Source organism: Haemaphysalis longicornis, unplaced genomic scaffold, assembly GCF_048455015.1.
Source record: "Haemaphysalis longicornis isolate Haplotype H1 unplaced genomic scaffold, Haemaphysalis longicornis Haplotype H1 scaffold_2, whole genome shotgun sequence".
In the NCBI taxonomy this organism is placed as follows: domain Eukaryota; kingdom Metazoa; phylum Arthropoda; class Arachnida; order Ixodida; family Ixodidae; genus Haemaphysalis; species Haemaphysalis longicornis.
Window position 1 is genome coordinate 129,046,878 of NW_027526295.1, and position 72,089 is coordinate 129,118,966.

General features: G+C 47.5%; 1 long non-coding RNA gene across 3 annotated transcripts; it reads right to left on the reverse strand.

The window, feature by feature from the left end:
* Positions 1-13,899: 13,899 nt before the first annotated feature.
* LOC144167378 (uncharacterized) lies at positions 13,900-58,771 on the reverse strand. Of its 3 annotated transcripts, XR_013321974.1 has the most exons (6): positions 58,545-58,771; positions 57,840-57,912; positions 34,280-34,449; positions 24,953-25,020; positions 23,260-23,340; positions 13,900-14,165 (listed from the first exon to the last, which is right to left on the reverse strand). It is a non-coding gene; the product is annotated as an uncharacterized LOC144167378 (long non-coding RNA). The 3 variants fall into 3 exon arrangements; XR_013321976.1 differs by lacking the exon at positions 57,840-57,912; XR_013321975.1 differs by lacking the exons at positions 57,840-57,912; positions 58,545-58,771 and adding an exon at positions 57,300-57,440.
* Between the last annotated feature and the right edge of the window lie 13,318 nt (positions 58,772-72,089).

Genomic DNA, 72,089 nt, shown 5'->3' on the forward strand with positions numbered 1-72,089 from the left:
TGCTGCCGATCGTCGGGGCCAGACGCCGGGAGCCCTTCGCCCGCCAACCATGTTTCGTTAAGTACTCTGAATCTTTTGACTGCCTTTTTCATCTATGTAATAAGTGTAATTGTCTCAAGTTTGTATGTGCTAAATGTCATCAATGTCATTCGTAAAGTAAACAAGTTAACCTTAAAACTTCTTCGACGTCTCGACTTCTTCCTTCCGATCTTCATGCTACAGTAGCGGCAGTATGTAACTAAAATACTACGTTACAATATCAAAGGGGCGGTCATTGGCGTAGGGGAAGGTGTAATGCCTAAAATCCTGATCGTTTATAAATTGACGATCAGGATTTTAGGCATTACACCTCCCCTCCCCCCGAAGTGAAAATGGCTGTGTTGTGGTATCAATGATTAGCTTGAAGTTGGATCCTAAAAAACTACATTTTTGAGCGCATTCTGTATTATCCTATGTAGGCTTGTTCTATTACATACATTAAGAAGTTAAAAATTGCAGAGTATTTGCTTGATTGAAGGAGTCATCAAAATCAAATTCCCATTCACATCTGCCACGAAACTGCCCTTCCGTTTGGCTGCTCTCACCCATGTTTGTCTAATAATCCTCAACTGAAAACAACGTTTTTGCCCATGCTGACGATCAATGTATAGTTGATAGACTCTAGGAGTTTGCTGACAATATTTCCGATTGTGATACCTGTACACTTTGGGAAATCTTCAAGGAAACTGTGAACTCTGACGGTGTGTCAAGTCGTGTCGCAAAAGTCTCTGAATTGGCGAAATGTAATACACTTAAAAACAAGACTAAAGCGTCTAAGAAAGAAACAGGTCTAACAAAGAAACAAGTATCCAGCTCATTCAGACGCTCCTGACTGAGCACCCCGGTGCACTAGCTACTCGTAGAAAAAAAATTGGCTCCAATCCACGTTGTAAAGGTGTTTGTACTGCGAAGCAGAATACGACACCCACAATGAATACCCATGCGGTGTCACTTGGATTCACAGACGTGGCTCTACAAAAAGTGAAACCAGAGACTCTGCCAGCCGTTTCCTAGGATTCGCGGGGCGGGATTCCGAGCGCAGCAGCGTCGACTGAAAGAAAACGGATAGAAGCGTCTTTCGCAGGGTGAGGGGCGTCCTTTTCAGGGGAGGAGTGTATTTCGCAAGGTGAGGGCGGCGCACGCGGCTGTGGCGTCATCTCTCCCACTGCATTCCCCTAGCCGTCAAGACGACGAGCTCTCGCTCCACTTCTCTATTCAGGCCTAGATTCAATACCAGGTGGTGCCAGTAGTTTGTGTAGCCTGGATGTAGCCAGTTGTAGCTTGGGATGTTTGTGTAGCCCCTAGTAGCCTAGGAGTTTTCTGCTGACGCGGACACGAAAATTTCCTTGGCTGGTTGGATGTATACTGCTTATCAGTGACAATATTTTAGAATCATGCTGCCACACCTTCCAAAAGAAAGCCGGGAAACGTTTTGGCGCTACCTTGCCACTAAGAGTGTGAGCTTGAACAAATATAACAAATCAGTGCTGTTATCACCGACGCCCGTGCAATGGCCGACAAGGGAAACGACTACTTCCATTCCGTATTTTGAGCACCGCCCAACGATAGTTGCCCATTCGTTCCTGCATCATGCCCTCCCTGAGATTTCATATGTCAAAAAGGCGTGTTATTATTGCCTAATGTACAAGACAAGTCATCTAGTGGTCCAGATGGCATGCCAAACAAGGCCTTACGCAGTTATGACGAACCAATAGCTCATTACTTGACTGAAATGTTTGTTTTACCCTGGCGTCTTCAATTTTACCTTATCATTCGCTACTGGCTCGAAAGGTGACCACTTACTGATAGAAAACTAGCAGCCTATCTCATTAACGTCCCCATGCTGTAAAGTATTAGAACACATTATTGCTCATTTTATACCGGCTGTTATCGGTATTTAATACGTTACTTTCAGAATTCCAGCTAGGTTGTCGTATAGGTACTTCGATGCAAGCAAATGATAGCTATGGTTCATAAATTGCTACTGCCTTTTATTCAGCCAGTAAGGTCACCTGTATTCCTCGACTTCACAAGACATTAGATCACGTTCATCATAATACAATTTTAAGCAAACTACTAAACATTGGTTTACTCGTTTTCATTGTTCGTTAGAATAAATCTTACTTGTCGAAAAGGACTGATCACACGGAAGTCTCCGCGCGCACTTCATGTACACTACCTGTTTTGTCAGGTGTTCCGCAGGGGAGCGTCTTGTGCCCCATTCTGTTTGTAATGAATATGAATGATATACCTTAATTTGTCTCATCTGACGTTCATATACGATTATTCCGCAGATTGCACCATTCTCAGAAAAGGTACACGCACTGAAGATGAAATAACTTTAAATGATAGCCTCACACGTATTGGCCATGGTTTGCGGAATAATGTTGCTGAATAATGTTCTATTCAAGAAGAACATCTTTCCGAACGACAAGGACAGCCTGATAGTAATTCCCACCTCTCTCCGCAATGAAATAGCACAAGCTTGCCTCGACGAGACAACCGCGGGCCATCTAGGCTTCACTCGGACATTGGCCAGAGTCAAGAACAAATATTACTGACCGAGGTTTTACAAACCGTTAGACGCTATGTCCGGACATGCCGTGATTGTCAACGTCGGCCGACACCATTGGGATGACCAGCCGTTTTGCTGCAGCCCCTTCAGGTTCCCAAATGGCCTTTCCAGCAAGTTGATATGAATATTTTAGAAATTTTCCACTTTGGTCTCCTGTAAACGATGTGTGGTGGTTGCTGCTACGCAGAGACGAGGCTTCTAAAACGAGTTACGGCAGAAGGGGCATATATCTTTCATGGGAATATCGTCCTCAGGCACGGCACTCCGTCGACTCTCATCGCAGAGTGTGCAACAGCCGTCACGGCAAAGCTCATGCAAACTGTCATGACGCTAACTACATACCATTCTCAAACCAAAAGTTTGACCGAGCGCTTGAACAAAACGATGGCGGACATGCTATGCATTACGTGAACGTTGAGCACACGACTAGGACGCCATTCTGCCCGAAGTTACCTTTGTTTGCCACACGGATCAACAGGAGACGACCTGAAAGACTCCCCTCCGACTATTGTACGGTCACGAAGTGTTCACTATGGAAGACGCTATACTATCATATTCCGAAAGCGACAACAACGATGAAGGTGCTAAAGGGTTCATACAGCAAGCCGAATAAGCACGGCAACTCGATTGCGTGAGCGTAAGAAATCAACAGCGTTATAATCGCCAGCCGTTATAATCTCCGCGTATACAGGTAGACTTCTAACAAGATTACCAGGTGTGGGTGTGGAGTCGTGTTGGTCGCCGAGGGCTTTCTGAAGGGCTGCTGGGACGGTAGTTCGGACCGTAGCAAACGTCAGTTGAGCGACGTGTCTTACGAAGCCATTCTGATTGGCACTGTGCCCGCAGCACGTCGTAAGCTTCCACCTGAAGTTGTTCATGTGACCTGGATGGAACCCTATTACTCAAGATAAGGCGGTGTTTTACACCGTCGCATTTAAGAGTGTCCAAACCACCGATGGTGTTTTGCTGCGAAGCAGAATGTCTTACTGTTGCGCTGCTGAGCACGAGGTCGCGGGTTCAATTCCCGGCCGCGGCGGCCGCTTTTCTGATGGAGGCGAAAAGCAAAAACGCCCGTGTGTACGAGCTTTCGGCGCTCGTTAAAGATCCCCAGGTGGTCAAAATTAATCCGGAGCCCTCCACTACGGCGCGCCTCATCGCCTTCGTTGCGTCGGCGCGTTAAACCCTACAATCAATCAATCAGAATGTCTTACTACCCCCCCCTCCCCAAGTATTCATTCCGGTGAAGCCGATTTACTCGGCAGCGCGTCTATGCTCCTCCCCGCCACCGCCGACACCGCTTTCATAACTGTTATTCCCCTCGCCACCCCCGAAGCCTCTTTCACAAGTTGCGAAATAGGTTGATAACGGTGGTAGCGCCGTGACAAGATGATTGCGGAGAGTCAACAGAAGCGCGAATTGGCGTCTAAACGACGGCGTGCTGCTGTCGCGGAACTTGGCGGCGTCAGCCTTGCCGCGTTGAATTCCACCTCATGTAGCAGCTGTCAAGCCCGCTCGAATGTAAACCAACACGCCCGCTTGGAACGCCAACGTGAGCCCATCGTTCTTCAGATTGAAAGGCTTTCCGAGCGACATTTTCGCCGGTGTATTTCGCGCCTAAGCACACGCTTATCACCAGTTGCCGGTTTTTTCGTGTACGAGTAGAAAGTGTAGGGCGGGCAGGGCGTGTACACGCAGCTATATGCTTCATGTCTTCGCTGATGACATGGCTGTTGTGCTGCCGGTAGGTGTAAATATCGACGTAAAACGGCCCTTTGCGACCTGTCCAGCATCCTCTGTGGTCGAGCGCAGTGGACTGGTGTGTTACAGAGACCGTAAGATGCCTTCGATGCGGCAGGAAAGAAGACTGAGCCATGTTTTTTTTTTTTTTTTGTTTTGCTAGAATGAAGCTGGTGTCCTTCCAAGTTTCGTTCAGCTAATTGCTAGGAAGTATGCTCTATTGCGAATTACAAAAAACGGTTTGTTTCGTGCACTCCGTGGACTGCGCCGAGCTTCGCAAATCTTACTTCTTCACAGAGTGGAAGGGCACTGTTAAGAATTCCTCCGTTCTCGGAAGGCGTGTCTAAAGTTTACACGTCGCTGACGGGGAAGAGCTCAGGAGGACTTTGGAGGCCCCGGATCAAGTAACCGAAGACGAGGATCGGAACAAAAAGCGGCCGCTGTTTACACCATGCGGCGCATCCGACACCATGCCACAGACCCCGGACGGTGTGGCGCCAGCGAGCGACGTGTGTTTATATGTGTGCGCGCTTACAGACGAACCGACGCCAACCATCGCCATTTGAGGCACCGAGACTCTCCTCTTTGTTCGTGCCCTTACCCTCTTTCAGTAGTGTATACCTGTGCGTATAATAAACAGTTCTTCAAGTGAACCCCAAACTGTTCGCATGGTTCCTTGGAGATCTTCTGCGCGCGCGGCACCAGCCGCCCCGTTAAGTTACGCGCAGTCGAGCGGGAACTCGCTAATATCTAAAGGCAAGTTCACGCCTGCGGTTTTCCGTACTGTTTTCGACAAAGAAAACACTACTCAAGATTTTGGTGCCGAAACCCGGGAGACGTCGACCAAGCGACACCGAGAGCATCATGGATCGACTCCAGAGAAAGCAAGCAGCAATTCGCAACAGCATCGACAAGACCCTTGCAACCGCCAACGAGCTACTGCAAGCGTCACCAGCAGCGATCGGTGAGCTGGAAGAATTGTTTGACTTGCTTATCCAACAATCTGAAGAGCTTAGAGTAGCTAACGAGAACGTCGAAAAGAAGATAGACATCGACCAGCTTGATGAAGAATTGGCCAGCTGTAGTGCGTACAGCACAAAAATAAGCTCTATGAAAACAATCCTCAAAAGAGCTATCAAAATGGGAACAGCTAGCGACATTGCCCCGGCGGTTTCATCGCAAGTTAACACCAGTTCAACGAGCAACACACAGTCCTCGGCTCCCGCGTCAAGTACGACGTCGTTTTAATCACAGGAGGCAACCACCAGACTTCCGAAGCTCGAAATTGCAAAATTCAACGGAGACGTGCGCTCATGGCCGAAATTCTGGAACGAATTCGAGTCGACAATCCACAAGAATTCAGCGCTTCCAGCCATTGACAAATTTAAGTATCTCTCAAGCTATCTGACAGGACGAGCTGCCGCTGCAATCGAAGGCCTTACGTTGACAGACAGAAACTACGAGATCGCGGTCAAAACCCTTTTGGAGAGGTTCGGCAAAGATGAAGTGATCATCGAGGATCATATGTCGCGGTTGCTGTCGATTCGACCCGTGCTGAACGTGGAGGAAACAGGGAGGCTGAGGATGCTGTACGATGAAATTCAGGCTGGTGTCCGAAGTTTGGAGGCGTTGGGCGTGCCGCCGAGCGGCTACGGAGTGCTGCTGCTCACGGTCCTCCGAAAGAGCATTCCAAAGGAGCTTCGCTTGGAGTACTGTCGCAGGAAGACAGCTCGCAGTGATGGAACCAAGGATGAGCTACTGAGTTTTCTAGACTTCCTGCGAAATGAAATCGAGAGCAGAGAGAGGGCAGAGTACGGTACTTGTCGGTTTCAAGAGTCTCATTCGCCACGAAACAAACAGAACCGCATGGGAAACGACCAAAAGCAGGCATCGTCGTCAGTCCTGTCAGCGTTCGCGGATAAGAAGGAAAACACATGCGCCTTTTCCAAAGCACGTGATCACCTGACAGCCGACTGCCAGGCGGGTGTTTCTCTCGAACAAAAGAGCAACATACTGAAACAAGAGAGACGTTGCTTCAAATGCACCAAACGAAACCATCGAGCAGCTGAATGTCGTGCGGCAAAATGGCTCACTTGCGCGAAGTGCTCAGCTCGACACGCCACTGCTCTTTGCGGCCTCAACAACAGACCCGCCCGGGAACCATCGAGCCAGGTTGCGGCCCCGCCAGCGCCTACCGCAGAGTCGTCACTTCAGGCAGCAGCGACGGTTAGCGCTGTCCGCATTATGCTGCAAACTGCTCAAGTTTGGGCAGAGGGACCTCACGAGCGATCCAAAGTGAGGCTCCTTCTCGACGACGGAAGTCAGCGCACATTTGTGAAACAAGAACTATCGCGACGGCTAAAACTCCGCGTCCTGGGAGAGGAAAAACTAACAATTATGACCTTTGGCAACGAGAGGCCCACTGAGCAAAGAAAATGCCGCCGCATCGAGCTGTGGCTGCGCAACCAACACAGCGGAAACGAAGTCCGAGTGGAAGCGTTGGAGGTCCCTCATATTTGCTGCGACGTGATACCAGCTCCTGAGATGACCACCGTGGCATACCTTAATGAACAAGGAATGGAGGTCGCCGACTGCTCGGTCGATGGGTCCCGTCTCGACGAAGTAGGACTCCTCCTAGGAGCCGATTATTACTGGGAGGTGGCCACCGGTAACATCAAGCGCCTACAAAGCGGGCTCGTCGCCGTGGAGACGGTTTTCGGATGGACGTTGCAGGGAAGTGCGTCAACTTCGTCATCCGCTGTCGCCTATCACGCCAGCACCTGGGTCTTGCGCGTAACGGTAAGCGCCGACCTGGATGACGACAATCTTTCCAAGCAGCTAAAATCATTCTGGGAGCTGGAGCACATAGGCATTACGGACAAGCCAGATAACACCCACACCGAGAAGCAAGTGCTACAGGACTTCAAAGAAAACGTCGCTTACAAGGACGGTCGCTACTGCGTTGCCCTTCCCTGGCAAGAAAACATACACGAGCTTGCGGATAACAAGACGACGGCTCTTGCGAGGCTCTCCTCTCTGACTACAAAGCTTTTGCGCAGTGAAAGCACGGCTGAGGCCTACGACAGGGCGATGCGGGACTACCTCCTTACCGGACACGCTGAGGAAGTTCCCGAAGCGGGTGAGTCCCCGAGGGGGCCTTTTTATTACATGCCGCATCGCGGCGTAACGCGCCCGAGCAGTGAAACTACCAAATTAAGAGTAGTTTTTGATGCTTCGTCAAGCGCACCAGGTCAGCGGTCTTTGAATGAGGTACTATCTGCTGGGCCGAACCTAAATCCGAACCTGTCGGATATCCTCATTAGGTTCAGGATGCACAATGTGGCCGTCATGGCTGACATTGAGAAGGCCTTTCTCCAGGTTGGGCTTGCGGAAATGGATCGCGATGCACTACGCTTCCTTTGGTACGAAAGCGTTCCAAGACGGGGAGAAGTTCTTCCTCCGATCAAGGAGTATCGAATGACAAGAGTGCCCTTTGGAGTTACCTCTAGTCCATTTCTGCTCGCAGCTACCTTAAAGCACCATCTCGACTCTGTGCATAACTTGTTTCCTGCAACATCAGAGATGCTACGTGACCACTTGTACGTGGACGATCTTGTAACGGGAGCTGACAACCTGGAGGAGGCGGAAAAGATTCGTCGAGAATCACAGGAAATCATGCAGCTAGCTGGCATGAACCTCCGTAAATGGAAATCGAACGAATTCATGCTCGAAGAGGCATTGTCGGAAACAGATCGAACCCAAAGCGGATTTTCCGACGTGACGATGACAAAAATTCTTGGAGTCGAGTGGAGACCAGAAAGTGACGATTTTGTGTTTGAGATGAACACGCTGATTGACTTTTTGACCAAGCGACAGGACACGAAGCGATTTCTTCTGCAGGCATCTGCACGCGTGTTTGACCCCTTTGGCTTCCTCGCGCCAATTTCGACTACTGCGAAAGTAATGTTTCAGAGCCTGTGGGAACGAGGGACAGACTGGGACGAAAGTCTCCCGCCCGATATAGCTGAGACGTGGGACAAGTGGTGCCACCAGCTGCCTATGCTGAGGCAGATCGCAACACCTAGGCTACTCGCTCGTGACCTCAGCCATGCGTGCACAGAAGTGTAGCTCCATGTGTTCTGTGATGCCAGCCCAAAGGCATACGGCGCTGTTGCTTATGTTAAAGCAAGGACAGAAAATGGATGCACCACGGTGACACATTGATGGCTAAAGCGAGAGTGGCTCCTCTCAAGCGACTGTCACTACCGCGACTGGAATTGATGGGAGCCGTTATCGGCGCACGGCTGGCAAAAAACCTGACGAAACAGTTGGGAATTGAAGGCATAACAGTTCACTGCTGGACAGACTCAACGATAGCCTTAAGCTGGATCAAAAGTTCCGCTTCCAAATGGAAGCCTTTTGTTTCAAACCGAGTCCAAGAGATACAACAACTGACCAATCCCGCAGTGTGGAAGCACTGTCCCGGAAAGGAAAACCCCGCAGACATATTAGCCAGGGGTATCTTACCATCAGTTTTGGTGAATGCTAAGCAATGGTGGGAAGGGCCAGAGTGGCTCAAAAAAAGTAAAACGTACCCCGCCTTCGAACCCTGCCTTGCTGATCCCCAACTCTGGCAAGAAGAAATCAGAACGCCGGTGCTAAACACCATAACAGACGGCGAACCAGCTGTTCTGATAAACCTAAGCGAAAAGAGTTCCCTTACCAGAGTGTTTCGGACAACAGCGTGGATCAAGCGCTTCCTCTACAACTGCCGAACCTCTTCGGAGAAAAGGATGGGGAGCCTGTCAGCCGAAGAGATGACCGAGGCGGAGAGGTACTGGCTGAGGATTTCACAGATGGAAACATTCGGAAATGAAGTACGGACCCTCAGTGCATCCAAGTCGCTCGACCGAAAATCCCCGATAAAAGATTTGAACCCGTTCCTAGACACCAAGGGACTGCTACGGGTTGGAGGTCGGCTGCAAAACAGTACAGAGCAAGAGAGAACAATACATCCGATCATTCTGTCTGTGAGGCACCCTTACGCTGGCCTTCTGATTCGCGGGGAACACAAGAGGCTTCTACACGCAGGAGTACGAGATACGTTATCCCACCTCCGTGAGAACTACTGGATCATTCGTGCAAGACAAGCCGTGAAATCAGCCATAAGACGCTGCGTGCCGTGTCAAAGACAGAGTTGTCGACCTGCCGCGGAAGCTCAGGCCCCGCTACCAGCTGACAGGGTGACTCAGGCGGACCCCTTTGAGGTTACGGGTGTAGACTTCGCGGGCCCCATATTTTACACGGACCAAGGAAGCATGCGGAAGTCTTATATAGCGCTCTTTACTTGCGCTACAACCAGGGCGGTACACCTAGAGCTGGTAAGAGACCTCACTACTAAGACATTTCTTATGGCGTTGAGGAGATTTATTGCGAGAAGAGGAATACCGAAAACTGTGTACTCGGACAACGCTGTCACATTCAAGCGAGCCTCAGGGGACATGAACAAAATCTTCCACGCCATCAAGGGAAGCGACACCCAGGCGTACCTAAGTGACCATCGAATAACTTGGAAATTCATAGTGGAAAGAGCAGCATGGTGGGGTGGTTTCTGGGAGAGAATGGTACGTACAGTCAAGAACGTTCTCCGAAAGGTTCTTGGAAGAAGTGCACTCGACTACGACAGCATAGTAACCATTCTCACTCAGGCGGAAGCGGTTGTCAATTCTCGTCCGCTCACCTACGTGCACTCTCAGGCGGAAGAACTCACGCCTTTGACCCCGTCGCACTTACTCATCGGACGTAGGCTTACAAGTTTGCCCTCCCCCGGCGGTAATATCGTAACGACATCTACGAAAAGTGCAGTCACAGGGCAATCGCAGCGACGCAGCGCCCTTATGGATTTGTTCTGGAGACGATGGAGACGCGAATATCTGCTGGAGCTACGTTCGGCGCACTTCGCAGCGGGGCTCCCGCAGAAGAGCGTCAAGGAGGGAGACATTGTCTTGCTCGGCGAAGATAAAACACCTCGCCAGCTGTGGAAACTTTGCAGGGTGGTCGAGACGTTTCCCGGACGAGACGGAAAGGCTCGGGCCTGCAGAATAGTTCTTCCTAACAAGAAAGAATTACGGCGGCCAGTTCAAGCTCTTTACCCTCTGGAGCTGTAATAAGAATGAGCAGAGGCTCATTGGGGGGGAGGATGTTAAGAATTCCTCCGTTCTCGGAAGGCGTGTCTAAAGTTTACACGTCGCTGACGGGGAAGAGCTCGGGAGGACTTTGGAGGCCCCGGATCAAGTACCCGAAGACGAGGATCGGAACGAAAAGCGGCCGCTGTTTACACCATGCGGCGCATCCGACACCATGCCACAGACCCCGGACGGTGCGGCGCCAGCGAGCGACGTGTGTTTATATGTGTGCGCGCTTGCAGACGAACCGACGCCAACCATCGCCATTTGAGGCACCGAGACTCTCCTCTTTGTTCGTGCCCTTACCCTCTTTCAGTAGTGTATACCTGTGCGTATAATAAACAGTTCTTCAAGTGAACCCGAAACTGTTCGCATCGTTCCTTGGAGATCTCCTGCGCGCGCGGCACCAGCCGCCCCGTTAAGTTACGCGCAGTCGAGCGGGAACTCGCTAATATCTAAAGGCAAGTTCACGCCTGCGGTTTTCCGTACTGTTTTCGACAAAGAAAACACTACTCAACAGGCACTACGTTTTTTTTTTTTCCTGGGCTACTGTCATAAGCATCGGGATGATGCTCTTCACTGATGGGGGCAAATATCAAGAGAGCGTTTGCTATGGAGTGGAGCTATCAAGACGACGACGACAACGAAGTGTTAGCGTCGTGCGTGGAGGAGAGCTCTTCCAACCATACAGTTTCATACAATAATAACTAGAGGGGAAACTGGCGCTAGTGTCAGCGCGAACACGGCGGCGGCGTTTACGCTTGAATGGGAATGATAGTTCTGGAACCGGATTGCGTAGGATCCAAACGGGCCTATGGCTGCGCAAATTCTGTTTTTTGACAAAAAGAAAGCTCTTATTGTCTTATTACCCGGTTCGTTGTTTCCAAATTACATGGCAAACAAGAACGTTAGTGACCAAACGCTGTTTTTGTACGAAATAAAACGGCGCGTTTAAATAAAAAGCGTACGAAGCGTTCAGGAGGTTTGTGGAGCAGGTTTGCCATTTGCCGCCAACTGCAGCAGGACGCGGACTTCTTTAAAAACTAGTTCTAAAGGTTTCGGCGCTGGTAGTTTGTAATACTAAGAAAAGTTGTGTGCTCATAAAAAAAGAAACCGATTACCTTTGGCGAAGTTATTCTTGCCTGAATTAGTGACGTTCATCAAGCTGCGTTCCTATCAGCCGCCGATACTGCTGGTCTACGCCGTAGGAGCCGGCGTTCGCAAGAAAGGTGTGGCTATTCCAAGCGATTCGCAACCGTCGTCAGCTCGACAATACATTGCTCTGCCGAATGAGCAGCGCCGCATCTCGCACCATCTCCTAATTCGCAGACAACTTTGCCGCACAGAGCGCCGTCATTTGTGTTTTAGCACTCGCTGTGCCAGCAATGGATTGATAAGCCACCCAATTCGAAACTCCGGTTATAAAACATTCCACGCAGGCCGGCGTCAGTGTGCGCGCGGCATGCAGTTCAAGGAGAAACGTATTTGTGATACTTTTTTCAACACCCAGCGTAGGCAAATGCGTTCATGTAAATCGAAAACGAAAGCGAAACTGTCTGCATATTCGAATCCATAGTAACTTCTGCAACCCATCGAATTCCAATCCCAAACCAGAACTACCCATCACGCCCATTGAGGGGGTCGATCGCAGCGCCAGATTCCTCTCTAGTTGTTATTGTATGAAACTGTATGCTTCCAACGGCCCACATGGAGAACGCTGATCAGATTCGGCAGAGCGGAGAGAAAGTCTCGCATTCGATCACGTTTCTGCTTGCTCTCTTTTGTGGCAGAAGTTCGCCTTAATAAATATACACTTGCCATTTTCCATCACTTCTGGCTACCCGTTCCCTACACGCAACACTACTACTCAACTGTTTGTTTCAAAGCTAGCGTGGTCCAAAGAAGTTCAAGAAAACACACTGAAGACCACTTTTTGCTTGAAATAAAAATTCCACGGCTGAAAGGGTTAACTTCAGCTATCCGTTGCGCTTCATTATACAATTTAACGCGCCGACGCAACGCAGGCGATGAGGCGCGCACTAGTGGAGGCTCCGGATTAATTTTGACCACCTGGGGATCTTTAACGCGTGTCAAAATCTCGAACACACGGGCGCGATTGCTTCTCTCCTCAATCAGCAAAGCGGCCGCCGTTGCCGGGAATCAAGCCCGCATCCTCAGCTACTTATTTCGTCACCCAAGGTGGAATACAGATATAAAATATAATAATCGCCGCCTCCCATCCCGCCTTCCACTACACGGATTGATTTTGATGCTGACAGTATCTCTTGAATGGCGGGAAATATAAGTAGATAAAGACTGGGACAATTGTCGTAATCACCTCAGCTTGAGCATGCATCTCGTAGGTGCTGACGGGAGAGTGCAGTTGCATTACTGCACCACAGTCCGCGTGCAAATGCCACAAACATCGCGGGCGATGTGAGAACTATACCGACGTTTGTGTCTCCTACGCAGGCGCCACTGCGCTGTCTTCTAAAGATTTTATCTAGCAACGCAAGCTGGTTTTCTGCGAAGTCGCCGTGCCTGTAAGAACGGAACTATTTAAGAGCAACTTTTACCTATTGTTTCCCGAAAAAGTGTCTTCGAATTCAACTAAAGTTGTGTTTCTGTTGATGATGTGATTAACAAACGCAATAGGCGGAATGAATAATATCGCGGAAATCAAAATATCTGCCGAAAACCGCAATATTTATTGCACGGGAGCTTGGAAAAATGTGTCCTATAGCCTAGCCGTTGGACATTTTGCTTGGTTTAACAGTAAGCAGCATCTCGTCCTGCGAAATTTAGGTACACTTCAGCTCTGGGATTGCCACCTGCGCAATAACCTACAGCCACGATCAAAAGTTTCTGGACCAGGGAAATGGCCATTTTAGGTTCCTATACAAGCCCGACAAACTGTCAAAGACATGCGAGATGGCGTATTTGTACTCAACTAATGAAAACTACCGCACATAGTATTCCGGGCTGACGCGCGGCAAAGAAATAACTCAAAATTGCTGCTTTCGTGGTCCGTAAACTTCTGATCTTGGGTGTACATAGATGACAAATGCTCTTGCGTGTTCCACTTGGCTTTAGGCTGTCAGTAGCAAGCTCAGAAGTGTTTTAAGCGGGGCCAGGTGGTACTGTTCCATGGCGGGTAACAGCGCGCAAGCTGTACGAAAGCACGAAAAGGGACAGACACAAACAAGCGCTTTCCATTTGCGAGACACAAACAAACACTGCAACGCTTGTTTGTGTCTCTCCCTTTTCGTGTTTCCGTACAGTTTGTGCACAACCTCAAAACGTGTTTCATTATTCACTATACGGTAAGCAGTAACAATCCCACGCGCGTTGTTTTAATTTATTTCCATTTTATTTTATTGGTCCGTACATTTTTGCGGAACTCGCCGGACTGTGACCACTAGGAAAGAAGTCGTACGTGCCAGGGAAAACTCCATCATCGTAACATTGCAGCAGGCGAATTTTCTGGCAGTATGTTTCGTTGTATATTCTTATTTGACGGTTACCGCACTTGCTGGCGTATACGTCATCGCATGTTTTGCTCCAGCTTGACGTACTTCCTTCTCGCACCCACATCTCACAAGCTGAGCTGCACCCTTCCGTCTGGGCGGCTGAAAAAGAAATTTCCTACAATGTGAACCTTGAATATTGCAAAAGTTAAGAACTGCGGAAAATATTTGAACAAAAGTAATAATTTTTGAAATATGCATACACTTACCCCAAACATCCACTTGAAAGCCAGTATGCGCACAGGCAGTTCAGTGAATATCTATCTGTTTGTAAAGCCTCATGTATAAGGCAGACACACCATGACCCCGTTGTGCCAAAAAATAGGCAGTTTAAGGATCTCGACCACATTAAGGGGCCGAAAACATGAGATGGACAAGACCTTTGTTGTATACCTTAGCCAGCACCAGCCGTTCTTTCGCACACACATGAGCCTCGTCTGAACTCTCGAAAGATTGTACCTTCATTTGCTAATCGCTGGCCCTTTAGAGTCATTTTAAGTGAAACCCTAATATAAAGCTTTGCGATAGAAGAAAATCGACGAAAACGTTTCTCGAGGCACTTAAAGAAACTCTGAAAGAGGCTTTGCCGATACATGGGTGTTCGCTGTTTCAGATGAGTCGATGTTCTAGTAATTCCCTTCTTTTTGTTAGAGCTATGAGTATTAAAGGAGGTACTGCAAATCGAAACAGAGCCTTTTTGTTTGCTACGCATTTCCCCTTCCTTTCGCCTTTCTTCCGGCCCCTGTCCAGCGCTTCGCTCGGATATTTCGCATGATCCCTCGCCTCTCGGTGCAGTCTGCAAAAACGCCCCGTTGCGCGCGTCTGCTACAGCGATAGTACCGCGTCGCAAGCATCCTTTTGGGACGAGGCCATCTAACTCTCTGCGTTCCGTTTGCGCGGTATTTTCATTTCTCATTCTGCTTATGAATGCCGCCCTCCGCTCATGGTTGGAAGGGCTGAAAAGAGGAATGGGGCGGCATTTTAAAGCAAAGCTTTACTACTTCTGTCCAGCGATTTTGTGGAGGATGCGCAAGGTCACCTGTCGGGCGCTTCGACGCACCAACTGGCGCGGGCCGTGGGACGAGCAGCGCACAAATGAAACGCACGTGTCGCGCGCCGCCTTGAAACGCCGTGCATTCCGAGGAAGGTCGTGCCTGCTCACACCTGATGCGCTAATGGCCACCACATGGGGTTGACTCGCTTTTCCCTCTTCCCTGGCCCCCAGCGGCAAGAGGAGGGGACGATGAACAAGAGACGCGGTCCGGGCGCAGGAGAGCTCGGCCCGCCGTCTTTGGGCTCCGCGCGAGCACTGTTTCCGAGCCGCCCGCCGGGCTGTAAATAAATGTATAGTTTTTGCATCGGAAGCTGAGTTTGTCGGTTGAAGATACCCGGGGTGAGATCCTCAGCGCTGCTGCGGCTTGGAGGAGAAGCCCCTGGGAAAAGAACATCACGAAGATAACTCACCTTTTGACCGGAGACACACCCCCGGCGACACACCCCTCGAAGCGCATCGCGGGATTCGCCGGGACCGCTATTGGCGCCTGCGGGCGCCGACAGCTGTCGCCACCGCCGCTGCGGCCGAGACAGCCCACCACCTCCGCAGCTTCCTATGCATGCGGCGCTGGGTCGCTTCGGGCAACGTAATTCGCCTCGCGCCCGGGAACGGTGCGTTCGCCATGAATGAACGCCGCGTTCGCCGGCCTCCTTCTGTGAGCGTTGCACGGAAGCCTTTGAGACGTGGTCGGCAATAGAGCTAAATCTAAGGTTAACCAAGCGAAATCAAGACTCAGCCAGATTAAACCAAGCTTTTTCTTTGCATACCGAAGGTTAGCTGAGCTAAGCCGTAGCCATTTTTACGGTTGCACAGCATGCCGAAAGATCAAGCCAAGAGATACCGACCTCGTCAGAGTCACCGCGCGGAAGCGGTGATCACTTGTGTTGGTACGTAATATAACAGTCTAAAATATGTGAGCGAACGAGTAAAGAATCGCCTCCAAATTTCTTGAAGTGACCCCGTACATGCGTTCCGAACCGACGTCCGTTTAAATATTGCCTAATTGCCCTCTTGTTCTCGCCAATGTTGAGCTTGGCCGTGTTGTGGTGACGCCATGCAAGCGCGTCCACACGCAGTAGTAGTAGCTTGCACTCCGTTATTCCTATCGGTTCTACACATTTATAACCGTAACAAAGATATTGAGGCAGCTTGCACTAGTGGTGCAGGGCTGGAGAAACGGCACAGCTACTGGCCCCTCTTCCTTTGTCGGAGACCCGGCTGTTGCACCTCTAATAGATGGATTTCCGAACTTGCGGATGAAAGTTCTCTGCGACTGGCAGGCCCAGATAGTGTTTACCACAGGCTTTCATACCTCTACTAACGTGGACCGCATTAGAACGCGCTGGAACTTGCGGGAACAGGCTTCGCAAACTCGGCGTGTGATCTCCCCACTTCAGGCGCGACCGCACGTGAATTGACGAGGAATACAGCACGCGAGAGATCACGCCACGAGCGATGGACAGAGTGTTCTCGAAGCTCGAGCTGACCGACGCCAGGTGCTCCTCACGAGGCGCACGCTCACGTGCTCTCGCAATTTTTTTTTGAGCTCATTACGTAGCGCAAACCCACGCCCAAGCCTGGACGATGCCCCGTGGTCCTCACGAAGCGCACGCTCGCGTGCACTCGGCTAGAGAGTTTCCTGATAACACTCCACGCCATAACTAAAAGCTTAAACAACTCTGCTGTTAAAAAGCAACCCATGGTTGGACGATCCGGCTCAGGGCTTTGTTTGCGTGTGTCGTCCATTCGACTGCCCCCCTTTCCAGGGTGCCCCTACGCGACCCTGTGAATTAGACAAGTACAGCGTAAGAGGTAGCACGGGCGGCCTGGTAAGTGTAGTATGGGTTTGGGGCCGCGACTGTCCGTTTTTTTTTTTTTTTTTTGGGGGGGGGGAGATTCTGTATATAATTGCACAAAACAATTAAACCACCCTCGCTGTTTTCCCTGATGGCCTAAAAGCGTTTGTCTCCTTATAAAGGCTGTTCCTTCATTTTTTGACGTAAGCAGTGCTACCAATCGCCATGTTGCGGGTCTGGCGGCTGGACGCAGTCCTACATTTCCTTCCACCCTCCAACACCTACCTTGTGTTTTTTAAGCGGATCGGAGGAAGCTATGTCTTTTCTAATAAAGACATGCCATTTTTTAAAAATACACGCATCAGTACTTCATCCTCTGGAAGTGCAATTGGCTTTTCTAATTGCAAACACAAATTCAAAACTGAATAAATTGTGTCATTGACGTATTGAGGTTTGAAGTGGTCGTTCCACAGTTCAATAGATTTTTTTTTGAATTCGCTAATCAGATACGCGGGCCATGCCAGAAAAGGCCGCACAGAAAAAAAACTACGACCCTGCCAGGATTTTAACCCGCAGCGTTGTTGGAGTGCCCGCGACACTTGAGGCCACTGCACGAAGTCTGCTTTTTTATCCCAACAAAAACAGCTTTATTTGCATCCTCAATATTCAGTGTCGAAACCATGGATGGTCATCGTCGCTGCGTCGATGAGATCATCATCATCGGTTCCCACATTTGCGTGAGCAGTTCTAGCTCGAGCTTATTCGTCTTTCTTTCAACGCCATTGGAAACTAGAACAACCACCATATCCCCGGGATGTCGCGGCCCTTGGTCCCTCCTCCTATTTTACATTTCTGTGCCAAAACCCCGGGATACAGACCCATCTGCGACTTGGATTCTTCCAACCGTCGGCCTTTTGAAGGAGGGCCCCTGGATGTCGACAACGAACCGCTGTAATTGACAAAACCGGGAGTGCCACCCAAACCCGACCAACCTGGTGGGCATATGAGACGACGACGAATCCTCACCTCCTATAATTTTTCTCGATGGGCGGCGATTTCATAACCGTGGAGGGGAATGCTGCAGCGCATCGCGCGACGAAAAGCGTGCTTCGTAAGCAATATGATTTCAGTTTTGCTCTCTCTGGAATGCACTATCGGGAACTGATGATAAAAAGGAAAAAAAGAGCATAATAGCTCGACCACTGTTCAAAGAAGCAAACGCAGTTTTAGGCTAGTCCGGTATAAGCAGCGATGTTTGGCATGTGTTGACGAGCTTTCTGCGCCTGTAACGGGAAGCTGAAATTGGATTAAGATTGTTAAATGAGGAAATTTATCAGTTTATTGACATCAACCATTTAGACGAGGAACTTGCAACTACCGTAGAATATAAAGCTAAAATCATGCATGCTATGATCCGGTTATTTTATCGATTGAAATACGAAAAATGTGAAACCACTGAACTCTGCGAATTCATTGAGACACTAAATTTATCGAAAAACTCCAGCAAGTTTCTTAAATTACCTCAACAGTCGTATGATCCACATGATTTTAAAAACTCTGATGAGGAAGCCTTTTGACAGGAACTGTGATTGCTTCACTGTTCTACCACAAGCATAAAGTGAGAAGATGAAATATTTGTTGGGGCCACGTGACCCTCAAACCAAAGATGCCTTTCATTTGTGCTCGTTTGAAGAGTTCCCAGCTAGGCCCCGAGCGAGACAGGCTGTCACCTAGTGCCGTAACCATGCCACTTGCAGCTCCTTATGCCATATTTACTAGCGTAAAACCACGAATGCTTATCCTGAGAAACAGAAAGTACAAGACGAGCCGCACATATTTTCAACGTATAGACTAGAGATGCACAGCCCTTAACAGAGCGATCAAGATGCTTATACAAGACAGGCAACGAAGGCTGCAGCTATGGGTACCGGAGAACGCACTCGAGAGCCAAGAGTACAAGGCAGCCCCATTCGAAGATCAAGAAAGTATCCGATAACGACAATCGACTGTGAGAGTAGAGAACCTGCGAAAGGAGCGGGCGCCTTCAATAAACTGTTTTCAAGCCACCGTGAAAACCCCGAGGAAGTCCCCATCAGACTACAAGACCATCGAAGACGGGCTCCATATTTCAGCCTGGCTGCTTCGTCTGCACCGACACTCTGGCGTGCGTTCAAAGGACAGCACCTGTCGTAGTCTCTCCTTCTGTCTCACTCACCGGATCGGACAGGAACGAACGTAACCTGGTAACGTGTCACGGACTGACCTCGGCTTTTTTGTGGCAGGGTAAGATGTAGAAACCTTATGGATTATCAACATCGTGGCACCGATTAGATCACCATAAACCGTGCCCGCGTTGGGGTGAGCAACTCTAGCCCGAGCTGCTTCCTCTTTCTCGCATTACCATTTCTAAATAGAACAACCATTGTATCACCGGGACATCGCAGCCCTTGGTCTACCCTTCTATTGTATTTTCATTAAATAGAGATGGGACACGTGGCTGTTGAGTTATAGATAAATGAAATGAGTACCCGAAAATATGAATACGAACAGCAAAATCAATGAATATAGATAGTGGAGATAAAATAATGGCGGGCGAGTAGTATATTTGCGAAGACATCTTTTGGGTCATTCCATGCCAAACGTCCCAGCCGTAAAATCGACCATCACGGATTTGCTCAGTAAAAATTGTGGGCCATCCTCGCATGGCCCACAATGCTCCCTGAAAGTGTTTTGGTCCAAAGAAATTTTGTTCTATTTCTAGCGGCCCTTTTACCTCCAGGGTTTAAAGCAAACTTACGTCTGTGAAAAAAAGTATGAAAAAGTAACTTCTCTTACAATGGCCACAATGTTTTGTGAACATCATGTTGACCCCCCGGGCTGCTCTATGCCGCATTTCTAAAATATTTTTCCTTTTCTTTGCTGTAATTACGCCATTCAGAAAATACACGATGTCGAGCATTTTCAAACATTTTTAGCAAACACAAGCACATTCTCCCAGCTAATGAAGCATTTGTACCTATATCTCAGCATTGTGGAAAATTGATAAAAACTATATTTACACTTAAAAAGGGTGAAATGTGCGAGAAAACGTTTGTCAAACTTGAAAAAATCTCCTTTCTGGCCCATATTCACCTTGAAATTGCGCATTATTGTGCTCGTAGTAAAAATATCAAATACAAGCCATTCACTAGCACAAATGATCGCAGTTTATTTCAGAAAGTTTATTCAGAACAGTTTTTGTTTTAGCAGAGAAAAAAAAATTGTCAATTGGTACAGCGACACTACTTCACCCCGTTCTTTCACAGAGCGTCTTCTCTGCACGGCATGCACCTGCCTGCATGGAAAAGGCGCGAGCCAGCGGGTTTGCGCTACAAGAATACCTTTCGCTGCAATGGTATTGGTAACGTAAGTACAGGAAAAAGGAATATTAAGCGTGTTAGTGGGAAAAGTACGACGTGGAGCTAGCGGTGGTGCGCCCATTCCATGAGTACGGGAAACTCAACGACTGGCTGGACATGGACGTGCATAAAGAAGCAGGGTATGGTATACGTGGTATCTTTTAAGTATGCCGAAAAATTATGAAATAAACAGCGGCAGAGTCATATAGTTAAACGGATTTATTTGTATGCGTTAGTGGGAATTGCATAACCCGATGCTTTAAATGCACATCTGATTTCCAGTCGTTGAGTTTCCCGTACTCATAGAATGAGCACACTACCGCTTGCTCCACGTTGTACTTTTCCCACTAACACGCGAAATATTCCTTTTTCCTGTACTGACGCTACCAATACCATTGTGGCGAAAGGTATTCTTGTAGCGCAAACCCGCTGGCTCGCGCCTTTTTCATGCAGGCAGGTGCATGCCGTGCAGAGAAGACGCTCTGTGGAAGAACGGGGTGAAGTAGTGTCGCTGTACAAATTGAAATTTTTCTTTCTCTCTGCTAACACAAAAACTGTTCTGATTAAACTTTCTGAAATAAACTGCGATCATTTGTGCTAGTGAATGGCTTGTACTTGATATTTTTACTACGAGCACAACAATGCGCAATTTCATGGTGAATATGGACCAGAAAGGAGATTTTTCCAAGTTTGACAAACGTTTTCTCGCACATTTCACCTTTTTTAAGTGTAAATATAGTTTTTATCAATTTTCCACAATGCTGAGATACAGGTATAAATGCTTCATTAGCTGGGAGAATGTGCTCGTAGTTGCTAAAAATGTTTCAAAATGCTCGACATCGTGTATTTTCTGAATAGCGTAATCACAGCAAAGAAAAGGAAAAATATTTTAGAAATGCGGCATAGAGCAGCCCAGGGGTTCAACATGATGTTCACAAAACATTGTTGCCATTGTAAGAGAAGTTACTTTTTCATGATTTTTTTCACAGACGTAAGTTTGCTTTATACCCTGGAGGTAAAAGGGCCGCTAGAAAAAGAACAAAATTTCTTTGGACCAAAACACTTTCAGGGAGCATTGTGGGCCATGCGAGGATGACCCACAATTTTTACTGAGCAAATCCATGATGATCGATTTTACGGCTGGGACGTTTGGCATGGAATGACCCTTTTCAATCTCTGTTACTGTAACGCAGTCACGCGAAAATTTGTATTTTACGGAAAGAAATCGCGCTATTCGTGTGCTCTTGTTCATATTTTCGCCCTCGCATCTCGTTTGTCGATGACTGCACATTCCGATACATTACATTACATATAATCTGGTTCAGGTGAGGATGCCGCTTGGTTCCCCCACCTTATTTATTTTATTTCCCTCTTCTCTAATGGTGCTGCTTCAGTTTGCGTAAAAAAAGGCAGAATGGTAGTGAACAAACCTGAATGGTGGCAAAAACAAGTCGGGTGCGGACACTAACACACCTATGACGAGAAAAAAAACTAGATGCTTCCGACGCATTCAGGACTGGCATGCTCGCATGGTAAAGGGTAATCAGTCGCACTCCGACTATATGTGGAAAGTTGTACTGGAGTCTGGAACAAAATCACAGGGTGTTGGGTTTTGCTGCATGCTAGCTGGTCGCTGGCTTCATAACCGCTTCAAGCATTCTGCTTCCTTTGTTTTGAAGGTTACCGTAGCATGGCAGCAACTCACAAGGGCCTGGCACAGTTCAGTGTCATTTGGCTCTGCATTCTGCATTGTAAACCTCCTGTGGTTGGGCTTGATTCGCGTACGTGTGTGGGCGGCCACACAGCCGGCCGACCAAATGGGCGCTCCACCCGAAGTCGAAACGTCTTTCGTGGCGAGACAATGCACGAATCAATCGGACACGCTCTGACAAACACCCACCAGGCAGACTGACGCGCATTTTGTCGCGCGTACTCAAAAAGCCACACAGAGCTTGCGCTTGCTAAGAAGGAAGAAATAAAGGTAAAGGAAAGGCAGGAATGTCAACCAGGCTGTGGCCTGTTTTGCTTTCCTAGACGTGGGGAAGTGGGGAAAAAGATGAAAAGCAGTAAAAGAAGGGAAAGGTAAAGAGAGAGCGTAAAGAGGTGTGGCCAGCGCCACGGCGCTATAGGCGATAGAGTTCATTGACTTCACAGAGAGCAGTACCTTGCGCTACAGTCTGCTGTTAAGAGATTTGCGATTTTATATACACGCCTGCTAGGGTAGCTTGGATCCGAGCACAGAAGGGTGGACAACGTGGGAGTTTGTGCGTAATAAGACACAAAAAAACGTCCTTGTTAAATTGAACTGATAAATAACAAAAGTTCCTACATGGTTACTGGAAAAATCAAGATAGCGTTGCAGACCTCTTCACCGCAAAAGCTCCTCTGGCTTTCGCAAGTTGAAACGCCAACAACCTAATATAGCAACACGCTCAAAATGAATCAGATAGAGCATTAATTGTCGTCACCACTGCGCTGGAAGCAATTCGGATTCTACTATTTTTATTGTTCACTTACTTTAAACTTTAAACAGCACGCCCTAATACGGCGCTAAGTTCGAAAATCCCTGGTGACCAGGCCACCTACCGGCACCTGTATAACCCACTTGCTTGTCCACTTCCTTCCCATAATTTCCTCCAGGAGTAACACCAGAATCAGGAATAAACGACCAGCTTGGCCGATATGTTGGTTTTCTTGCTTCCTCTGCTGGTTATAATATATGTAAAATAGCAAGTATCCAACTGTTCAAACCGCAGTTAGTTGAGAATCCTAAGGTGAATGGATAATGAAATTTTAGAACGCTTAGCCGAATACGCCGGGCTGAGTTAAGTGCCACCTGCAAGTGGAAGATTCTAAAATCTTGTAGGATTCAATATGATTGGCAAAATATATCGACTAAAAATCGCAGCCAACACAAATGGTTGAAAAAAGACAAACAGCCACTTTACCTGCATCCCAGTGCGGCGTTTGTACAACCGAGCAGTGGCCGTCCGTGAACAGAAACTGGTACTTGGCGATGACAGTGCGTCCTGTAATGAGCACGAATGCTATTTAGTGTTCTCAACGCGCGTTTAGCAACAACCTTCTTCCTACATTTTTCATCCGAGGGTTGGAAGAGGGGCTTGTTTGTAACCAATATGTGTGGAGTCTACCGCGGCAACGGTGGCTTACAGAAACCTTTTGGTTGTGTTGTTTCACCTTTTGTAACTTCAAATCCATTCGTGACAATGTGTTGAGTAGCGCTATGCGTTATATAGTGTTTTTTTTGCATCATCTCACGTAAATGCAACGCTGCTTTACTCTGCGTGATAATTCAAGTCTGGGCAATCTCTAGCTGACAACCTCTAAAAATTTGATAGCCCTATTCCCCACATTACACATACCGCATTACACTGGAGTGGAGCAACTATGTCGATGCCTCCGTGCTCGAAAAGATGCAAACGCAAATGGCGCTGCTTTTTTCTGCTGATACTCCAATAGTGCTTCCCCCTATTTAAATTCGGTAAATATTACGAACCAAAAACAAGTAAGGATGTTTTTTGACGAGTAAAATAAATCAGCGCGAACATTCAAAGCCAAAAAATTATTGCTGTGTCTGAACATTCCCTTGTATGCAACTACACTGCGCAAAACTTATGCTGAATAAACATGCTTGGTTGCAGCAGTACTTTGTTCTGAAGAAGTACATGTATATAAGTCACGCCTAATTCCTATGGAGCACAATCCTTTACATCCCTATTCTTATATTCTTGTTTCTAGCAAGATAAAGTTCAAACGCTGCTTGCAATCGTAGAAGAACTTGACTTTTATCAACTTTGTGCGTTTGATATACTTACAAAGATGTTGTTTCGCCCAACACATATGTTTAAACTAGGAAATAGTTTGTATATTGGAGAAACACAGGAAAACTTGGAACACCGTACAAACAAAATCGTTAAACACGGGGGGCCCATGTGCTTGGTTGGAATTATGAATAGTTTGTACCGTCTACCTTAACTGAACTGCTGCTGTACTTTTTAGCCACGATTACGTTGTTTGGTATAATATTGGTAACTGGAGCGAGCGCATCTTAATATTCTCTCTGAATGCCATAATTATTTTATGAAATTATTTCCAATCCAAGCAGCCGCAATTTCATCAGAGAAAAGTTTTTGAGTGAGTCCTTAGAGCAGAACTAAGCTTTAGTAAGCGTTTTACCGCAACGACTGTCCTAACTGAAACTAGGAATAACTGCTCAGTTGTTTTTATTTACTGTACTGGAGGAAATTCGCTTACCAGGAAGAACTCGCCTGGCGTAACTGCCAGAATTTTTATCTTATAAACAGATTTTAAAGGTTAATTTTGACGGATACCACTTTGACCAGTATTTTTAAGGCAGCTTATATTCCCCTAAAGCAATCATGGTGACTCATTCGTTTTGCATTTCATAAATTAACTTCGCATAAACTTGCTAATTAAGTAAAGCCTCAAGGTCGCAACTACCACAAAAAAAACTGCCCGGGCACTGTACGTTGGAAAAGGCAGTAATAAAGAACACGCAAACTCATTTCCCACAATTTTACTGCATAGAACATCTAAACGGGGGAGAGCTGTCTTTATACAGTCCCATTAAAGATATTTTTCGCAAAATAAACGCCCCACCTTCGCCGTAGTGCTGTGTTGCTGTTAGGATATCACCGTTTGTATCATACTCCGATGTAATGTTATATCTGCAGGAAAAACAAGATGAATCGTCAATTTGTAATGGTCGAAAAACTTCGCAAGGAACTGTACACTTTCTATGCGCAGTCGGGGACGACCACACATCATGTATTTCATAAACGTATTCAAACGTTTCTCTATATTTGTGATCCACATGGCAGGAACGGCACTGCTCGGTTATAAGGACATTCAAAGTAATTGGTACCGACATCTTTTTGAAATACCGGGTTTACGGTGAAACTAAAATACCATTTTTTTTTCTTTTGGCAACTGGAGAAAACCGAGTAAATATAAAAAATTGCATTACGTTTTCTTATGTAAGCACATATAAAAAGAGTGACTCGCGCTTTAATCGGCGATTTTCAGGAGACGAGTCAGCGGCGAAATGCGCCTTATCTCACAACTACACATTCGTTATAATTTTAGGTCTGTGTAAGGGCCCCTGTTATAATTATAACCTCGATTAATACATCGAGACGCAAATTGCCCACTTTCTGTGGAAGTTGATAAAATTTCCTTTTCTTTCCTTTGTTATCCTGTCGTCCTAAGTATCCACAATACCGTCTCCCTTTAAAATATTTGTCTTGGCACGCGGGTCAAAATAGGCGGTGTTAGTAACCAAAAATTACTGAAAAAACTGTTACTGCTCCAAAGAATGAAAAGCCAGACAAAGTTTTAAAAACGACAGTATTTCTTGGGCTGCTCACATGCGAACATTTTGGTCTGTATGTACGTCTGTGTGTATGCCTGTCTGCCCCTCGATTCAGCCGCCCGGCCAAAAGTTAAAATCAATTTCTTAACAAGGCGTTCATATAGCCCGAAACATTTTTCAATCTAGTTAACTTGAAATATGCTTCAGTTTTGTCATTATTGTTCACCAAAAAGATTACACTGGGCATATTGAGGAAGAAAGTGAATACATAGCTAGTGTTTGAAGTTCTTTAATTCAAAGTTGATGTATGTTGGAGTTTTACGAAAGCACAATAAAAAGAAATACTTTGAAAACGATGTGTTAACCACAAAAATAAAAAAAGGCTGGCGATTACGATGCTCCCTAATGCAAAATTTGGGCTCAGCTGTTTAGCTGTTTTTACTATGCAAAATATGCTGAGGAAAAGAATTTCAGACAGACATATATGTATTGTAACAGAAAAAATTTATTTTTTACATTTTGGTCAACCCAAGACATACCAGTGCAGCTTACGAAGGAAGCAATGGAAAAACTTAATATCCACAGTAAGACATATATCTACGCCTTCCATTTTTAGGGGGCATTCGACAACGTTTCGCACGAAGCCATTCTTCAATGCCTCGCATCTACAAACTGTGGCGAGCGCACATTCCAATACTTCGTCTCATTTCTCACCCAGTGCACCGCAACAGTAGGCATAGGACACCTTCGACCTAACGCATTCCAACCCATACCGAAGGGTACCCCACAGTGATCGGTAGTATCCCCAGTAATCTTCAACGTCAGCATGAAAGACTTACCACCCCTACTAAAATCCATCCCGAACCTTCGCCACGCAATATAGGGACCGGGCGGCCGTTGTATGGCACCACTGTCGCTTCAGTGAACAGCGCCGCCCGTGGCGAACCGCTCGCCAGTGGAATGCCGGTGGCGGTCAGCGCAGCGTAACTGTGCATGGCTTTCTGTCATTTTTCTGCCGTGCGGCTTGCAAAGCGTACGTAACCCCACGTGCATTTTTCAGATCGGTAAATCTTGAGCGTGGATGTTACCTTTACGAGGCATGCCATGTGTGTGATTTACGCCCATACTGAGTATTTACAAATAGCAGACGACGCTCAATGCGCCAAGCTGGAAGTCGAGCTGGAAGTGAAAGTTCGTTGCTTCATGCAATTTTTTGATGCCTGCATGCAGTGTCGCGTATCGAGGAGTATACTGCAGCTAAATGCTCCCACAAAGCCGGTGTGCAACCGATTTAGGAATGCTGCGGCGCTGGCCTTGGGCAGTTGATGACGAAACGGCGTCAACGTCGTGCACAAGCCAAAGACAAAGTTGGGAGGTGTCTTCTGAGATTTACCTCAAAACAGAAATTGTGATGGCCGACGCTTCCGTAACTTCATTACCTACGGCTGAAACGTGTTTAATTTCACAGAAATGCTCTTACTACAGTCATCGGGAATCGCTGGTAGAATAAATACCGCATGATAGAAAAACGTTATTGCTTGTTGTGGAGAAGCATTGCTTTACAAGAATTGCAATGGTTGCTGGCTAGTTGGTAAATGGTTTTTCAAAAACCAATTCCTGCGTGGCTGAAGGACGCAAGACAGGAGGGTGCCCGAAACCTGTACTCTTCACAACTGAATGCTGCGGTCGGTTTACAAGCTGCCACCTATGCTTGAAAAATCATGCCCACCTTCGTCTAACGAGGATGAGGGTTTATCGCAAAGCTCTATCGTATGGGTTCCTTGATTGCCTTCTGAATTTAAACTTTGACTAGTTGACCGTCGAATTTGACCAGCACGCAGTTTGGTCTTTTGATCGCAGCGTCTTTGACTTTGACCATTTCCCGTTCGATTTCGCAGGAAGAAAGCTTTGCGTTCAGCCATCATAATCATTAGACGAAGAGCTAGATGATTTTGCTGTTTAATTTTGAACTTCCATGCCCCCCTCTCAAAATCTAAACTTTGTCCAGCGTGTCGGAAATGTGTCTGTGGTGGAGGACACGGGCTGATGCACCCATATTTGAGGCAACTAATCGCGCGTTTTTGGTGTCTTCACCAGGCATTACACGGTTTTTTAGGTACTCTGTAAAGAATACTTAAGCATTAAAAAACACCGGCTGACGTTAACGCTGCCACATTTTTTAACTATCGGTGCCAGCCTTTAGTCTATGCAGGTGGTAAAACGGAAAGGGAGAAGGGATGGTGGATGGTTTGTAGCTTGGGCTGTTGAGTTGGTGAATAACTTTGGCTCTTGATAAAATGACCACCACAAATGTGGGATTTACACTTCGGCTTTCAGGCTTCCATTCTGTCACAGTGTCGCTCACCAAAACCGAAGGCACATAGCTCACGGTTACAGAAAGTGTAAACTACGCAACATTTCTACGGCTACACGTTAATCCATCTCGTATGCAGGTGCCTTTCTATTTAAAGGTATCCCAGCGCCAAGGCTGGCGTGGAAACCGTAGTCATTGAAACCAGTGAAGATAATTTAAAGTGTTAGAAATGAATAATATTATTGCTAATAGTTTTATTCCTACTCAGATCGCGCGGAGCCAGGCGCAGAGCGCTGCAAAAAGCGCTGGTGTCAATGTAGCCCATTCCCAACCTTACAAGCATCCAATAAGTTTGCGTAGCCGTTAGTGCATTTAAGAAGAAAATAATACTACTTATGGTAGTTCTATTCGTACTCAGAACGGGTGTAGCCAAGCGCAGATCGCTGCAAAAAGCGCTTATGCCATTGCAGCCGATACCCAACTTTAGAAGCTTCCGACAAGTTTACGTAGTCATTACTGCATTTAAGAACCCAAGACATCTGTCTAGACTTTGTTTCACCGCACATATACGCTCACAACACCACCAAAACATTCAAAACACCGAAGTAAACACGACAAAAACAACGGGAGGCTGTGTAGTCCAGTGCACCGGCTCATTCCACTGACGAGGGGAGCGCCGAGTGGTGGCGCTACCCGTCCAGCTGCCCGGTCCCTATACGCGGACGACCTAACGCTCTGCGTCCTCACTGGATATCCGGGCGACCAGCAAGACGCACTTCAAGCAGCCATTCAGGTTACCCAACAATACCTGAAAACCCGAGGACTCGAGTGTGCCCCCGAAAAATCTGCCGTTCTAACCCTGTGCAAAAGAACATATAAGAAGCGTCTAGATCCCATACCAGATCCAGAACTTACCATTAATAAGCCACCTGTCCCCAATGTCCCACATCTACGCATATTAGGCCTCACCATACCAAAAGATGGCTCAGGCGCCCAAACTATCTTTCCCTTGCAACGGACTCTTAACCAGCTCATTCACGTCATCCGCAGGGTCTCCCATCAGGGATTTTGGCTAGAAGAAACTGACACCCTGAGCATCATTCACGCCATCCTCATTATCCGGGTTACGTACGCCGTACTTTGCCCTAAAACCCGCGGAGAAGGGAAAGCTAAACATCGCCATACGCCAAGCCTAAAGACCGCCCTTGGACTACTTTCAAAAACAGCAACAAGAAAACTTCTACAGCTCCACGTCCATAATACATGTGAGGAACTGGAAAAAGCTAATCGCATCTCACAACTCCCTCGGCTCAAGCTCACGCCAACATGCAAGGCTACACTTACCCGGCTCGGCTACACGCCTCCCCCAAAATGCGAACATAGGCACCGCATCCCTCTACCCATCCGAAACTCCGTCACAGTCTCACCCATTTCTAGGAATATGCAACCCGTTTACAACAAACCACGCCGAGAAGCCCGGATACGAGCCCCTACACAACGATTTCCAGCCTCTCAATTTACTCGTTACACTAATGGATCTCCGCACCTCCAACAACCCGCCTATGTCGTGAGCGTCACCCACGCGCTAACGATGCAGAACTGACGGCTGCTACAGTTTCCACGACATCTATTGAAGCAGCACAAGAACTTGCCACCGCTCTGGCCGCCACCACTGGAAATGACTACATCACTGTAATGACCGACTCCCAAACCACCTGCCGCAACTTCCTGCTACGTCGCATAAAACCCGCGGGCCTCAAAATTCTGCAAACAGTGCGCCAGCTAAAAGAAATGTACATGATCCGGATCCTCGTTCACGAGTCCTCCGAGGAAAACAAGGCGGCACACGCCGCTGCCCGTGTTTATTTCCACCGGAACATTTCTAAGGAAGGCGAAGACACGCAGCTCTCTCACTCTCCAAAACGTGCTACTCTTAGTTCATACACAGACATCCTTGCCCATTACTGCCACGAACGACGACAGTTCCCCCCTCCCCAACATCCCCATTTATCCACAGCCGAGGCGATTGCCTTTAGCCGACTTCACACAAAATCCTATCCTCGCGCCACTCTCTTTCACGCCATCTACCCCACCTTCTACCATGCTTCCTGTAATTTCTGTTCCCAGCCTCGCACCCTGTACCACATGGTATGGGAGTGTCACAAACTCCATCCCTTATCCTCAATCATCGCTCCACGAACGAGCAGTAAGTGGGCCAGCTGGCCAGCTCGACCTCTAAATCCAGCGTAGCCTGGTGGAGAGTGCGAGGGAAGCAAGCGCGGACCACGTTTTCCAGGACTATAGGAGGCCCCCCCACCGGGCGGGCGCTGAACCATCAGCGCCTGAAGCTCGTTTTAATAAAGTTTTCACTCACTCTCTCACTTACTCACTCACTCCTGCACTTTGTCCTTCTTTAAGAAACCCCCTTTCCCAGTCCTTCATTGTCCTAAAGGAGGCCTTGTGGCCAGCGAAATGGACTTATATATGATGGAGTTGCTGCACCAGTGGCTGGTTCTGAACGCCGAGTCTATGCAAGCATTGCGCAAGGTTACAGCGTTGGGAGGCGTTACGAGGGAGAGGAACAGGAGGTTCTCGCACATGAGTGGTAGGAAATTGCTGTTTCCCTTGATGTCTACTTTAAATCCCCTCATCACTAACATCTGTGTAGATCGATGGTCGGCTAATCCGAGGCGCAGGAAGTGCACTACGCATTTGGTAAGCGCGGTAGGCGAGAAGTAGCCGGCCGCTATCAGCAAGCGGTTGTCAAACTTTGCGGTACACAACTCGCCAACTTCTTTAGAAATACCAAGCACTTCGACGGGCATTGGTAACCAACCCATACGCAAGTAGATAGCCACTCCCACCGCTCCGTTGCAACCTCTGCTAGCGCCGCAGAAGCTCTGTTAATTTAAGCTTTCAGGCTGTGCGAAGTGGGCCTCAGGAAGGGACCGTGAACGGCGTCTTAGGAAGCGAATACCCATCATCGTCAAGCGCACGCCCCCCCCCCCCTCATGTTTTCACCAAGCTTCGCGCAGGCGAGCGTCTCGTGTGGGTACAGCGTACTGCCCCGGCACACTTTGATAATGATGATGGTATGATGATGCCCATGATGATTGCTAGTGGTATCCCCCCTTATTTCTTCTGTTATAGGTAGTAGCTGTCCTAGGAAATATTACCCTCTCTGCTTTTCGTCCACGAGAAAGAGAGAGAGAGAAACAACTTTTATTTGTCCAGTTTGTGGAGGAGACCTAGACCTCCACCCTAGGCGTCCGCCAGGAGCCCTTGGGTCCTAGCAGCGTCTTCGGCTAACTGGACGGCCCAGACTTGATTCGCCGGGTCTGAGCTGAGCAGTACGGTCTCCCACTGCTCATTATTGCTAATTTTGCGGCTCTGAGGAGTCGCCTGAGGACATGCCCATAATACATGTGCAAGATCAGCCCGTTCCTTGCATCTCCGACATTTATCTGAAAACTGTCCAGGATAACAATGACTATACGCGACGGGTTCGGGTACGAGTTCGTCTGAAGATGCCGCCAAACCACAGATTGCCTTTTACTGAGGGAGGGATGAGCGGGAGGGTAGCGGGCTCGTTCAAGCCGGTAATGAGTAGTCAGCTCCCTGTAAGACACAAGCCTGTCTCTGCCCGTCCAGCGAAGCGAGTGAGCGTCTGGGTCAGAAGTGTCGACGCTAGCTTGGTCGGTAAAGCCTCGAGCCGCATCGTGCGCACACTCGTTTCCGGCCAGGCCCGAGTGGGCCGGTGCCCATATCAAGTATATCTTCCCGTTCCGCTCGTCATGGGATCGAGAGTTTAGGATTTGGGACGCCTCGGGTGAAATTCGCCCTCTCGAATAATTTAAAATAGCCGACTTAGAGTCGCTAACAAGGAATTTAATTTTTGGAGAAGCTGTCATCGCCAGGGCGATGGCCGCCTCTTCACCCACCTCTGTGTCCGTCGTGCGGACCGAGCATGAGGCAATTGAATCCCCACGGAAATTGACCACTGCGAGGGCCATGGCGTCGCGAGCAATGTAATCAGCGGCGTCTACGTATATCACGTCCTCTGATTTTTCATATCTTTTCTGTAGGGCTTTGGCCCTGGCCTGTCGCCGCTCTTGGTTATGTACGGGGTGCATGTTTTTCGGTAGCGGTGGTATGTACATGCGATCCCCTGTTTCCGCTGGTAGGTCTATTTTGGTTCGGGATATCCCTGCGGGAAAAATGCCAAGCGATTTGAGGATCTGTCTGCCGGTTAGAGTCTGGATAAGTCGCTCCCGCTGTGACAGCCTTTGAGCTTTGATAATCTCGCTGAGGGTATTGTGAAGCCCGAGTTCCTCAAACCGTTCGGTTGGGGCTGTTAACGGGATCCCTATGGCCTGTTTATAAGCCCGCCTTATTATGGCATTTAGCTTGGCTTCTTCATCGCGTTTCAGGTGCAGGAATGGGGCGACTTATGTTACTCTACTAATGACGAAGGCTTGTACCAATCTCACGAGGTTGTGTTCTTTCATCCCGTGGTGTCGATTGGCTATTCGTGAGATCAGGCGAGTTGTTTGGTGTACGCTCTTTTCGAGAGCGAGTATGGTCTCTGAATTGTGTCCGTTGGCCTGGATGCGGAGGCCCAGGACTCAGATACTTGAAACTGTCGGGATGCGTTGGCCTCCGCATGTAAAGAGCTGAATGTCCGGAGGTACTGAGTCTGCCCGTCGTCCCCTGCTAGTCGGGCGATAGAGTAGAAGCGCTGATTTCTCTGGAGAGCAGTTCAGGCCACGAGGGATCACGTAAGTTTCTATTACCGCTATTGCCCTTTGTAGTGTGTCTTGTATCTGTCCGTCACTGCCACCCGGAACCCAGAGCGTGACGTCATCTGCATACAAGCTGTATTGCAAGCCGCGAATGTTATCCAGTTGTTCGGGGAGGCCAATCATGGCTACGTTGAACGAGAAATCTAATGTTTTCGTCGCCTCGACAGCCTTGAAGTTAACTCCTCTGTGTTACCCTTAAATCCTACAGCTTCTGGAAGACGAATATCTCCCTCAAGTAGATTTGGATGGATACCATCGCATTCTAACACCATGTGCCGAAGCGTAGAAGAGTATCGGAGAAACGTATCGCGCCGCCACTGCGAACCACCCTCCCCTCACAGTCTCCCCCTTTGCTTTCTTTCACACTTCGGTTTTCCCATCGTTCGCTCGGTTACACAGCCATCCCCGCCGCCAAAGCTCAGATGCAGCCGCCGAAGGGCTGCACCCAAAAATGTCACCCGACCTTGGCGCTCGTGTCTCCAGTACTAAGTCCCGACTATTAAGAGGGATGGCGCAGCAGTGCTAACGCGGCAAACCTGAACCCAGAAAACGTTCAATGGGTTACCCGATACAGCAGGGGAAATGCGTGAACGGTGAGTGGGTGAGGTAGAAGAGGCAGCTGCGCTTGCATGGGCATTAGAAGAATATCATCTTTCGAAAAAACTCGCAGCGAGCCGAGCAGATTCCTACTATTATAAACGAGAAGGTCAAAAACGAAAATAGCATGCCCAGCTTTTCAAAAGCTGTCTGGGAGCCACCAATTGGACAGGTAAAATTCGTCTTAAATATTTTATTCAAAGTAGCAATCGCGATCCCTCATTAACTGATCATTATTCAGATATAGCTATGTTCCATGTCCATATAACACAACTAAAAATCCCAATTCTCCTGCCGAACTTGAAAATGTCACGCAGAAAAGAATCGGCAACAAAAACCCTTTCTGGATACTAGGTTGTGTAATCGGCTTTAAGAACACTAACCATGCAGAACATGCCAAAGCTAAAATTGTAATCGCCAGACCGTTTGTTTATAAAGCTGGAGTAGCGCATTCGCCGCCCAAATTCAAAAAACACGATCTAAAAGCACATTATAGTTAAACCCTAGGAAGATTGTGCTGTATTATGCCAACATTATTTTATTAGCAGTAATCTTATTCTTCTGGCAGTTAGGCGACCCTAAACGTCTCCACAGGAAAAGGCCAATTATGATACAACTTCGCCTCAAGGATAGATTATTTCTGGGCATTCCAGGAAGAAATAACCTAAATAAATTGCGAAATAAAGTGACTTCTGTGTTTTCTTGATACGTCATACTCCTTTATTTTAGAAGGTTTTCCGTAATCGTAACCACGCGTTGTGGAGGGGGTAGCACGACAGCAGGTATTGAAGTGTATAAAGGCTTTCCACTCCTGATCAATGAAATGTATAGTTTGATGAATATTCGTATATCCCCGAAGATACAGCTCCGCTTTGACTTGCACTGTAAGTAAAGAGACTTACCCACTTCCGGACGTTATGTTATACCACTTTGTGCAGTACCGAGCAGTGTGACAACTTCCATTCAAAGATATTTTTGAGGCCATAGTGCACTTTATGTTATCGCCTTGGTTGCGATTGTTGTAAAAGTTTCGGTACATTAGGTACATATTATCGCCAGGCCCGCTTATAAACTGGAACAACAAGAACGACGTTAGCCACGGCATTACTTTCACTTATTGTCTGTAAATTTTACAAAAGACGTACTAGTTTGTAGAGTACCTTTCACAACTTTTTGCAAACACCAAGTGTTCACGCGATACTGCATATAACAGAAAATTGGCTCATGCATTTATCCGGAGATCACGACAAACGTTTCTGCACCGAGTCTTCCCATTTAGCGCCGCATCAGCCTGAGGCGGCTATTTCCCCCGTGGACGTTCCAAAAGGAAACCACGTACACGCTGACGATAAACTGCCCTGCCGCCTAAATCCGTCTGGCGTTCAATCAAGCTCTACAAACACGCAGCCAGCTTCCTTCAAGGTTGGCATCAAACCAAAGAAGAGTGTCAACATCCGTCAAATCACGACGAAAGCTTTTCTGCAAACACTATCAGCATGTCCGCATTCTCAGGGTCACAATGGCTGCACCTTTCACCGAGACACCAACCCAATTTTTGTATGGTTAGCTTCACTATAGGTAGTCCATAAGTTTTCAAACCTCGCCCATATGTCCGTCTCCCCCCGACTTAAGACATTATGTTGTGTCGGACGTCGATGCCTGTGAATATCCGACGTGCTCCCGGACACTATCCCATGCGAAACGCATCACGTCCTCGTGGCCCAGGTCCTGCCTGGCCGCATCAGCAGGAACGCCCGCTCCATACTCCTCCGCATGCTGCTCGATTGCTGCAACGTGGTGGCAGCCCGCTTGCACCGACAAGGCCGCCGGTCGTCGTCCACATGTGCAGACTGCCCAGAGCCTGAGACCCTGGAGCACCTGCTCTGCTCTTGCCGCCACCCCGATGCCCCGTGAGAACAGCTTCGGGCCGCATTTTCAGCATCTCGGGCTGCGCAGCCACACTCTAATGGACCTGCTTTTCCCGGCGAGCCCCAGCTCAATGCGGCGGGAAGCATTCCGATTTGTCCTGGCCTTCCTCGAGGAGACCAACCTCATCCAATGGCTGTAGCCCAATGCCTGCCGACCAGCCTTACGCACTCCTCATCTTTCTTTCTCTCCCATTTTTACTGTCCCCATTTGTTCTCACCTATCTCCTTTCATTCCCCCTCTCCTCTTCTCACGGACTGGTTGTATGCTGGTGAACTCCCAAATGAGTTCATAAATAACCCCAGTCCACTCTTTTTCCACTTTCTATATCAATAAACCACTCACTTACTCACAGTCGTTGTACGTGCCTAGTAGATGTTCTTTGCCACCAAGAACCGCCGGTGCGATTCATCTAGAATGGATGCATCCTTCTCCCTCGGCCTTACAAGACGAGGCCAGTATTTTGTTACCAATGCATTCAACAGGGTCACATTCCTACATCCTGCTCCAATACGCCGCCTACTCTGACCCCAGCCAACCCGAACGTGGCCACTGAAAAGAAGGCTGTCCTTAAATTGCGTTGAGGACTGTGCAATTCTGATGAGCATGATATCACAGAAGAAAGCGTCCAACAAATCTTAACACTAAGCCGCGAACGCGTGCGAACCACTCCCAATTTTTCAACGGCTCCCGCTTTCGAACCGGTACGATCTCTTAGCTTTCAACGACGGTAACGATGACATTGAAGATCACGCACCAGAACGTGTTTCTCTTACCCCACCTACGACTTCGACGTCATGCAGCGAGATGGTGCGAATTCGTCGTCCTCATCAGCGCGACTGTCTTCAAGACACCTGTTAAGATCGAGGGGTTGCATCGAGTGGTACGAAGACTAGCCGGAGAGGTTTCTTTTTGTGTGTTTGTTTTGACTATGAGCGCCGGAGGTTGGAGCAGCCTTTCGAGTGCCGTTTTTTTTTTTTTTGTTCTTCTCTCTTGGTCGGGGGCCGCGGACCCTGCTCAACGCGTCGGCAGCGGAAAGAAACCGTTTGCCGCTAATTCTCAGAAGCAGGAGAGGAGCGAGGCCGTGTGGTGCATTGCTCGCACCGGGCGCGTCGGGTGTACAGTTCGGGAGCGGACCGGAAGCGGCCGGTCGTAAATCGCTGGGCAGACTCGACGCAAAGACCGGCCACTTTCTTTAAACAAATCACGACACTGTGCCCGTCCGTTTTGAAATGGGGAATTCGGGGAATGACCGGAAGCCGCTGCAGAAGGCCGCTGGGAAGCGGGGATGAAGCGATGGCGGCGATCCGCGTAAACACACTGCGCCAACACGACACAGATGTGCATTGGAACGACGGTTCGGGATTTATTGCTTTCGGTCTCTGTGACGGTACTCCTAAATCAGTGTAACAACGCGTCAGACTTGGGTAGTTTGTTGGTTTTTAGTGTCGCGGCTTCCGGTGCGAGTCCTGTCGGAGTATTGATGTCTAGTTTGCGTGGGAATGGGAAAAGGGTTTTGGACAAGGGGTGGGCCAATTGCCTAATTATGAGCTCCGCCTGTGGGTGGCTGTGCGGCTTATAAACGGCCAGAACTGTTAATTATGTGACCTCCTCTCTTTCTTTGGTTCCGCCTTCCTTGGAGGCGTGGTTTTTGTAAGAAAACCAAGGGGTTCGGTGTACAGGTGGAGGGGAGAGCCCCGCTTGATGCGGGCTCGTCTCGAGCTCTCCTCGAGCAATGGTACTGCGATGTCTGTTGTAACCTAGTGTAAATATTGTATTAAAGTGTACAGTTTGTGGAGTAGACCGTTGTCAGCTATGTGTCTTCGACCAGCGAGCCATCTTCAAAATGAACATCATCATCACCGATCTCATCCATCCATCGTAACTTCAACTACACCCACCTAAATACGCCTGCCCTCGAAGACATTCAACTTCGCCTGCAGGTACTACAAACCAAGGCGACAAATTTGTCCGCTGGTTGCGCTCAGTTGCTGGCCTAACGGCGCTCAAAGAAGGTTTCTGCAGATAGGAACTCATGTGAGGCTACAGCTTCCGCATAGACTACGTCCCCGCCTCCACCTCTTCCAGCATCCACTCCAGGAGCAGCCCTCATCTCGTAGGAGTCTGATGCCTTCTCTATTTTTACCTACGTGGTGCAGCAACCGCATATATTAGCCACAACTCTGGCAGCATGCATTCGCTGAATACCACTCCCGCCGTACTCGCCACCGACACTGTACTACAATAGAACTAGGGGGGGCCTGCCTCAAAAGCTGGGTGAACTTAAGAAACGCTCTCGCCTAGGTTCACCGCTCGCATAAGCTCTAATGCTTCAGGAAATGAACGGCCTACCCCGTATCCCCTTCTTAACTGGCTACGCGTCTCCAGCAATAATTGACCGCCGTTACATACAACCGACGCCAAGCGGTAAGGCCGTGGCGTATGTCCTCACAGGCCTTCCCCAGACGCCCGTTGACCTCCACACCTGGTGCTCACTACGGCCGAAAACGGTTGCTATGAAAGTTCGGCTGCGCCCCTGTGCAGTGATCCTTGTATCCTGGTATGTGCATCCACAAAGTGGTCATGCCCGGCGTGTTCGGTCTTTGTGGATTTACTACCTCCGAGCACAACATGCTCTCAATTAGGCGAGGCGAAGTCTTACCGCAGCACCCCCCCCCGCCCCTACCTCAAGTAAAAACTAGCTTTTAAATGCGTAAGAATTTCTAAAGTTAATATTGTCAGGAGAAGACGATGAAGAGGGAAACGCAGGGTGGCTCTGTCATGCCAGCCTACGACGACGAAGAAGATCTGTGGGTGCGGTCGCTTGCTTCTAAGCTGCTTGATTTTTCGCTTTCCTGGGTCAGGTGATCGGCCAACCTTCAGGCGGATTAGCGGTTGTTTCCCGTCATTCTTTTGGTCTTTTCTTTTCTTCCAGGTTGCTGGTTTCCGCGCCTGGATGTCTTTTGAGTCTCCTGGTCGGGGGAGTTCCCCCTGGGCGGCCTCTATTCGTCCGCTGGACGTGCAATTGGAAGCCCTAAAGCGCAGTGGGGTGGGCAGCATCCCCGTGGCCCTGGTGCCAGTAAGTGGCGGATTCATCCGGCTGAAAAACCCGCGGGCTGTACAGGCGGCACTTCGAGCGGATACTGAGAAGTTTTAGCACATTACGGAGGTTCGCCCGTTTGGCAAAGGTGGCGTCTTGTGCCGATCGTCAGACGAGACCTGTGTCACTGACCTTTTGAAATGTACAATGTTTGCCTCTGTTCAGGTGAGTGCATTTATCCCCCCTCACCTTGCTTGCGTGAAGGGCATCGTTCGAGGTGTTGATGTTCAGATTACCACTCAGGAGGTAGCGGGAGTCAGCTCAGCTTACAGTTGCAGCCGTGTTGTAGAGAAAAACAGGGTGCCAACAGAATCTGTCATTGCTACATTTGTTGGGATGCAATGTCCATCGGAGATTAAAGTATGGCCACTCATTTACCGTGTGGAACCTTTCCCTTCTCGGCCTCTTCAGTGCCACAGCTGTTGGCGTTTTGGCCACACATCCAAGACATGCAAATCGTCTCCCCGGTGTCGCGCATGCGGTGAGAGCCATTCTGTCGAGCTATGCACTGCCCAAGATGCCAAATGTTGTTTGTGTGGAGCGGCACACCCAGCTGACTATTCTAATTGCCCTGCGAGAGCTCAAGAAGTCCAAGTTGTCGAGGTCATGGGTAAGCGCCGCTGCTCGCGCGGGGATGCTGTTACAATTGTCAAAGAAAGGACACATGGTTACGCTGGAGTTACGGCCAAACACTCCCCATCACTTGCTGATGCAGCCGTAGTGAGTACCATTGTTGCCGCGGTTGAACAAGCCGTTGCCAAGCTCCAACAGCCTTCCCTCGCTGACCCAGCTTTTGCTTCCGTTGTAGCAGCGGCTGTTGAGAAGGGTGTCTCTTCAGTAATCACCCAGTTAACTTCCACCATAATCGAGTGCGTGTCTCGCACAGTGGTGACTCAGCTGGCGCCATATGTGCAGCCCGCTCCCCTTTTGTGTACCTCCTCTCCCCAAGTGATCCAGCAAGTTTCCACCGCCCCTGATGGTCCGCTGCTCTCAACAGCTAATATTGCCTCGGATTCTGTTAGTCTCGTCTACTCTCGCTACTTCGGTGCGTGGATCGGAACATCCTACTTACGCTGAGGCTGGTTCTTCGTCTGTTCGTGGTCCTACGGCCGACACAGAGTATTTGCCTCCCCTTTCGCCCTCTTCAGACTCGGACATGGAGCTTCAGGCTTGGCCTATGGAGACCGTTCATCAGTCTAGTAAACGTTCCGGATCACCCAGTACCGAAACTCTGGTAGTGCAGCCAAAAGCAAAATCAAGGTAAATCTGTTTCAAAGACCAAGAATCAGATGTTAGAGGCTGCAGTTGATGCAGCCGGTCTCACTAAATCATAGGGGTTCTAAACGTTATTCAGTGGAATTGTCGCTCGGTTTCTGCAGGCTTTGCGGATTTACTTTGTCTGTGCTCACAATTTTCCCCAGACGTAATTTGGCTACAGGAAACCTGGCTTAGTAGAAACCAAAAATTTGGTATTTATAATTACCGCACCTTTCGACTAGACAGGCCAACCGGAGGTGGCGGTCTGTTCGGTTTATTATCAACATAGTTTGCCCGCAACGCGAAGGTGTCCTTCCAACTTCAACGCCCAGACTGTGAAATTTTACTGCTGGAACTAAAGCTACCTGGTTGCCTCCCCTTCTCATTGGCCAACGTGTACTTTCGTAGTGGCGTCATGGATTCCGAACCACTTGATTTGGCTATTGCTTCGGCTGTACCTCCCATTATCTTTGCAGGAGACTTTAATTCCCACCACGTTACTTGGGGCTTCAGGACGGATTCTTGCGGTAATCGATTGCTGGATTGGATTACAGATAACAGCTTGACATGCATAAATTCGGATTCTCCAACCTACCATAAGAGACAAACGCAATCTGTTTTTTGGATTTAACTATATCTTCTCGAGGTGTTTCAGTGCCTTATTGGTCGACCGTTGATGGCGGGTGGAGTAGTGACCACATCCCAATAGTTTTTGACATCGGGTGTCCCATCCGTTTAATTAACCGCCAGAGCCATTCTTTTGTTAACTATAAAAGGTTTCAATCCTCTCTGAAGGAGTCCCTGTCCTCTCTGGTCACACAAAATGAAGCTGAATGTGAGACAGGACTTTGTTCCGCCCTTTCCACTTCAGCTCAGTCGTCATTATTTGAAGTGATGTCGAAGAAGTCAGTATTGCCTAGTCCCTGGTGGTACGAAGAATCTTCGCGCAGCTTTAGACGTAGAGAGGCGGCCTGGAAGAAACTTTGCCAGAACCTATCCCCGCTTAACTGGTGTAACTACAAATATTTTTCAGCGGTATTCAAACGCGCTGTTTCTAATGCTAAACAGACTTATGAGACAGATCGATCTTTGTTTCTCTCCGAGCCTAACAATAAGCGTGCGCTTTTTCGCTTTCTTCGATCGCGGAAAGCAGTATCCTCTCCAGATAATACAGACTGTGGTGCTATCTTCAGGTGAACTCTCAAAGTCCCTAGAGCCGATAGCTGATGGGCTACAAGCTTGTTTTTCGTCTTCCTTAGCGATGTCATTTACTCCGCCAGACGTGGTAGACGACTTCATAGAGGTAACGCTCTCAGAGCTCGCTGACGTCATGACTAAATTCACTGCTGCAGCTCCTGGCCCAGATGGCATTACAACTGAAATGCTGAAATTATTATTTGACGAGGCTCCCAATAATTTATTTAACATGATCAATTATTCTATTAGACATGCATGGATCCCTGATGTCTGGCGTCTCGCCAAAATACTTCCGGTACTTAAGAATGCTGGTCAGGGCCTCTTGATTGAAAACGTCAGGCCTATTGCGTTGACATCTAACGTGGTTAAATTAATCGAGCGGATTTTGCAGCAGCGCATAATGCAATTGGTGTCCAGTTCTAGAATTTTTAGCCCAAGACAAATTGGTTTCCGCCCTGGGTGTTCGATTTGAAGTGCGCATATGGACATTGAAAGCCGGATTAAACTAGCTTTCGGCCCTAGTAACCCTTGATGTATACAAAAGCTTTTGATAGCGTCGAATACCCTGTGTTGTTGTCCCGGTTACAAGTCTTAAACTTCCCAAGATAAATCATAGCTTGGATTTGTGAATTTCTGAGAGACAGGCAGTTCAGTTGTGTAAAATGTAATGTTACTTCCTCACAGCGGCCAGTCTAGGGGCGTACCGCAAGGGGCGGTCGTTTCCCCTGTTCTTCCTAACATCCTTGTAAGCGCTATTCCGGTGGTTTCTGGTGTCTCCACATATGTATATGCCGACAATATTGCGTTTTTTGCATCAGCACCTGACATTCAATCTCTTTATGAATAATTGCAGTCTTATCTAAACATTATTGCCTCCTGGTTGGCCAGTATTTGTCTCTCTATGAATGTGAACAAATGTTCCTTATTAGTTTTTCCGATCTCAGGTCCTGTTAACATTACTCTCAGTTACCGACAGTGCATAATTCCTCAGTTCCTTCTTTAAAGTACCTCGGGAATATTTACACCAGTGAACTTGACTCGATCCCACATATAGCCCTCATTGAGGCCAAAGGTGCACGTGCTGTTGGGATGTTGAGAAGTCTCAGTCATAGAAAGAAGGGCATGCGCAGAGAGACCCTTCTTATGATATACAGAATGTACGTTCGCCCCATTTTAGAGTTTGGGTGCGTGTTATTCGCTGGGTGCGCCGCGTATAAGCTTCATCGTCTGGTTATTCTGGAGCGCCAGGCTCTTCGCTGCTGCTTAGGGTTGCCTAAGAATGCAGCAAATGCAGTAGTTTACTTGGAAGCGCGCGTTCCTCCTCTGCTTAATAGGTTCCGGATACTGACTGTTGAAACTTTTCTGGCAGCTTAGAGCTCTCAGGTGAACAGGGAGCAGTTTATCTTTATTGCAGCACCTTGTGCGTTTATGGTGCACCAATGGCCCTGGTCCTTATGTCCACAAAGCACTTTGGTACAGAGCTTCCTCTCTCCATTGGGTGTAGCAATAAATCAGGTTATTCCAAATACTGACAGGCACCTCTTTCTATCAATTTCCGGAACATTTTCCCCAAAAATGCTAAACTTTTACCAGCCCGGCTGCTCAATCGTCTTCTCGAAGGTTATTTGGCCTCCGTGCAGCCAGGGGCTATAATATATACAGATGCCTCTCAACCAGAAGAAAAAATTTCCCCGCATTTCCCCGAGGGGAAGAATGTGAAAGTGCGAATGCAGGAGTTGAATTTGCGCGGTTCGGTAATGTTCGCGAAAGAGAGATCACACACACACACAACTACAAAGAAAGAAAGATGCATTTATTCACAGACACCTATTTGTGTTGTCGTTGTACTTGATTGCTAGAGCGGATCTCAGCTTTGAAATTTCGTGTCAGTACTCCTTTAAGCGGGTGCATTAGCCCTTCTCACGCCCGATTCTTGGCCAATCGCCCTAAGTGGGTATGTGCTGAAGAAATTAGGAACTCTTCTTGGCCAATCGCCCTAAGTGGGTATGTGGTGCGGACGGACGGACGGCGGTGGACGCGTGATTCAGGGTCGCTTAAGAAGTGAATTCGCACTTAAAATTCGGTATAGGAATATTTTCCCTTTCCCTTAACTGGACCTTTTCGGTTCGTCTGGGTGATTTTAATCCCATATTCTTCGCGGAATTCCTGGCAATTGTCCTGGCGCTACGAAAGCTGGATGTTTCAATTACATCTCCAATGATAATTTCCAAATCTTTTTCTGTATGCTTAGCTCTTTCTTCCCCTAAAGACATTCCCCTTCTGCGGACGTTTCGGTCACTCCTGCCACCTCACTTCACTGAAATTAACCTTCTTTGGGTTCCTCGTCATGCAGGGATAACATTCAACAAGACTGCCGACTCTCTAGCAAGGATAGCACTTTCTGGGCCTGTAGTAGACGTCGTAGAGCCGACACCTTTAATAACAGCAGCTAGGTACCGTAGGATGCTGAAACTCCAAGTACAGCAAGAATCGAGTTTATTATCATTAAGAGATTTTAATCATCTTAAATTCTCATGGAAACCTGAATGATGCCCCTCACGCAACTTAGAGGTGGTTATTACACCCTTACGTTGTCGAGTACCCAAGTTAAACAGGTATTTACACAGGTCTCGTCTGGCGCCAACAGCTCTGTGCAGCTATTGCAACGAAGATGAGTCTGTCGAACACTACCTTTTGACATGCCGACGTTTTTCCCGACTGAGACGTCAGTCCCTGGAGGTGCCGCTTTGCAGTTTGGGGATATCCCTAACAGTGCCGGCTTTGCTATCGTTCGGGACATCCGAAACGGGGTTCTGCCGCCGGGATGTATGCTCTGCCCTCCTGCGCTACATTGAAAATTCAAAACGATTCTCTTTATGATTGCGATTGGTCACCCTCGCTTTGATTTTTCAGGATTTTTTTTTCTCAAAACTTTTTCCAAGCGGTCTAAATTATCTTTCCTAAGCGTATCGTGATCAGATAAGAATTCCATTCATTTTAACCATCCTCTGTTGATTGGCCGATCCCCTGATTGGGTATGTGCCATCCCTAAAGGCGCAACAACAACAACAGCACGCTGCCTGCGTGGGCTCTGGCGTGGCCGCCATGTAAATAAGCTGTAAATAGATCGTTCATCATTCTTCGCCATGGTTCCTGTCATCTGTGCTGCCTCCACGTTACATTTTGGTAGAGTGTGCGGGTCCCTCCCCGTCCTGGTCCCAGCTTCTCACAACTCATCGGCCTCGGCGCAATTGTCGAGAGGGCGTGACCCACGTCGACAGCCTCAGCCCCGCCGCTACCAGCACTCGATGACGTCCCCGGGCCCACCCCGTATCCCCAGCCCGTGGCGAGCCGATTCAGAACCGCCATGACCCGATGACGTGACCAGACGATGACGACGTGGTCCCCAGCCCCCTAGTACGACGTGGTTCCGGATACCTTCGACGTTTCGTCGGTGCCTTGATGAGGTCGTGTCGCGGAACCAGTCATTGCCTACACCATCATCACGCGTAAGTGGCGGCAAGGACTTCACTGTACATTGTCATCGCATCTTTCGTCCTCACCACGTCGCCTGCCACGGTGGCGTCGACCGGGACGGTCGCTTTCAACCGGGGGGACATGTTACGAGAAGACGATGAAGAAGAAAACGCAGCGTGGCTCTGTCATCCCAGCCAACGCCGACGAAGAAGATCTGTGGGTTCGCGCTGCCTGCGCATGCTCTGGCGTGGCCAAGAAGGACGGAACGTATCACTCACCGGGGATAGAACACTGCACGGCGATCACACACACCGCAGGCAGGGGATCGCGGCTTGGCAAACATCCACGTGACATGTGCCCCCCCCCCCCCCCCGTCCAGAAAGCATCGTCCCGATGCGTGCAAATCTATTGGAAAAAAATTACCCCATCTTCCCGTGGGGAACCCTGATGAGGATGCGAAGCATCGTGGCGGTTCCGTGTGGTTCCATTGTGTTGCCGTTATGTTGAGTGATCTGGTTTTTACTAGCGCCAGGGGGAATTCCGCGTCCGGGTCCACACCGGTGGCAAAGGCACGCAAGTGCTGTTGTGTTACGGCGAGTAGGCGGTGGTTCTCGAGGCGCCGAAACTCGTCCATCATGTTCTTGTCGATGTTGTCTCTGTGGAACAATCGGTAGTCTCCGTCAGCTTTGGTGAGGTAAAGGTTGTTGACATTGGTGCACCGGTTGAGAGCAATGTACACGCCCTCCTCTTCGCAGCTTTGTTGTTGTTGTTGTTGTTGTTGTTGTTGTTGTTCCTTTGAATATTGGCGCATACCCAATCAGGGGATCGGCCAAACATCAGTCGTTAATTCGAATGAGATTCAAAGAAAATTAGAAAATTAGAATGATTCAAAGAAAATTATAAAAATTTGGAAGCTTTTCTTTTTCTTGTGTTGGAGGAATTGAGTTTGGAATTTGGTTAATATTGAAACAAAAAAAAAGGAAATAAGTAAATAAATAATTAAATAAAAAAAAAATAAGAAGAGGAAGAAGAAGAAGGTCTTCCTCGGCGGTTCCCCTACGGGAAGATGACGACGGTGGTTGAACGCGAACCTATCTAGTGATGGATTCTTTGGTTGGCCAATCCCTAGGGGCATCCTGCCACAATCAGCATCAGAGGCGCTGCGGACGGGGCTGGTTGAGCTGCAAGGCGCGTGGCGCTTCCCGCCACAGCTTTCCCACGGGAAATTCAGCATCCCCCTCTAAAGTTTTCAGTTCGTCGTTTCCGTTGACGTTCAGCTTCGCGTGCCTTCGTTGTACCAGTAGCTTCTTGACGTAGTTTGAATGAGTCAAGGACATAAGGCGCGTTCGTAGCACTTGCTCCTGTCCCGGATTTGTAGCGTAGTGGGAAAAGCACCGCGTACCTCCGGTTGCGGCCTGAGAGTCGTGGGATCGAAACCGGGCGCCGCTAACTATTTCTTTTTTTATAGTGTAGTATCGTGGAGCTGTGGGTGTAAGGAGGAGAGTTGCGCATTCGCAGTGAGCGTGTGGACGGCGCCGCCATCAACGACAGAGGACCAGGCGAGCCTAAGAAATGCTGCGCATTTAAAAAATGAATGCGCCTGCGGCATTGTCCCTCAAAGTGTGAGGTAGGGCTTCATACCCACGACATGAACGACGTCAGGGCGGCTGTTACGCCGGCGTTGAGAAACGATTCCATCGTCCACAACCTTGTAGGTTACGCCGCTAAGTTGGCGCAAAACTCTATAAGGACCAAAGTAGTGTTTGAGGAGCTTTTTAGAGAGACCTCGACGTCGAACAGGAGCTCATACCCACACTCGTTCGCCGGGTTTGAAAACGGCAGCCCTGTGACGGAGGTTGTAACGGTGCGTGTCATAGCCTTGTTGCTGCCTTGTTCGTACGCGGGACAGTTGACGCGCCTCTTCCGCTCGTTCCGTAAGCTCATTTAACTGCATGTTGTTGTTGCTGGAGTCGTGAGACAGCATTGCGTCCAACATAGTGGTCACGGGTCGGCCATAAAGGAAGAACGGCGTCATCCGGGTTGTGTCTTGTTGAGTGGTATTCTAAGCGAATGTGACGTATGGCAATACGGCGTCCCAGGTCTTATCCTCGGCGTCGGTGCACGTACTCGGCATATCCGCTATTGCCTTTTTGAGATGTTCACGTTTGTCTGCGGGTGGTACACTGTTGAGGTCCGATGTGAAGTACCGCTACGTTGCATCACTGCGTCGACAAGCCCAGCAGTAAACGCTTTGCCTCTGTCCGTAATAACAATGGCCGGGGCACCCTGCCAGAGAACAATGTTGCTAATAAAAAATTTGGCAGCCTCGGATGCAGTTCCTCTTTGGAGAGCTTTTTTTTCTACATGCCGAGTGAGGTAGTCGGTGGCGACTACAATCCACTTGTTCCACACGGACGACTTTGGAGATGGTCCCAACAGGTCCATCCCGACCTGTTCACACGGCTTCTCGGGGATTTGGACAGGTGCAGGAGGCCCGTTCACCGGAGTGGTGGCGCTTCCCGTCGTTGACATTCACGGCACGTGCGCACTTAATGCCGCACGCTTGCAGAACGTTTTGGCCAGTAGCATCACTGCTGGATCCTAGTCAGGGAACGGATGAAGCCGAGGTGACCCGCCGTCGGCTCTTGGTGGCAAGCCTGCAGAACCTCGTTACGAAGCACTGCGGGAACAACAAGCAGGTAGCTTCGGCCACGGGGAGAAAAGTTCGCTTTGTCACTAGAGGACCCGGTCACTAGAGGACCCGGTCACAAGTCTCAGGTAATGTTGTAAGGTGGCGTTCATTGCTGCTGTACCACACGGTACTCTCATCTTCCTCCATTCTTCCACTTCAGGGTCAGTATTTTCGTCGGAGGAAACTTGCTTGAACCACACAAGCCAGAGCGCATCCCTGTTTTGATCTAGAATGCAGATTTACAAAAAAGCCTTTTCTATATCTGCGGTAAAAGCGATGGGATGTCACCGAAATTTTATCAGCAGCGTGGTCAAGTATTCCAGAAGCCTTGGGCCATTTTCAAGGTGTTCATTGAGAGACGTGTACTCCGGCCCATGCGACGATGCGCCGAAAACCACTCGAACCACCCCGCACGGGGAACCTTGAGTAATCTTGGTGACGGTGAGTGACGACACCACGTACCCCGAGCCCCCCATACTTAGGTTGTTACCTACCGTGGCTAGAAGTTGAAAGGTGAAGGGTTAGAAGCCGTGAACGGTGGCCGTCCGAGCCTTGGTCAAGCTCCGGCCGATGGGCTCCCTGCCTGTCTACCGGGCAGGGAGGTCCGGGACCTCTTTGGCTACCAGGGTAAGGTCAAAAGAGAAAGTACCCCCGTCTCCCTGCTTTTATACTATGCTATATGGCATTTTCAACCCCCCCCCCCCCCCCCAGACGTGATCGGCCCCCGAAAAGGGGCCGCACCGAAGTTTCTTTTCCGCCACTTCCTGACTTGAGGCCTCCAAAACCGAACAACTATCCTCGCTTCATCGTGATGGAATCTGTAGACCAATCAAAACCTCTTGCTTCACAGTCGGTATTTCTCATTTCAAAGTTTCTTGACGGTACTGTTGGAGGGTCGTATAAGGCCAAAAAACATCGAACCGGTGAAATTCTTGTCGAGGTCAGTAGCCAGGACCAGGCCAATAAACTTCTTGCACAAACCAGCATCGCCGATCTTCCAATCCGAGTCACGCCCCACCGCAGCCTAAACAGCTCCCAAGGCGTGGTTTCCGAGTATGACCTACTAAATGAATATGAAGCTGACCTGCTGGAGGGCTTTCGTAGTCAGGGCGTAACAGCTGTCAGGCGCATAACCATCCGCAGAGACGATAAACGAATACCGACAAAGCACCTAATCCTAAACTTTGACAAGTCCACCCTTCCAGAATTCATCAACGCTGGTTACATCCGATGTTCAGTCCAGCCGTAAATCCCGAACCCGCGGCGCTGTTTCAAGTGCCAACGGTTCGGGCATGGCACAAACTCCTGTCGCGGCCGACTTACCTGCGCAAAATGCGCCCAGCACGACCACCCGTCCGACAACTGTAACGTTCAACAATTTCTTTGCGTAAACTGTCAGGGCCCACACGCGGCGTACTCCAGAAAATGTGAAAAGTTTCAATTAGAAAAGAAAATATTCAACATCAAAGTTACTGAAAACATCACCTTCCCAGAGGCGCGAAAGAGGTTCGCCTCTTTCCCCCTGGGGAGGTACGCCGACGCAGCTCGCCGCGGGTGGAGCGACGTCTGGTTTCGGCGGGGACCCAGTACCTCGAGTCTGACTTGGTCCCGCCGCCCCCCCCCCCCCCGTTGGGTTGCCTCTGGCAGCCCAACCCGCCTCCGCACCGCTCGCTGAGCCAGCAGCGGTTGTGGTGGCAACCTCTTCCGTCGGGACCGGTGCCGCTCCCGTCCCTGCCTCCGCATCCTCCAGTGCGTTGGAGGGTGCCATGGACACTACGGGCTCCTCATCGGCTCCAACCGCAACCGCACCACCCGTGCCACTTCTGGTGCCTCCGATACCTGAGGCGGTGGGGGGGTCAAACGAAGGGCCCCCGAAGGGGGGCCAAGTCCGGGGGGCCCGGTTCGACGGGTACACCCAGGACATCGGACGACGAGATGGACGTCGTGCCATTCTTGCCTGAAACGCAGCGCAAGGATCGGCCTCCGACGTCCAAGCCTACAGACGGGCCCAAAAAGCCCAATCCAAGAGTCACAGCCCCGAAAGACGACACATAAACATACACACTCCAGTAGGTCTCACACTAAATAATGGGAAGAAAAAATATTGTTCAATGGAACTGCAGAGGCCTTCTGAATAATCTTGACGACGTGTATGAGATTCTGCATACCAATCAGCCAAGTGTAATGTGTGTTCAGGAAACACATTTGAATTCTAAACACACAAATTTCTTGAATAGTTACCTGGTATACAGGAAAGACAGGGATGGCTGCACACACTCTTCTGGCGGTGTGGTCATAATCGTCCGGAAATCCTTAGCATGCCACCCTGTCACTTTAAACACTATCCTTGAGGCTGTAACAATACGCTTAATAATATTTCATAGGTTGATAACGGTATGCTCCACATACATTCCTCCTGATGTTACACTGTTGAGCTCTGACTTCGAGGCGCTGGTGGACCAGCTACCCGAACCATACATTCTAACAGGCGACCTTAATGCTCACAATTCTCTTTGGGGCTCTTCTTGTACGGATGCCCGGGGTCGCCTGATAGAGAAGTTTCTTACATCCTCTGGAGCATGCCTTTTCAACAATAAACAGCCTACATACCATAACATAGGACACAACACATACTGAAATCTTGACTTGGCTATTGGTTCGGCAATTCTCTTTCCATGTCTTGAGTGGGGTGTGGGCACCAACCCATATGGCAGTGACCACTTCCCCACTTCACTGACATATATAGGTAAAGGCCCAATCAGTTCATCTTCCCATAATAGGTTTAATGAGGCACGAGCTAACTGGAACACATTTACAGAGATATCGAAACTACACCACACATCCATAGGACACCTACACGTTGAAGAAGCTACCCAACTGCTCACGGCGCACTTCCTCGACGCTGCCGAAAAGTCCATTCCCCACGCCTCTGGTGCCCCGCGCAACCAGCGGAGGCCGTGGTGGAATGAGGACTGTAGGCGGGCGCGAGAGGCCCAGAACAAGGCTTGGGGTATCCTTCGTCGGTACCCCACGTCGGGAAACCTCCTCTTGTTCAAACGGGCCAAAGCGTTAGGAAAACGTGTGCGCCGTGAGGCAAAACGAGAGAGTTGGCACACCTTCTTGATATCCATAAACTCTTACACAGACACACACAATGTCTGGACACGAATACTAAAACTAAAAGGACAACAGACACACAGCCTGCCCCTGGTCAGTACAACAGGGGACACACTAGAAGATCAGGCTAACACACTTGCACAACACTTCCAACACGTTTCCAGCTCTGCACACTACACAAACACTTTCCTGAAACATAAAACCGCTTGTGAACAAAAGTCCCTACATGACAATAACAGGTCAAACTCTGGTTACAATTCTGAATTTACACTCTATGAGTTGAGGGTTGCCCTGAGCACATGTAAACCTTCAGCTCCAGGGGCAGATAAGATTACATACACCATGATACAACACCTACACCCAGACACTCTTGAAACACTCCTACACCTATACAATAAAATATGGCTTTCGGGGCAGATTCTACACTCTTGGAGGGAGGCCATAGTAGTGGCGTTCCTGAAGGAAGGGAAGTACCCTTCCTCTCCCGCCAGTTATGGTCCCATCGCTCTAACAAGCTGCCTGTGCAAGCTGCTCGAGAAGATGATAAATCGCAGGCTCGTGTACTTCCTTGAGTACAGCGGTCTTCTCGACAGCTGCCAGGCAGGCTTTAGGGTGGGGCGATCTACCAACGATCAACTTGTTGCGTTGGAATCCTTCATAAAAGATGCATTCGCTCCTAAGCAGTTCTGCCTTACGGTATTCTTTGATCTTGAAAAGGCTTACGACACAGCCTGGCGATATGGCATCCTTAGCGACCTGAAGTCCTTTGGTGTGTCAGGTAACATGTTAAATACCATTTCTAGCTACATGTCCACGAGTACATTTCGTGTTAAGGTTGGGTCATCCCTGTCCGGGATACATGTGCGGGAAAATGGTGTGCCGCAAGGAGGATTTCTTAGCTGCACATTGTTTATAGTTAAGATGAATTCCCTCCGAAAGGCATTGCCACCAACCATTTCCTGTTCCATCTATGTAGACGATGTTCAAATATCTTTTAAATCCTGTAACCTGTCAATTTGCGAACGTCAAGTACAGCTCGGTGTTAAGAAGCTTGCTGGATGGGCGGACCTTAACGGTTTTAAACTGAACCCGGGCAAAAGTACTTGTGTTCTGTTCTCCCGCAAGCACGGGCTTAATGCGGACCTGAGATTGCTCTTAGCCGTGCATCTATTCCTGTTAAAAGGGAGCACAAGTTTCTAGGTGTCATATTTGATGACAAGCTCACGTTCATACCTCACGTCAAAGCACTTAAACATAAATGCCTCAAAACACTAAACATTCTCAAGGTCCTCTCCCACCAATCCTATGGTGCAGACAAAGAACTACTTCTCCGGGTCTTTACCGCCTTAGTCTGGTCTCGGTTAGACTACGGCAGCGTCATGTATGGGTCTGCATCAAAAACCGCACTAAAAATGTTTGACCCAGTACTGCACGTGGGCCTCCGCCTTGCGTCGGGTGCGTTCCGCACTAGCCCGGCAAAGAGTCTATACGTTGAATCTAACAAATGGTGCCTTGAGGACCAACGAACGTACATGGATTTGCTCTCCGCTTTCCAAATTTCATCGATGGATAACCATCCTTTTAAACCTGTTTTTAATGATGCATCCACATCACCAGTGTTTGTAAATCGCCCATCCGTGATACAGAAAGCTTCGGATTTCAATATCTCCTTTTCAGACATTTACACATCTTCTTTTACTGACGTTTTACCACCCTGGCAGCTTCAACCTGTGTGTTGTGACTTGTCTTTCATGAATATCGATAAAACCAGGGTACCACAAACTGCAATTTTGCAGCACTTCTTCTCCCTGCAGTACAAGTATCAATGTGCAGAGTTTTATAGTGACGCATCAAAACCTGCAACCATAGTGTCTTGCGCTGCTCATGGACCAAACTTTGATGCATGCAGAACCATGAGCACATACACCACAATTTACTCAGCTGAAGCATATGGCATCTTACTCATTGCACAACACATTCTTGAACACAAAATCTCGAAGTCCATCACATATACAGATTCCTTGAGCGTTGTGCGCGCATTGGCATCATACAAGTCATGCAAAAACAGAATTCTCCATATGGTTTTCAACACTATCATGTCTATATATGCCCAAAAACTTGTTCTGGTGTTGTGCTGGGTTCCAGGCCATGCTGGGATTGCTGGCAATGAGGTTGCGGATCAGAAGGTGGCAGTTGCTGCACTCAGGGACACAGTAGATATAACAATACTACCACAGAGTGACCTTAAGCCACAAATTCGACAATACCTTCGTAGGAAATGGCAAGCACAGTGGAATGAACAGACAGATAACAAACTACACGCAATAAAGCCACACTTGGGACGATACACAACTGACTCACACAACAGACACACGGAAGTCGCCTTGGGTAGGCTGCGGATAGGGCACACCCATGCAACGCACTCGTATCTGCTGACGGGATCTTCTAGACCCCAGTGCAGCAGGTGCGGAGAGGCCCTATCCGTAGTGCATATACTAATCATATGCAAGGCACTTCACACAACACGACACAAACGCTTCAGAGAACTCTACAGACAACATATTCCCCTACATCCATCGTTTTTTCTAAGTGACGATGCCATTGTTTCCGTGAAACGTGTGTTTGAGTATTTGTCAGACGTCAAGTTTTTAAACCTCATTTCCTATCACGCATAATGAAATCTGGCCCTATACACCAGCCATGCCCATTGTCGTTTTGTGATTTTACTTTTGTTTTTGCTGACTTTACTTAGTGTTTAAGGCTTTACCCCTCATTTATGACTATTGTTTTGTCGCTCTTTGCCCCAGTTGGCCTTGCGCCATAAACATCCAACCATCATCATTATCATCCACTCGAACCTGGGTAGTTATGGACTCGCTGGAATTCCTTGAGTGATACGGCATGTAATAAATCGGGAAGGGTGGCGGTTCAATTTTATTTACCCGCTCTGCGTGTCCCAAAGTAATGTAGAACCGATGGTGGAGTTTTACCGCTGGCCGAATTCCGGATTACGCCGCAATTTCGTCTCAACAGCCAGAAGTCTCATCAGAGCTTGTGTCTTATTATCTTCCAAGCGACCAAAATTATCCATTCATGGGAGTGCAACCTTGTAGCAGCCCTCCCAAAACTTGTCGTTACGCTTCAAATACCAGAAACGTCTGAGACCTCATTTGTCGTATTCGCCTGGTCCACAATACCTATGTTCTCAAGCTCCCAGAACTTCGGTACAATGCTGTCTGCTGGTTGTGTAATCTGTAATGAAATTGGCGCCCGCGTGCGGAAGTCAGCCCATAGAAAAAAAGCGGGAACCTCGGCGCTAAGGCACGCGGAGGTGACAGACGAAGAAGAGGACAACAGATGAGATCTTATCAACAGAAGAGGTCCTGCCAGGCGTCCCTGGTTGAGTGTAACCCTTGAAAGGGGAACTCACGCCTTGAACGCTGTTTTTTCTCTTTCGAGGGGCCCCTGACCTTTGTCGACCTGGCGCCCGCGTTGTCTACCTGGCGCCCATTATGCCGCGTTGCCGCATCGCCGGTGGTGAAAAAGGCTGGCGGCATGTCCTGCCACATGTGGTTACGGAGTTGAGCGTCCACCGTGGTTGTGGAAGTCACCATGTGCATTCGTGTGCCTTGGTGGCGCCGGCCACCTACCGGTAAAAAAGGGTCAAGAGACTCCCCGGCCTGGCGCTCGGCTGTTGTGTGGGACAACAACGCTTGGGCAGTTCACCCGGAGAAATCTCCCTTTTTTCCGCCATTCTTTTTTCTGCAACGCCGACCGGCACCTGGGCCGTGGTTGAGGATGCTACGGCCGGACACCTCGGAGTCGGGCTTTCGCCACGGAAAAGCAGAGGCCACCTCCTGGTCCTTTCCGGATTTGTGCGATACCCGCATGCGCGGATTACGGCAGTGGCGACACCGGGGATAGCCGCCTTCCCCGCGACCGCAGTGTTTCTGTGGGGGTGATCGCAGCAGTGCCGGACCATCTGACGTCGTTATGCCGAGGGACACAGCGACCCCGAGGAGGCCATCGTGGACGTGGAGGCGCACGACGGGATGGCGCCACCCAAGGAGGTTGCCGCCACCCCTCCGCGGAGGAGGAAACAAGGGGGCGGCGGGGGCTTGTGCCATGCAGTGGAAGTAGCCCCGAAGGAGGAGACGGCCATGATATGCGTACGACGTCTCCGTCTGAGCGGTTCACCAGGAGCTTCACCTCCAAGAGGGCAGCCTGCAAAAGTCTCTCGATGACATCAATTCTTGGTGCAGGCATCTGGGCCTCACCCTCTCTTCTACCAAACCAGCACTACTTACCCTGGCCAACACATGGGCCGTCGGCGCTTAGCAGCTATCTGTCTTTCTGCTCAAAGCACGCCTATGCCAACACCATTGGCTCCACGGGTGTTGGGCTTGGATATCACTGACTTCGGTTCTACGGCTCCACGGATTCGCTCTTCCCAGCATAAAGCATCCCAATCACTGCATCTCTTTCGTAGGATTTCTGAAGGGCCGGCGCTGCAGCATCCAACATAATTCGCTTGCTGGTTCCAGCTTTTCTACAGCCCGCACAGTGTATCAGGATCAATTCAACTGTCTTGGAAAGTCAGACTGGGCTTCACTCCAACACATCAAAAATTGGCCATGCAAGCAATAACTGGACTACCAGCCCATACCCCCATCCCAATTTTCCACCAGGAAGCACAGCCGAGCATATTTGATGAATTAGTTTACCAGCGGCACGCCCTCAACCCAGACCCCGCTGGCCCTGCACCCTACATGACCAATTCACCAGCCCCACAGTTATCTAACACCACTATAAGACCGCCGTGAGTTTCATTAATTACAGACACGCGACCTATTTCTCACTTTCATCCCCAAACAGTTGGTGCTCTGGTTCCGCCTCCCATGAACAGTGCTGCCATTACCGCTACTTTCCTGTTTGTCGACGCTAGTGCATCAGATACCCCGCTCCATATGGCGTATTTTGCCCGGACATTTCTCCCTACCTAATTACATGCACCGACATCACGACGAAAAGTTGACCATTCACCAAAGTAGAGCTCCTCGCAGTGCGGGGTGCTCTGCTGCACACAGCTATACTTCTCACCCCGGCTTCAACTCAGTTTCCTCGGATCCGCTGCTGTCTGATTCCTCCGCTGCTGTCCGAGAGCTACGAAAAACTTATACGTCTAATGAACTTGTGTCATAAATCCGGGACATAGTGGACATTTATCCATGTCGTGTTCGCGTGTCATGGCGTGAACGCAACAGCCACCCCGGAATCCAGGCTGCAGATGCCGGCACACACCTCGTGCGTGTGAAATATCCCGCTCCTATGGAACCTTACTCAGCGGCTATTAGCCTCGCCAGTGATAAAGCACATCTTCGGCGCACCGCGCGCGCACTAATGCACCCGCGAGGAACTGATCTCCCTCGTGAGTTGTCCTGCTTAGATAATGAGGTCCTGCTCCAACGAATTCGCTCTGGGGTGGCCCTCACGCAGGTTGTGACGAGGACCTGGCCACTTCAATGCCATGCCCCGTTTGACTCGACGCTTCCCTTCTGCCCCACTCCTGTTGAGCAGGCTACAGCAGAGTATTTGGTGTGGAGCTGCCCTGCCCTGTAACGATTACGCACGTGCACCTCGCCTCCTGCGGCCCGCACCCCGGCCGTCCCCTGGACTTCGCCTCAGGGACACAGGTCCTCATCACAGCCTACTTCTCCGGTTTTTTTCTGGAATCCGGAGTGTATATGCATCTATAGATTTTGCTTTGCTGATGAGAAACTTGCGCAAAAAAAGTGCGGCGGTCCATCATTTCGTGCCCCATTTTGATAGCACATATTAGCCATTTCCCCTTTACAACGGGGGCAATTTCGAAAATCCCATTCACCTTGTTACAAATTTGTTGGTACAAAATCCTGAAATTATTTTTGGGGTTGTTGTGTTAGTAACTTTTCTACGCAATAGCAAATGGTCTATATCCACGCTCTGTGCCCTTTTGGAGAAATCTGTAAAAAGATCATTTGTACCAGATTCAAATTACCGTTTGAAACGTTAGCAAGAAAAAAACCTCGTAATGCAGTTTTTAGAAATTCAAGTACGGTACGTGCACCAGCAATAACCAGTTTGATATTTCAAGGGCCTGCGATATAATAAAGAAAACATAACGGTTTTTTTGCCAAGTTAACGTTTTTGTGCGTCTACTTTATGGAAACTTCAGTCATACTGAGTTACAGCAGGATGATAATGTGCTGCAGACGTTTCAAGACTCTTGAACCAGCATTTCTCCTGGGATTTAATAGAAGCTTTTCGGCTTTACGACACTTTTATTTTGTAACCATCGCAACATTTCTGTATTTGTACGAGTAAAATGTATCCACAAAAAGTAATTCGGTATGTATTAAACCGTCGAACATAAATTGCGGAATCTGTAAAGATGGTCAAGTTATTCCGATCCGCAGATTCTCACCATGAAGGTTTGTTAGACAAAACCTTCAAGCTTGTTTTTAAAGATTTTTACGTGACACATAAATGAACAAACACCACTTCGGAATCTCCACGGACGATCGAGATATCGAGAAAATTTCGAAAACACAATTTCGTCTTTTTTTAAGAATAGAATTGTCAAATCTCGCGCCTTAGTACTTCCCTAAACTATAACAAAAACTACTCCCGAAATTTCAAGCGAAAGGAACAGCTGGCCATTTTGTAGAAGGCAAGTGGTTGTTGTGAAAAAGAGAATTGCACGTTCTAGCCTGTTTGATAAACAAGAAAGCAAAACGTCACTTCCGCAATAGATTCCGCCTGGTATGACCTATTTCGAAACACTTTAGCGTCTCAATTCTTGCAAAATACATTTGTTCGCATTCGTACATGAACGTTAAGTACGTAGCATATTCAGTGTTGACGCTTGATGGCAATACAAATTAAGGAAAGGTGTATGTTGCGCAAAATAAAGCATCCTCACGTGTTAATACAATTTTCCATCGTTCTGGCTATGAAAGCCAATGCGCCTAACAGTTGCCTTATCGAATTTTCAGTTGTTTTATTTGTCTTAAACTTTGTATTTCCCAAACGCTTCCAAAATATGTTTACGAAAGCGCTATCTTGATTATTTGCAAAATTAGCACACTCGTGCTTATAGAAGCGCTCAGTCACTTACCTTCCAGGCATCCGGGACTTCTTCAGGCAAGGTCTTACAATGTCTCACAAATAAGATGAAGCCAAATCTAAACAAAATGCTCGGCAGTGTAGCCATACTGTTGAGAATATGTTACACGGCGCTTTGTGTACCTGTAGTGACGCATACTTGCAGCTATACAATCACACAGATAGAAAGAGGTCGGGTATCCTTCTTAGTTGTGTTTTTCCAGTTTTTTAGTATTTATTTGCGTTATTTGTCTTTATTTCTTCGTTGTTGTCATTGATATGTCACATTTAAGGCACTTTATATCGAGCTAACACAGTTACCACCCAATGCAAAGTGCAGAAAAGATCCACTGTTTTTTTTTCTTCTGTAGAAACAAGGCGCCCTCACAACGGCTTGATGCAGTTGTTTTATACCCGTGTGTCACGAGCGTTTTAAAAACAACATTTCAGTCGAATGGCCTTAAAAATTTCAAATGCCACTCGAACGGGAAGAGGCTCCGCCGAAATGGTCGCAAACTCTCAAAGGCAGCAGAAAGTTTCGGCAGTCACTCACCATATTTTGTTCTCGCCACCGCTGCAAAGCTTTGTTCTTGTAACTTGTCAAAACCTTTAATGATCAAGTTAACCTGGGCCGAAAAACCCAATTGTGAGTGATGAAATTGGTAACAACCTACAAACACGCACAAACCATGCGCATAATAAGCAGTTTTCTTTCGCGCCGTCGTTGTCGAGAATATGAGGTTACCCTGTAATGGTAGATTGAGGTACAGAAAAAAAATAGTGCCCTTCCACTCTGTGAAGAAGGATGACCTGCGAAGCTGGACGCAGTACACGAAATGCACGAAACAAAACACGTTTGTTTGTAATTTGCGAACGAGCAATTCTCTTAAACCAATAAAACTTTGAAAGACTCGATATTTATTTTAGTGAACCAACATAGAGCTGTCTGTTTCTATCCCGCTTCTTAGGCACCTTACTGTCTGCGTAACACACTAACCCAATCCGCTCGACAACTGAGGACACCGGAAAGTTCGCACCGGGGCGGTGGACGCACACGTTTAAACCTCCCGCCAGCACGACGGCCATATGTCATCAGTGAGGGCTATAAACCTATATATGCACCTCCCCCCTTCCCTCCTCTCCTAACTACTGCCTGATAAACAGGCAACCAGATATGTGCGCGTGCTTAGAAGAGAAAGGTACTGCCGAAATGGTCCCTTTGAAGGCCCTTCAAACTGAACAAGAAATATTGTCTCACGTGGGCGTCCGGGAGAGATTCCCAGGTACTCGGCGAGCTGGAACTTGCAGTGGAAACAGTGGCGGCAGCGGCCTTCTGTTCACGAGTACGGATTTCTGGTCGAGTTGGTGTTGCATAGCAGGAAAAATTCATAGCGCATGCGCACAAGGACAAGAAGGGAGAGACATCACAGAGCGCTACTTTCAACTTCAGAGTTGAAAGTAGCGCTCCTTGGTGTCTCTCCTTTCTCGTCCTTGTCCGCATGCTCTATGAATTTTTCTGCAAGGCTTTCTGTTGTTTACGCAACAATTCGCACTTCTGTTCCGGCAGACGCACTTTCGATTCCCGCTATTCTTCTTCGGAGCGAACGACACGCGTCTGTCCATAGCGAGTTAGCAGCTGGAAGGACTTTACTCCAGTGTACAAACCTGCGGTTGTCCGTTTCCGTTACACGTCATAGGCATCTCACGTGTCGTAGGCATTTCACGTGTTTTTTTCACGTGAAAAATATTATCAGTGTGCTTTTAAGAACAAAGTTTTCTTCGTAAATAAGTTTTTGTAAATGCAGCGTGCAGAAACAGCGCCAGACAGTCCGAGCGTTCAGCTTCAAAGGCGTTTAGTACCTAAAAGGTCGTTGGTGGTGCTCCTTTGTCTTTAATAGCATTTCAACCGTATGTATTTTGAAGAACTCGTGTAGCAGCTGAAATATGGCATTTGGGTCAAATGACAGTCGGTTGAAAGCCGTCCGAAAGGCCTGTGTCGCATGGGTATTAGTGCTCCTTGTCTTGGTGCTCGTGTTCAATGCATTACAAAAAGGTAGTGTGCAGCGTTAACAAATGCATACAAATGACCCCTTTTACGCTTGGGCGTGAATTGGTTTCGTTTAAATTTATTGATGCGCACATACTTCTTTCTGCGCGTGCATTTGTTCAAAAATATGAAATAGTTTTCCAGCATTAGAAAACGCGTAATTTAACTCTCGATAACTAATATGCAATTGTTTGCATATTTACCGCGTATGCTGCTAGAAGTACGTTTATATCTATGCACTAATAAAAATATGCGGCGTCATTCTTCACTTCAACGGACACCCGCCCAATCTTTTTTTTTTTTTATATATCACGAGAGTCGAACGTTTGGCTGATTTGCGCTGAATAACGGAGTAACACGAAAACACGACGAGAGTTAACGCATGCGCACTGAGCACTGGCTACGACGGCCATCGTCTGCTAGGCTCTTCTATACTCGGGAACAAGTTAAGAACGGAAATAGCTCATGCACGGTATCCCTCCGCCAAAAATGGACTCTGGCCAAAGCGACCGATCTAGATTTCAACGGCAGCGCGTTTTGAAAGGAGGCTGCCATGAATGCATGATATCGTCTGCCTTTTCTCACGTAGTCTGTTTGTCGTCGCTGCATATTAAGACCAAAAAATCACAGAAAGGGCCGGTGCCATGTTCAAAATATTCCCAGTAACGCCCTAGTTGCGCCGCGCGGAGTAACATGAGGCTGTAGTGATGAAGCACATGTGCAACTTCCGTTGCCTTTCTTAAATTGTCCCTGAGTATAGGAGCTGAGTGCAACCCCGAATAGTTTTTTTCGCTTATCACACCACTCACCGTCTTTGTTCAAGAGAAGGCCTGTTGCGTCAATACTTTATAAACCGCTAAAAAACAAACATTTTCAGATGTGATCGTGGAATGCTTAGGCTGCTGCTATTAGTCCTTTTCACTTTCCCTCTCTGCACCATTAGCGGCTGTTGCGTAGGCAGTCTGATAAGCAAAGGAAAGAATACCAGACAGGGTTCTGCTCTTCGAACAACATAGCAGATGACGGTTTCCGCGGCCAGTGCTTGGTGCTCATGCGGCAACTCTCGCCGAGTTCGTTATTTTGCTCCGTTATACGACGCGCATACACAGAACGGTCGTCTCTCCCGGAATATTGATAAAACTTTGAACGAATGTACTTATATATTGCCTTTCCTTGCAATTGGATACCTAAATACAGTGATAGCATGAAGTTCTTGCTTGACGTGATGGCGTGTTACAGTACTGTTTCCTTTGTACCAGGACCCGACTGCCTCTGCGCGCGCAGACAGCGAAGCAAGCCACCCCTCACCGTAACGAATGCGCCGGCACGCGAAACCGGGCCGCCGTCATTGGAACCAAGCCACTTTTCCGGGACGAGTCCGCACATACCCAGTTGGGTCTCGGGCTCAAACTCACTAAGACTCACGAGGGCTTAAACACACTCGGACTAAAACTCATGATCCATACTAGACTCATGCACAGTTAAACTATAAGTGGCGCGTGAGTTTAAGCCCAAATGAGACTGAGTGAGTGGACTCATGGATAAGTCCGCGGACCTCTTCTCGGGAATAAATACTGCGGACAACGTAAGATGAACAGGGCAGTTTCGAGCGAGGCAACAAAATTAGCAGTAGCTTAGCTCGGCCATGCCAGGATATACGTAGCGTGAGCTAAGGTTCAGCTGGTTATTCTTAGGTTTCCTGGTTGTCTACGATTATCTGATTATCATGCTTACTGCTGCTAAAACGGTTTCCAATCCAATCCAATCCAGTCCAATTCAGTCCAGTCACTGCTCCTCGCGCATGCGCAGCACGGCTCTCCAGGAGCCATAGATTTTCTTACAATATACACTAGAGAGAAATCTGGCGCTAGCGTCTATGCTGCTCACATCAAGGCCGTCTGTGTCGTCATGGACCACGATTAGATCATTCATCATCGATTAAATTTCATCATTGGCTTGAATTGAAACGTTTTAGTGACGGGAAATGTAAACAGTTTCACAAAAACGCGAAAAATAGTGAGCAATTATGTAAGTGGAAAATAAAACAGGTTGTTTTAAAAGTAATAAAAAAGGAGGTAAAGCGTATTTTTGCCGGAACGTTTGTTCCTTCTATTTTGCAGGCCAAGGTGGTGGTTACGAACAATGTTAATATTTGAGAAGGAAACTCATTATAGAATCTTATTTTATTAACTTTACCAATATTTCCAATAATAAGTTTCAAGAGTTTGGAGAGTTTTTGCAGCGTGCATATGAAAACGTCACCTTCGTCGTGAACCGGTGCACCGACCGTCAGCTGCAGTTCAACAAGAAAACGTGGCGTTAAACAGTCGTGGACGATGACAAGATAGGACAGATTCAGGCGCCCGTATCTGTCATATCTTGTCTTCGTCGAAGTACCTTTTGTTTATTTTTTTTTTTTGTCGGCTAGAAATTTTGCGGCGGCATATTACCCGCTCAGTCATATGTCCTTCGACTGCGGAATGACCAACGCCAGGTGCGATCACGCACTGCCTGCTGTTTCACCGAACACGGCTACCACAGGACAGGAAGGATTTCGGCTTCCTCGTAGCTCGTACACGTGTAAATACATAGTGAAGACAGCAAATCCCCAAAACCGCTTAAAAATCCAATTGTCATGCCAAGCCCAAGCCAAAAAGGGGGGTCTTCCCATAAACCCCCACGACGACCTGGATTACCAGGTACAGTTTCCTGTCCAGTATACTGACTAAGAAACTCTTGGCCAGCAGCTACGCGAAACGGCTGTCAAACGGCTCCGGCGCAGCGTCACACTTGCTACTGCGCAACTGAGGCGCACAGCTGGGCACGCGCCGGCGCCAGTACGTCTACCGCTGCTATGACGTCACTCTTCTGGAATGCGCAGACCGGCAAATGTGCACACCCAATTCTCTGCACACCCGTACTCCAGTTGGGTTGGATTTCCAATCCAATTCAATGCAATTTAATCCAATCCAATCCAAATCCAATCCAATACAAGCCTATCCAAGCCAAGCCAATCCAATGCTCCAAGCGCTTGCGCACCACAGCCCTTCAAGGTCCACGCGAAACTGCTCAACCTCGGCTATATGGTGTCATAGGTAGCTTGGTGCCATTGATAGCTTAAATTAAGAGGGTTGAACGCTGGTCGACCGCTCCCGACGTGTCGTAGACGCTCGTGTCACGGCCCGGGGGTTGAAAAGAAAGTCCCCTTCACCCCGAGCAGTCGGAGTGGCGCTGCCTTCCACCCCCAAGCGCAGGAAAAAATTACCTTGAGATAAATAGCCAAGAAAGTGGAGGGGAAAATAGCCCCGCCAGCAGCGTAGTGGTCATCGCACCATGCAGACGTGTATTCAGGAGGTCGTGGGTTCGGATCCCACCCGGCGGGCATTTTTCTCCACTTTCTTTCGTCCTTTCAAAAAATATATCTGAACTACCATATCCTATTTTCCCCTTTGGTTTCCGTGGCTTTCTTGACTGCTTACCCTTCTTTCTATCTCTCTCTCTCTCTCTTTCTCTCTCTCTCTCTCTCTCTCTCTATATATATATATATATATATATATATATATATTATAATATAATATTCTATAATATTATATATAATATAATATTATAATATTATATATATTATAACGGCGGATTTTTTCTCGACTTATATTTTCGCTTATTTATCAATGAATCAAAAGAAACGTGACAAGCAGACGCCATTCGGCCCTATTAAATATTTCGAAAAAAAGCCGAATAGCACTGGCAATGACGACTGCAACCTTGATATGTATCTTTACCGAGTCCCTCGTCCCGTATCTCTCTGTTCTGCTACATGCATTACGAGGCACTGGCTCCAGCAGTTCGGATATGCCAATTGCTAACCCCGACCTCCGACCACGTTCTACGTGGCGGCCGCTGGGAAAGAAGACGTTCTACGTCTCCCGCGGTAGTCGAGGGGCGGCGCTAGTTGACCGGCCTCAGAGCTCTTGTAAATATAAACACCCGCTTTAAAGTCGAGAGAGAAGCCGCTGTGGGGATAGCGTAATGGCGAACGCACCGCACCGGTTATGCGGAGATGTGGGTTCGAGTCCCGCTCCCGGAAAACGGCGGATTTTTTCTCGACTTATATTTTCGCTTATTTATCAATGAATCAAAAGAAACGTGACAAGCACACGTCATTCGGCCCTATTAAATATTTCGAAAAAAAGCCGAATAGCACTGGCAATGACGACTGCAACCTTGATATGTATATATATATATATATATATATATATATATATATATATATATATATATATATATATATATATATATATATATATATATATATATATATGGTGAGAAGCGGTACGGGCTATGTGTTGGCATGTGAACAATCGCCCTCTTCTGGGTGTGCTCCCTATCATCATCATTATCAACAACAAAATGGTATTATCGATTTCTCTATGCTCACTGAAATTTAGGAATATTTCAAACAACTAAAATATTCCAAGCTGCAAGGAACCCTACCTAACTTATTGTGTGATGCGTGTTCAGAGGTCCAACGATAGCCAAACAGCATCCTGAAGCCCAAGGATATAGAGGCAAGTTTTTGTGGTTTCATACTGCTTTTAAAATGTGTTGTGTTTGTTGCTGTTGTTCCATTACATTAATTACCGAAGTTACCTAACGTGTCGCTTTGTTAATATTTTTACTAGACGAAGGCACGCTTGTTCTTTTTCCTAATGTTACCATCAAACGCTACTATTGTTACTGCTATCTTCACGCTCGGTCTTCGAAGCACATCAATGTTATTCAAACTAATAAATAAAGGAAATAATATCTTGGTTCAACTTCACACAGCAGCGGTGGCGATTGATTATTAGGTTTAATGCGCCGAGGCTACAGAGGCGATGAGACACGCTGTAGTGGAGGGCTACGGATTAATTTTGACCACCTGGGGACCTTCAACCTGCGCCAAAATGTCGAACACGGCTGTTTTCTTTCCAGCGCCATAAGAAAAGAGGCCACCGCAGCCGGGAATCAAACACGCGACCTTGGGCTCAGCTGCACTAAGCCTTACCCACTGCGCTACGGTGGGAGTACAACAGCGTTGTCATCTCCCCCAATAGTAAAGAGACCTCTCAAAGTAGTACATTACCAAAGGACTTCGTACAGCCTGTCACCTTTTTTGTAAATGATCGCTGAAAAGCTCATTATCGGTGCCTATTAGTGCGGCCACCATGAGTTAATATTCTACTTTTCCTACCAAGTTCTATCGATTCAAAAACTAACTCGATGCTTCTGCCAGACAATGCCAGCTGAATAAACCAATGTCGCCACCTCAGCCTTTTTACACATTTTAAGAGATCAGCACAATTATGTGTGACTGTGTAACGCATACAGGAATTTCTTCTCACGTTGTGTCAGCATTGTGTGTAACTGCATGAAATGGGGTTGAAAATACCTCTACAGCAATACGGCTTCTAACGCCAGTACTCACATGTCAAAAACATTTGGCAAGTACCCTAGCACGTTGAGTGTTGTGTGACACGATAGTTGAAGCGAAGGTGTGGTACTGCATGCCTTTTTATGGTGCAACTTACAAAACATTTGGCGTAGTTCATTATTACGGGTAGGTATACTAACTCAACCTATGCTAACTTCATGACGTGTAGGCTAACAAATTTGCTGAGTTTTTTATACCAAAACTAGTGTCTCTACTTCCTGACCGCAATTTAATGGAATACAATATGGAGCCCTTTTTTACACAATAAAAGCAACTCCTACAAACCGTTACCGCTGAAGAACCAAGGGCGGTAATCGCTTTGTGCCATTTTTATATGGCGGAAAATTTTATCGTTTTTTTACTAGTTTTGTCATCTTTCACAATTCCGGTGTAAATCTTCTTCGCAACTCCGCCATCGTATTGTATCCTAGAATTGACGCCTTTGATACCAAGGCACTTTTATTTGAAAACAAATTGTTTGTCCTTTTTAAAGTTTTGTATAGGTTTTCATTGATGTGATTTGTCTTGAAAACGCAACTGAAAGCTTTTTAGGTGTGAGTCTGCTGTATTTTTTACAGTTCAGACGATGGGTCTAAAACGTACATATTTTCGTTTATTTCATGTGCCAACACGACTTAGTTTTCCGGCTGCTAATTTTGCAAAGCTTTTGCACGCATTATCAAAGTACCTTAGAATATAGCTAAACCAGCTTCATGTGCTGAATAAAGCAGCCATTGCATCAAGTATTGAGCAACTACAACACCGGAGCTGGAATACCTGCGGAATCATTCCGTGCTTCTCGCCACGGAAAACTGACCGGAACTAAATGACACTCTCTTTGTGAATAAATATTTTACTGCTTTTCACTCCCTCAGATATAAAAACCGCTAAAAACAAGCAGCAATATTGGCTTCCTAGAACATAATACGAATGCACTCGTCCCATTTGAATCCTTTTGAACAAGAACAATGGCTGGACATTTACATCACGTGTTAGGACTTCTAGGCCGTTGAAAATTCAATTTCAAAAACCTTTTTTCTCCCTCTTATCGGCCTCCCTGAACTAAATCCTTAAAATTTGTTTTCAGCTTTTGTACAAGTACCACTGATCAGGAAAAACAGTTAGATATATCAATGGCTGAAACACATATACGAAAATCTTTAAAAACTCCCAATTTGTTCGAAATGGCAGATTAGCCCATGTACTATTGGTTAGAAAAAAAACGTAAAACTACTGATGAGAGATTTTTAGAGGCGAAAAACATCACCAAAAAGCACTTCTATATCTCTACGGGCGAGCGAGCAAATCATATATTTGCAAAAACACAATCAACCCTTTCCGTCAGTTAAGGGCGAAATATCCAGAAAAATGTGCCTTTGTGAGTCTCTACGCAATATTACAAATATGATCCTGAAGTTCGAAATGTCCACGTCTAGCACTTTTAACTGAGCGTTGAAGAAGCAGTCAGTCATTCGGTCAGTAAGTGTATCGGGCATTTCTTTTTTATAGATACTGATGTATGTATGTATGTATGTATGTATGTATGTATGTATGTATGTATGTATGTATGTATGTATGTATGTATCTATGTATGCATGTATGTATGTGTGCATGTACTGTGATGCAGTGAAGAAGGAAACGAGGTTCTTAGAAGGCAATGTTTATTGGAGCGAGCTTGTGCTCCGCAATAAATTTGAAAACAGAAGCGACGAGGAAGCTAGCAAAGTGGCGTGCACAGATGAACGTTTGCGAATGTAGTGCCACGGCGCTTTCCCGGCGAGTACTTATCTCTGAGCGCTAGTCTCTCCGCAACCATTCACAAAATTTACCATCCCTTCCAGAGGAAAGTAGAGAGAAAAGCTAAAGGTAATAGTGCGTCTAACCTTCAATGAAAGTGCGTGGATTGATTGTCAAACGTTCAGAGACCCAAATGTAAATGACGAACCAAACGATCCGACACTTTTTCGCAAGCTAAATATATACGAACGACCAAATTGTATAACCAATACGTGCTTTATGACAAAGTTATGCTATTGCACTCCTTCTTTATGATCGATGCGTGAATTTTCTTATTTTAGCATTCCTTTTCCGATTTTCAAGAAACCGTTGTGACACTATGAAAGCCCGCTTTTACGCAGGCGTCGTCTGTCCAGAGATCTTATCGCAACTTTACGATCGACCAACCGATCTATAGAGGAATGCATTAATTTTTCAACAGAACGTCATCGCTCCCACTAAGAAGGCTTTGTCTTTAATAAAACAAAAACATTGTCGCTTAAAGAAAACAAGTCCAGGTTGGTGTCCATGCTGCGAAGCCTTCCCCCTGTCAGAAAAGATTGGCCGTCGCGGCACGCAACACAAGAGAACAAATGAGCGATGAGTGCGGAAAGACAGCCTAGCGCGCAACGCACTGATAAGAAAACGTAAACAAGATGCACAGCGTGTTGTTGGGCTAGCTGGCGCATCGTTTCAAGTGTTGAAAAAACAGTGCGTAAAAGACAAGACAATAACGAAGTGACAGGACGTGCGCCTGTACTGTCCCTTCCGTATTGTCTTTTCTTCGACGCGAAGTTTTCTCAACCCTTGTAAACAAGATGTGTTCGCGGCAGGTATCTGTGCAATGTAGATGTATATGTAGGCGCTTATGTATGCATTTATGTATGTATGTGTGTACGTATGTATGTATGTATGTGCATACGTATTTATTTAAGGTCGTGTGTCTGTACGAATTAGAAAATTGAATTGCTCGAATAAGTCATTATTTTTCGTGCAAATTTGAAGGCGAAGACACAAAAGTAGGCAGTCGTGGTAAGATCTACAATAAGGTTGAAATTGATAAATAGCTGCTGTAACTAAAGAATACGAAGGGCGCACGCATGCGGCGATAGCGGGTGATGAAGGGAAAGACGAAGCTGCGCCCATACATTAAGAGAAAAAAGAGTTTCTATGACTCTCTTCGGGGGGTACCCACTTGCCACAGAATCGACTCTTCCTGGACCCCTCTTCGCACAGTCACGCGACTCTTATTGAAAGAGGGTGATGCGTATCCCACCAAACTAGAGTCAGAGTAGAGTATGGGTGACTACCATTCATAGAGTCACTAGTGACTTTGCCACGACCGGAATCTAATGGAAAGATAGAGTCACAGGACTCTCTCCCGGTGATCGTCGCGACACTGTAGAAAGAGTTGCGTTGGACGCTCTTTTTATCAACAGCCCCATGACGCTTATGACGAAAGAGTCGTGGAAGTGAATGTGCGACCCTCCAAGGGATGGTTAGCACCACTACCAATGTAATCATTGCAGTATACGTGCAACTCTGATAGAGGTGGTCAATATGGACCCCCTAGTTAACCCTGTTGTTCCAAAAGAGTAAAATGATTCATGCTTCATGACCACTGTCCCTGTCTTGAGGCAGCCAATCAGGTACGTTTGTCACTTTGTCAAGCAAAGGTAGTTATTGTAATCATTAAGAGACTTCTCTGGTGTGTGTGTGATTTAACTTCAATTGCACCTTCAGCAATGGCAACATCAACTGAGCAAGTATAAAATATGAAATGTAAACTTTGGTTCCACATAAAAGCAGTCACATTAACTTAGCTCACATCACTGCAACTTGAGCCCACATGCATGCATCTTCAGGAACCCTTTCATACAAGTACAGCAAAGCAAACCACAAATATTTGAAAATTGGTTTATTGAAGACGAATCGAATACACATTTGCATGAAAAGCCTGCTTAGGTTCTCACCGCTGTTTTAAATTAAAAAAAAGAACAAATCGCCCATAATAATACCGATACAAAGCATGTTTCATTATTTATTATAGCTTGTCACAACAGAGGTTCGCTAGACTAACAGGAATGAAAAAATCACAAGTTGTCTAAAGGCCACCTCTTCACACCTGCTGTTGCAAGGTTAAACTAGTGTGAAAATAAACTGCAAACATTTTTAAAGGCTTGTTTTCTGCTTGCTGTTTAATGGAAGTCTTCTAATATCATAAGAACTTCATGAAGTCAATCCACACACCTTCCTAGAGCGCGCACACGCTTCCAGGTGCCCACGGATCCTCCCCAGTGTACAGTAACATAGGCTTGCAAACACCTTGTCTCGGACCTGGCAGAAATATCAATGAAAAGAAATTAAATACATAAGACAAAAGTAAAATGAAATTGTAAAATGCACAATAAAATCATCGATGACCAGCTAAATGCCCAGTCTTTGACAAAATAAAGACAAGAAACAAGCCCCTTGCCTTCACACTTGCTTGCTTACCAAATTGTCACTTTGTAATGAAATGTTTCGTAGGGGGGAACGTATGTATAATACCAGTTACACATGGACACCCCAAATATGCAAGGGATTCAAACATTCTTGCAGCCATTAAGACAATCTTAAAGCACCAGAAAGGTAGACTGAGAATTTAGGAGTGCAAGAGGCTGCTACTTCCCACATTTGATTGTATGAAAACGTACTTAAGCAGCACGAGTGACAAATAAGTAATTGCGCGGAGACACCTGCATCACAAAGGGCATGGTCCATACTAAAAAAACCGGAGGTGTACGAAGTTCAACCCAACCTGTTGAGTTATTTGGTACATAGCTCTTAAAAATCTGGTGCAAAGCACACGACAAAAAAAGATGGTAGGACAAGCGCTCGCTTGCAACTAAGTTTATTGAACGCATCGTCTGAAATTAACACCCTTTAACCGTGGTACACTTAATGGTGACAGAGGAATCATAGTGAAGTTTCTCGATATTCAAATTTATTGCTACACAGGAACACAGAGTCACTGTGTGCCCTTTTCTTGATATAATAAACATCCAAGGGCTCCCAAACCAGTGCCTTTGCTTCTTTCCAAAAATTGAATTTGGCCCAGGGAAGGCTTGCACTTACATGATTCGCAATAAGTGGGTACATGCCAAAAGCCTTATTCCCTAGAGACAAATAGGAAATAGGCTTCTGTTAATCAAAAAGGCACATCATAGATCACCCCGCAATCACTAAGCACAAAATGCTTGGCGTGCTTCTTTCACCCTTGTATTTTGCTTTTAAGCTTGACAGAAATTTGCCTGAAGCTTCTATTTGTGCTTCACTGAGTAACTTTGACATTTTTTATTCAACAAGGCTGGCTATATTCCCTACCCTGCATTCAATGTCTGCACTCCGTTTAGTTTCTTTTTTCCAAAAGCATTTAACTTAAGTTACAGCAATAAGCACTAGATAATACTGAAACTTATAGTTATTGAGATCACACCTAATACTGATTTAAAAGAAACCTAAGTTGTCAGTACAAAGGGCACCAGTGCCTTGTTATGTGCCCCAGTTTTTACTGGCAGCAAGAAAGTAAAATTGTGAACGAATCCTTCACTTTAAGTGATGGCAATGTATTTAGTTTCCTTTTCGCCATTTTTTACTAGCCCTTTCCTTCGATTTGGTACCAAAGGTGTTATCAAGTTTCTTACACACTGGAGGGGCTTTTCTGCACAAATTAAGAGCGATGCGGTAACGCTGACACAAGAGCCTTGAAGGGACAATTCACGGTTATTAGTTTCTTTATCCCACTTTATTTAATTTGAATGTCGTTTGTTTTGTACAAAACTCGTTCTCAAGTTTCTCATGCAGTGGAGAGGATTCTGTGCAGCAATTCAGAGCGATGCGAAAAAGTTGCCTTAAGAGCCTCAACTCTCGTTACCGCGGAAAACTGACCGGTTTTCAGGCGTCTAAGAAAACTTTTTTGTGCTAAACATATTGGTTAGGCACACAGCGCAGTGGCACAAAATTCACATGATTCAACGCCCTTTCCAACAACATCAGTTTTAGTAATGTTTGGTAAATAATGATTGCAAAAAAACTTTTCAAATTCAAACTTTTTAACAACTCCGTGAACCGGCCTAGTTGGAAGCGATCCATGTCAACGATTGTGCAGAACAAATATGGACAAAGAAGAAATAACAAGGGTGAGCGAACTCTAACAACTGAAATTGTATTGTTTCAACGAAACAACTATATCCCTACAAAACTGCAAAACATCATCAGAAAAGGTTCCCTACAGCGCCCACAGCAAACACGTGTCCGCTCCGGACATTACATACAAGAAGACAGCAACGATATTTCTTTGTTTAACAAAGCCACGGAAACGTAACTTCCACAGCGACACATACCCTCGTACTAACGAAACTGGCCAATGAACAGTTGGCGGTGTTCAAGGCCGATTGGAAGCGCTCTGGCTGTCCAAAACAATGCATGAGCCCCTATCAGCCACGCAGGGCTCATCCCGTAAACGCCGCGGAGAAGAAAGGCGCAGCAATCGCGAAGCTTGAGGCATAGAGAAAGAAATGCTCGAGGCGTATACCGAGCGATCGCTTTAGTTTCATCATTGGCTTGAATTGAAACGTTTTAGTGGCCGAGAATTCCAATACTTGTCACAAAAACGCAAACAGATAGTTAAACAATTGTAATATAAAACACGCTGTTTTAAAGCTGAAGAAACAAAAAAATAAACATCGTTCTTTTGACTAAAATTCTGCCAGAACGGTCATGGCTAATATACTGCAAGCCAAGCTGGTAATTAAAAATAATGCAAAATTATGGAAGAAACTCATTAAAGACTTTTTTGCAAACATCTCAAGTAATAGACTGCTTTAAAAGCTCTTAAAGGTTTTATGCGCGTACCTATGAAAACTTCGCCGTCGCGGTGTTTTCGTTCGTGTTTTCGTAACAGGCCATCTGCTACAACATTCGCGGCGGTAAATTACCCGCTATTTCAAGATATCCGGGCGGTGTTAACATATGTACTGCTACTGAAAAAAGAACGGGGAGCGCGGCTCTCCTTACCACAAACGAACGTGTTTACATTGTGGGTTTTCACTTGTTTAAATATGTACAGATGGTCGTTCGCCGGCACTAGTCCTTCCAGTTGCTCACAATGAAGTACTGCTAGCATGAACTAACGGAGCGAATTTTGAGTTTTAGAGCGAAACGAGAGAATCGAAAAAAGAAAAGCTAAGTGAGCTGTGGCCATTTCGGCTGGATTGGCTACCTCGTAAACAGAGCAATGCATATCAAGAAACCAAACCCACGATGACGCTTAAGAGTTCGATAGACACGCCAAGCCAGCACCTGTGGTCTTCCCATAAGGCCATAACCACCCCACGCCGACATGGATTCCCAGGGGCAGTTTCCTCTCTAGCATACTTACTAAGAAACTCTATGTCAGGCGGTGTCACCAGATGTTCTCCTGCAATAAGCCACTCGAGTGTTACGGACAAGCGTTTTTGCCGACTGTA